The 72,089-nt window shown below is 41.2% G+C and overlaps 2 protein-coding genes across 3 annotated transcripts; both read left to right on the forward strand.

Moving 5' to 3' along the window:
• Nucleotides 1-977: 977 nt before the first annotated feature.
• DYNLT2B (dynein light chain Tctex-type 2B) lies at nucleotides 978-10,129 on the forward strand. Its single transcript, XM_075200591.1, has 5 exons — nucleotides 978-1,167; nucleotides 3,096-3,229; nucleotides 3,409-3,478; nucleotides 8,824-8,887; nucleotides 9,484-10,129. The coding sequence occupies exons 1-5, from the start codon at nucleotides 1,115-1,117 to the stop codon at nucleotides 9,529-9,531; spliced, it is 369 nt and encodes a 122-aa protein (XP_075056692.1). The 5' UTR covers nucleotides 978-1,114; the 3' UTR covers nucleotides 9,532-10,129.
• A 16,318-nt stretch (nucleotides 10,130-26,447) lies between these two features.
• On the forward strand, nucleotides 26,448-51,715 carry PCYT1A (phosphate cytidylyltransferase 1A, choline). Of its 2 annotated transcripts, none has more exons than XM_075202330.1 (10): nucleotides 26,448-26,539; nucleotides 30,439-30,483; nucleotides 35,274-35,454; nucleotides 40,816-40,915; nucleotides 41,540-41,656; nucleotides 42,499-42,650; nucleotides 48,716-48,794; nucleotides 49,181-49,323; nucleotides 49,503-49,691; nucleotides 50,907-51,715. In XM_075202330.1, exons 3-10 carry the CDS (start codon nucleotides 35,338-35,340, stop codon nucleotides 51,111-51,113), a joined length of 1,104 nt encoding a protein of 367 aa, XP_075058431.1. In that variant the 5' UTR covers nucleotides 26,448-26,539; nucleotides 30,439-30,483; nucleotides 35,274-35,337; the 3' UTR covers nucleotides 51,114-51,715. The 2 variants fall into 2 exon arrangements, with proteins under 2 accessions (XP_075058431.1, XP_075058432.1); XM_075202331.1 differs by lacking the exon at nucleotides 26,448-26,539 and adding an exon at nucleotides 27,595-27,746.
• Nucleotides 51,716-72,089: the final 20,374 nt, after the last annotated feature.

The raw sequence follows: 72,089 nt of genomic DNA on the forward strand, positions 1-72,089 counted from the left end.
TCTGGGTACTAAAATTACGTCATTTCTAGTCCATTAGAAATGACGTCATTTTAGTACCCAGAGGTCCCCCTGACAGCCGGCAACGCACCGGAGACACCGCTGGCTGAAAATAAGTTAAGTAAACATTTGTTATGTATTTTTTATTAATTAAAATCTTTTTTTTTTTACTTCCCCATTTTTTTATTTTTTTTTTACAGTATGAATGGTGAGACCCGGGAATTACACGGGTTGCATCATTCATACTGCAGGCGAGCGGGGTCCAACCCGGGAATTACCCCTCGCAAAATCCCGGGTCTAAGTCCCGGGATTTTGTGGTTGGACTATTCATACTGCACCAAGACCCGGGTTTTTCAGCGTGCCTCTGCAAAAACCCGGGTTTTTGGTGCAGTATGAATGGGGTATAATAGACCCCTTGGTCAGCTTGACCCTGTCGAACACTGATCACAGCACTGTCACCTTATTGAAAACCTGGCAGTGTTACCGTTCATCAGCAAGAGCTGCTGAGAACAGGCCACTATACTTACACCCCCCATCACTTCAGGCTTGCTTAAGGGGCACAAATGTAATCATTTTTACACTAATGAAGTGGAGATTGAAGAGAGCCAGGGCATTGTGTCTGAGTGCTGATTGATAGATATGAAAACAAGCATGTTTTATGTACATAATAATAATAACAGCACTTCTACTAGATTGTGACCTAAAGTGCATCCCTGGAACATTAGAAATGAAAATGTTCCGCATGATCGGGTATTTGTACTGCACATAGCCACACAAAACAGATGTTATGACTGATTAGTTTATAATAGTTAGAACCCTCCTTGGAAAACTTCTATCGGCAAACAGCAGCAGGCGCTGTGACCACGTACATCCCATTAGTTTTCCGACGACATTGTGCATATTACATCTCCGAGTAAGGAGTATAATCTAGTAGCCACTTTCACGATGACAAGATAACACCGCGGCAGAGCTCAGCCCTTCTCTTAAATCAGTGTAGTCACCGGAAGTGCTCCTGTCCACTAGACCGGACGTGACGCATGGCGGTGCTGGTTACCATGGTGACGGGCACGCTGGAGACATTCTTACGTTGTGCTGTTCAGCTGGTTTCTACACAGCCATGGGGGAAAGCGGAGATAATTCATACAGCATTCGGCCTAACTTCCAACACAAGTGAGTGCAGATCTCTACACTACGTACTGTATGTCAGTCTATTATCTGCACGGGTGTAAATGTCCGTTTATTTATGGTAACTTAGTGGCAGTGCCTTCTGCTGGATGTACACGTTTATTTTGTTTTATTAGAAATGCAACTCAAATGTATAGTCAGGCATGTTCACTACATCTTGTGTGTGGTAACGTTTCTTAATTGAAAGAGCTACTTAGTCACAAGACATGCAATGCGTTCCACACCTCAAAACAAAATTGTAACTTGTACTATAAGTAAATACATTATATAAAAACATATCATTTGATAAGCATTTTTTATTAACCTATGGTAATCTCAAACCCTATTTGGTTTTAATCTTTGTAAAGATATCCTTATGTATATCTCAAGCATGTTTAAACTGTTCTACTGTATTAGTCTCTACCACCTGTGATGGGAGGATATTCCACTTATTCACTACCTTTTCTGTGAAGTAGTATTTCCTCAAATTTCCTCTGAACCTATTTCCTTCCAGTTTCAGTGCATATCCTTGTGTTCTAATACATCTCTTCCTTTGAAGAATGTTTCCCTCCTGTACCTTGTTAAAACACTTGATATAGTCGAAAGTTTCTATCATTGCCTTTCACTTCTCTGCTTCAAACTATACATATTAAGATCTTTTAGTTTTACCCTGGTAAGTTTTGTGCTGTAGGCCATGCACCTTTTTAGTTGCCCTTCTTTGTACAGTCTCTAGTATATTTATATCCTTCTGGAGATATGGACTCCAGAACTAAAACAGTGTTCTAGATGAGGCCGTACCAATGGCCAATACAGTGACCTTGTTACTTCTTTTCTTTCTGCTACTGATTCCTCTCCCTATGCAACCAAGCATCTGACTTGTGTTTCTCATTGCTTTGTTACATTGCTTACCTGCCTTTGTCACCTGAAATAGTCCCTCCTAGATCGTTTACCTCCTCTGTAGTTTCCTTTGTAGTGCCATTAATATTATATTTAGCATTTGGGTTTTTGAGATCCAAGTGCATGATTTTGCATTTTTGGGCATTAAACTGTAGTTGCCACTCTCTTGACCATTCCTCCAGGCTACATAGATCATCAGTCATTTGTTTTACCCCTCCTTGGTGTGTCTACCCCGTTGTATATCTTTGTATCATCTGCAAAAAGGCATACTTTCACTTCAATACCATTTGTAATGTCACCAATAAAGATAATAAAAAGCACAGGCCCTTGGAGTACTCCACTGGTCACCTTTTCCCCTGTGAATGCACTCCATTTACTATAACTGTCTGTTTTCTATTGGTATTGGTTTACTACATGCAGAATGATAGATTGAAAAATGAACCAAACACTGTACCTCTCCTGGGTTTTCTAGAGCTGGAAAAACACTTATTCAATCTCATTTTATCTTTTATATATATATATATATATATATATATATATATATATATATATATTTAGATTAGGGCCTTGTTGTATCATGTAGGGAATCGCATGTCTGGGAGTACTTTGTCCAATGTAAAACAAGTTTCAAATGTACAAAAAAGAGCGCTGTGTAATAAAGATTGTCCCAATGCCCTATAGGTGTCATGATTAATTCATAAGTTAGGCTAAATTGAGCATTAGCTTAAAAGACAAATGGAAAGGCTTTATTTAATGAAGGAGGTGGTTCTAAAGTGGGCATCTCTTGAAAGCAAAGAGGGGCACAGGTGCAAACAGTTTAGCACTGTGCATCATAAAGGAGGTGTAAGTGATATCCACACAATACATAATATATATAGTAAACTACGTGACTTCACTGCCCGTTGTGTACAAAATCATTTTCCCTGATGACTGTTAATGTTGGCTAGGTGAAATGTATCCTAAGATTATTCTTAATATAAGATTGTGTTTGATGGTTTGTGTCCTAGATAATGATAATAATATTATTTTCTTACTAGGTTTAGAACGGCAGTAGTAAAGGATTGCATTCAATCGGTGCTGAAGAAAGAACTCAAAACCAAACAGTATATACCTGAAGAGGTTCCACAACTGACTCGTTTTTTGTCAGAGACAATAAAAGATCAACTTAAAGGTAACAGTAAACAAAAAGTAGCATGAAATGTAATGTTTTCCATAATCATACGGAGCTAGACCATTTCAGCTCTCAGTGATAATATTATTTCTATTGAAGTATTTGCTTATAGTTTTTGTAAAAACTGCACAGGTGGTACATTGTGACATCATTTAATTTTCTTTTCCTATTTCTCACAGAATTGGGGTTTGATAGATATAAAATGGTGGTACAAGTTGTGATTGGTGAGCAGAGAGGAGAAGGAGTGAAGTAAGTAATGCTGCTATGTTTAGTGTTGTACTATTATAGAGCCTAGTAGTGACAAACTGTTAGTACTTATTAATAGTTGCTGAGCTTAAGTTATCATTGGATACAATTTGTCAGAATCCTTTCATCATCATTATCATCATTTATTTATATAGCGCCAGCAAATTCCGTAGCACTTTACAATTGGGAACAAACATTAATAAAACAATACTGGGTAATGCATACATACAGAGAGGTAAGAGGGCCCTGCTCGCAGGCTTAGAATCTATGGGACAATGGGAGTTTGAAACACAAGGGCATGTGCTACATCAGTGTTGGCTAAACTGTGACACTCCAGGTGTTGTGAAACTACAAGTCCCAGCATGCTTTGCCAATATATAGCAGCTTATTGCTGGAAGGGTATGCTGGGACTTGTAGTTTCACAACACCTGGAGTGTCACAGGTTACCCGACACTGCGCTACATCATATTGCACATTGGACCAGCTAGAATGCAAAGGTAAAAGTATTGAGTGGGCTGTGTGATCAGTCACACAGCAATGTTGGTCAGAGGGTTGTTGTCTTGTGTTAGCTGTGAAGAGGCAGGTAATAGGATAGCCGCTGTGTGTACAATAGATTGTAGGGGTTCAAATCTGATTTTGGGAAGACCAGTAAGGAGGGAATTGCAATAGTCGATGCGGGAGATGATGCAGTGTCCTGTGTGAGCTATGTGCGTATTCTGGAAATGTTCTTTAGATGTATGCAACACGATTTAGATATAGTCGATGTGGGAAATAAATGATAGTTGTGAGTCAAGGATTACACCTAGGCAGCGAGCTTGTGGGGTGGTATTTATGGTCATGTTGTCAACAGAAATAGAACTGTCAGGCAGGAAGCTTCTGTTTATGGGTGGGAATATTATTAATTCAGTTTTTGAAAGATTGAGTTTAAGTTGGCGAGAGGACATCCAAGAAGAAATGGCAGAAAGATAGTCAGTAACGCGAGACAACACAGATGGTGAAAGATCAGGAGAGGATTATTAGATTTGTGCATCATCTGCATAGAGATGATATTGAAATCCAAAGGAGCTTATTAGTTTTCTAAGAGAAGTGGCGTAGATAGAGAATAGCAGAGGACCTAGGACTGAGCCTTGTGGTACTCCAACTAATAAAGGAAGTGAAGCAGAGGTGGATCCTGAGAAATTAACACTGAAAGAGCAATTAGATAGGTAGGACGAGAACCAGGATAGGACAGTGCCTTCAAGACCTAGGGATTGCAGCGTTTGTATGAGGAGAGAATGGTCAACAGTGTCAAATGCAGCAGAGAGATCCAGGAGAATTTGAAGAGCGTAATGGCCTTCAGTTTTTGCTGTGATCAAATCATTGACAACCTCTGTCAGCGCAGTCTCTGTGGAGTGTTGAGAGCGAAAGCCTGACTGAAGAGAATCCAGTAGGTTGTTTGCTGTAAGAAAGTGTGTAAGCCGTGTGTAGGCAATTCTCTCGAGAAGTTTGTAGGGGCATGGGAGCTGAGAGATGGGGCGGTAATTTGAGAGAGAGTTTGGGTCAGAATTTTGTTTTTTCAAAATAGAAGTAATCACTGCATGCTTGAATAGTGATGGAAAAATACCCGTAGAGAGACAGAGATTACAGATTTTAGTTAAAGGTGGAATGAGCAAAGGAGACAGGGACCTACCAATTTGTGAGGGTATGGGATCAAGAGGAGAGGAGGTAGAGTAGGAAGATGTGAAGAGAGTAGAAATGTCCTCTTCATTTGTGGGATGAAATGAAGAGACAGTGTCAGAAGATGTTACTAAGGAATTGAGCTGATTGCTTGTTGAGGGAGATGATACCATTTCAAGTCTGATCTTATCTATTTTGTCCTTGAAATAGGCAGCAAGATTCTGGGCACTGATGGTAGTCGGAGGGTTTGGGGTGGGAGGATTGAGAAGAGATTTAAGTGTGTTAAAAAGGCGTTTGGGGTTAGAAGCCTGAGCATAGATGAGAGATTGGAAGTATGTTTGTTTTGCAGTGTCCAGAGAATTTCTAAAGGAGTGGTAGATACCAGTATATGTGATGAAATCATTAGAGGTACAAGATTTATGCCAGTGACGTTCTGCTTTACAAGAAAGTTTTTGTAGAGTTCGTGTTACTTTAGTGTGCCACGGTTGGCAGCGAAGTCTACGCAGAGTATGTATTGTCGCTGGGGCCACTTGATCAAGGGCAGTTGCTAGGGTTTGGTGATAATGGGGTACTACCCTATCAGGGGAGGAGAATGTAGAAATCGGGGAGAGCAGGTGTTGAAGAGAGGTGGAACACTTTTGAAGATCAATAGAGTTGATATTCCTGCGGTTGTGAGGAGACTTGGAAGAGTTTGACACTGAGAAGGTGATGATCCGAGAGGGGGAAAGCAGTATTAAGGAGATCGGAAACTGAGCATAGTCTAGAGAAAACAAGACAGTGGCCATCCTGATGAGTAGCGGATTCAATCCACTGGGAGAGGTCAAGTGCGGATGTTAGAGAGGGTAGTTAGGAAGCAGCATTGAAACGTGGATTAGAAATAGGGATGTTGAAATCACCCATGATGATGGTGGGGTTGTCACAGGATAAGAAGTGAGGGAGCCATGCAGAGAAGTGTTCAAGAAATTGTTGGTGTTGTCCAGGGGGGCGATAGATCACAGCAACATGCAAAGAGAATGTGTTAAAAATCCTAACAGTACGTACTTCAAAAGATGTGAACGTGAGTGATGGGACATATGGTAGAACTGTGAATGTGCACTGTGGGGAGAAAAGTAGTCCCACCCCACCTTCTTGTCTGCCTCCTGGTCTGGGGGTGTGGGTGAAATGGAGACCACCATGTGAAAGGGCTGCAGGTGAGACAGTGTCTGATTGCGTTAGCCATGTTTCTGTTATTGCTAGAAGGTTTAGGATGTTTGAGAGGAAGAGATCGTGTACAGAGGTAAGTTTGTTACAAACAGAGCGTGCATTCCAAAGGGATTCCAAATTTTAAAGGACTTTGGAAGACAGAGGAGACAGGTGATGCGTTTGAGGTTTGCTGGATTTCTGTAGCGTTCAGATATGTGTGTGGGAGAAGTGAGGGGAACCTGGATTAGGTGATATATCACCAGCTTATAGAAGCAGGGAGGAAGAAAGGTAGGAAAGATGATTGTAAGATGTGTGTCCTTTTGGTTTCTGGTGGCAGGGTGCGGCTGTTAAAGTTATTGAATTTAAATAGGAAAAGAGTTCATGAGTGTTCACTAGAGGTGAGTGAAGTAATGAAGGGGCAATGTGGACAGAGGTGTGTGTTGCAGGATGAGTGAGGGATGATATAGTGCTAAAGATAATGCTGTGAAAGAAAAATAATTTGGCAAGTATTGTGATTTATGAGTAAAATAGCAAAAAATGAGGGAATTAAAAGAAATACCTAGTTTCAATGTACTGTGCAATCAGAGAAGTAGTGCAGAGTGAGGCTACAGTACATGTAGTTTAATCCTATATGTCAGGATAGCATGAACTCATGATGTGGGGAACCATATAGGGGAGTGTGTGGAAGTGTTGAATGGAGAGTAATAAAGAACAGGAAATGGAGTAGCTGAGTTATTGCAGAGTCATGAGCGAGTAGAGTGGCTCAAACTCAGTTTCTTTTCTCCCTACTTGTGATGGCAGATAAAGCCTTGAGTAGAATTGAAAGTACAATGATGAGATAGAGGACCGAAATAACTGTAGCACGAGTAGGGAGTGGCTGAACAAGTAGCAGAGCAGGCCGAGGGGATTTTGCAGGGAAAATAAACTGACAGATAAAACAAACTTTCATGTGCTGAGTAGAAAATAAGAGCAGAGTCCAACACAGCCTTCCTGTGGTGTGAAGCCTGAAGCCAGGGAGAGATGGAAACATCAGGAGTGGAATATGGTTTTCAGGTGAATACTGACTGTTGTCCTTGTGTTGCTGTGGTAATGGGTATAATATTCTTCTCCTGTTTTACTCCGGTATAACTCCGAATTATGCTATTTCCATTTTTTACACTTGTAACTATACACACTAACTATGCAGCCATCACTTGGCTTGCAGCCATTCTACAGTGAATATGTATGGTTAGCAAACATATGTGATCAGTGTTGTTCAATCAGTCTCTCAATAAACTCCCCCAACAAACATTGTTTACACTTGTATCTATACACTTAGAACTATACACACTATGTAGCCATCACTTCTATAGTTGTGCTTAATAATTTAGGGTTCTGCTTATTAGGATTATTATGTTCTGCTTATTGAAAAGAAGGTGTGAAAAACAAAGATGTAACTGGTGCAGGGGCTGACTGGGCAGGGGGGCATCTGTCCCCTGGGTGGTCCAATATTGAGCTGCTTTGGGCTAGGTTATTGGGCCACCTCCTTTTTTTTGCTCTTTTAAAATGTTCCTAATAATCGGCTGAGCCAAGTCTCGTTCCCCACAGGCTAAGATTTTCAGTCAGCCTGCCCCTGAACCAGTGCCACCTATTGGCTAAGGGTTGTTGGGAGAAACAGTACTCTTTGATTTGGTTAATAAAATACAAAGCACTAGGAGCCTTCGGAACAACACAATACCCTCAGAATTTTACTGCGGTATATTAATTAGATGCTCTACTGGGTAAAATATAGCTCACTTCTTGTTCTCTTTGAAAATTGAAACAATTCATACATTCATTATTAAAATAACAGAGAACAACCGCCCTCTTATGGAATAGTTTGCGCTATATCCAAAATTGTGAAGACAAATCACAAGAAAAAAAAAAAAAGGGGGCAAAGAAAAGACGCTGTTCTCTGACTATTTCAAAACACCAACCAATTTGTAATTAAAACGTTAATTTAATGTAAGTAAACATCAATCACACATAGGATTGATTAAATAGTCATCCTAGAAATAACTTACAAGCGCTTTAAGAGGTGGATTTTTGTCATTATGTTTTATTCATGTTAATTGATAAATTGCAGTGGAAGAGTATTTTATATGTTGTGGAAATGCAATGGCTATGTGTTATTGATGTTTGCTTACATTAAATTAACGTTTTAATTACAAATTGGTTGGTGTGTTGAAATAGTCAGAGAGCAGCGCCTTTTTCCGCTAGGAGCCTTGCGTGCCTTGGATATCTATGATTTTATTATGGCAGTAATTTCTATTAAGATTTCATCAATTCAGCTTTAAAATAAACATTGAAGTAGAGTGGTGCAGCAGTCTCCATGTGTTATATTGCTGCCATTGACAACTTATTTTTATGTTTATTGAAAGAGCTGCATGATTTCCTAAAATTCTAGGCCCTTCACTTTACTTTCTATCTAGTTTAGCATGATATTTTGTTACTATAAAACCACTCTAATCCTATTTATTCTCTCCCTTCAGAATGGCTGCCCGATGCTTCTGGGACGCCGATACTGATAACTATGCTGAAGATGTTTTCATGAATGTAAGATAGATATTTCAGAATTGATTTCACTTGCCACCTTAGCAAAAGTAGAATCATTTGCATGCAGCCATTATTAACATTTACTTATATAGTGTCAGCATACTTAGTAGAGTTTTAAAATTGAACAAACACAGTAATAATACAAGATTGGGAATTAACAGGCAGAAAAAATTGGTAAGAAGGCTCTACTTGTATGCTTACAATTTATAGAAGTTCATAGACCTCTCCTGAGACAGAATATTGTCCCCCATATGCAAAACATGGAAACACCATATCAGAGCACTCCTTTTATAGTTACTTATTTAGAAAAATATATAGAGAATCAGTGGTGGAAAAGGGGATGTATATGGTGGTATGTCATACTGGCACTCCTGGTGCAGTGGAAATAGTCAATGTATGTGGATTAATATTTGTAACTGGACATGTCTACATATGGAATATAGACACTACAGTGCCTGTGACTTTGTTATACATTGCAGTTTCTAACAACTCTAAATTTAGTAGTTTTTAAAAAAAAAAAAAAATGTCTACATGGATTATCTTCACATTTAGAGATTTGATGTTAACCCGCATAACTTTCCTTTTCTTCTTTTTAGGAATATCTGTTCTGTGTTGTTGCTGCGTTTGGATGTTTCTACTATTAAGAAGACACGCAGTTATTTACATGTAATATTAGAATACTATCCATTGTCAATAAAAAATATTATGATGCATTATTTTTACAATAGCAAAAATTAGGGCAGCACAGTTCAAGGTAGATGAGCAAACAATAAATATATTATTGGACAGTGGCAGAAATTATTTTAGAGAACTATTATTACATACAACCTTTTTTTATTAATAAACCATTGAAAATTTGTATAGAGTCAACAAATTATGCCTACAATTTATAAACCAAGAAATTAATATTGCAAATTATAAGAAGCGGAAATCAGTTCTACGTCTGATGTATTTATCTCCGCTGCTTAAAATTTGCAATATTCATGTATTGGTTTTATGTATTGTATGTGCAATTTATTTATCTACTATGTACTGCACTGCCCTCCTTTTTGCTGTTTCTATTTAAAACCTTTTTGGGAGATAGCAACTTCTCCATAATAGGACAAGCTGCGTCAAGTTTTATTTTTCATTAAGGTGTGCTCAGTCGTAGCACCAAGTGTATCTTAAGTTTTAATTTTCTTCACAATATAAGAAATGCATAAATATGCTGATGTAAATAAATACATTTTTGTATAATTTTGATTCAGTGTTTGAAAATGTGCAATAAATCTGTATTTTCTGTATATAAATGTTGTTTTCCATTTCCGGATGGTATTGTAGTTTGTTAACATACAACTTCAAATATAAAAGACGAAGTACAGATGTCCACATCTGGAAGCTCATCAGTTTTGATATTTTTCAATGCCAGAGCAAGTACTTAAAATAGCTTGTTTTACTGATAGTAATGTCACCACACCCAACAACACAACAAGCTGCCAATCATTGCCTTGTCACTGGAGGACAATGGTAAGGCACTGACTAATGTAGAACTGTCAAATCCAGATTTTGTTTTCTCCTTTGCGTGAAAACCCTGATTCTGGTCACCTTTAAACAACAAAGGAAGGGCAACTAATTGTAAAAGTGGCACAATTAGTAATCTGCCATGCACTACAATCCAGGGGAAGTACCTTAGACACAATGAGGAGCTATATAGGGGATCAGGGAGAGTTCAATCATAAGAACTAAAGTGCCTATTGCAAGGGCTGTGACTCACAGGGCAAGGTTATTGAGTAATTCCAAATGTGCTGTTTCATGTGTTTATTTTTGTTTTGGGGGGCAACAGTTGTATTTTTGTTCTCTTTTTTTTCTTTTTGTGTTTTTTTTTTTTTTTTTATTTAGTCTTCCTTTAAAGGTTTTGTGCACTAGTACACTACCACCCTCATTAACTAGCCTCCCCCATGAAACCTTTTAATGGGCTTACCCCCCTATGGACCATCACCATTATCTGTACTGTAGTTCAGATAATCAGCTTCTGGCAGTTCGAAGAGGATCTTCTCTTTATATAAATAGTTGTTTATTGGACTCTTCTATAGCAAGAGGAGAACTATCCAAGATAAGATTAATTCCCTAAATAATACAATACAGGGACCTGTGCCATATCCAACCAGGAAAGTACTACGTGATTTCTTTAATAAATTACAACATCGCCTAATCATCAATAAGGAAAAGAAACTCCACAAACTAAGGATGAAAGCTGGCCTTAATGTGCCAGACAAAAAACATAATTCACATAACAATTTGGATACATCGTCATCTGTTGTGAACCTCTCACAATATTAGCCAAGCACAGTAGAAAAGAAGGTTTTATCCAGAGGACTTACATTCTGTCCCACAAAACCACTCGACACGGCGCAGTTTTGCAGTGATGTGGAAGAATTCTTTCGAAGATTGCGGCTAAAGGAATTCTTTTATGACAAAACGGATATCACATCACAAGCTGATATGCAACAAGAAAATCCTAGAAAGAAAAAGAGGACAAACTGGACCCCACAGCCAGAACACAACCAAACTATGGATCACTATGTAGACTGTTTCAGATTTAAAGTAAGTGATACACAATCTCAATGTGGAGGATAGGAAGGCTGTAAAATCATTAAAATCTAACAACAATATCATCATTAAACCATCAGTGGTGAAGTTCTCACTGCTGGGTACTGAAATATTAGCACTGATGAAGATTTTAGAATGCAGCATTATCTATTCACATATTAGCATAGTTTCCATTCACTTCCAGTCTTCATGATGCTGAGAGACGGATGCTGCATGATTCATCTTTTCATTACACGCAAATGTTAATATATTACAAAGCTGAAAATGAATGTTTGTAAACCAAACTAAATGACAGACAAATTTTCTTATTTGTTATAAAAATATTTTGTGTTTGGTCTGTTGGTCTCTCTGCTGAGAGGTGCATCACCAAAACATAAAGAACAAACACACATTTCTCTGACTATAATACTTTCGTAGTGGTATTTGGGCATCAACTATGTCTTATACTAATAAGGTGCAAATTTTATAAAGTATTCTCTCAAACAAAGAGTCACATACAATGGCTGAGCAATGAGGAACTATAGGGGTAGGGTTCTTTCCCTCTATTTTATTACATTTTTCAAATTCTTACTTATCACATAATTTTAATATTTCACTTGGGAGAAGACTAGTGTGAAGAAATATTTGAAAGATTATTAATAAAGATGTGATTTTAGTTTATTTGTACTATTGTAGAGCTTGTTACGAGCCGCGGCGGTGCCCAGCCGCCGCGACTCACTCACCTGCGTCCCGGCCGTCGACATGGCGACCGGGACGTCACTTCCTCTCATGTCCCAGCTGTTGCCGGGGCAACGACTAGACGCTCCAGCGCTGCGTCCCGGCATTGAGAAGCCGGGCGCATGCGCTCTACGGAATTACTAACCTGCGGGTTAATGAAGTTAGGGGGCTGGTTTCTATCTGAGCCAGGCCCTGATTGGCTGTTTCAAGTATTTAAGGCAATGAGGTCTGCCACCTCATTGCCGGTTATAGCTCTGTGCTCCAGTCTGCTTACCTGCTTGTTCCAGTTCCTGTTCCTGTTCCTGTATCTACGTTTGACTTCCCGTGTATGACCCTTGGCTTCGTATTTGACTTCGCTTGTGTTTCCTGTGACCCTGATCCTTGGCTCGTTTACCCGTTCTGCTACTTTGCCTGTGACCTCTGACCTCAGCTTGTTCATCGTTACTGTTACCTGCTGCCGACCTTTTGACCTCTGCGTGGACCTGACTCTTCTTGCCTGGGTTCTCCCCAGCCGGTACACACTTCACGACCCTCTGTCAGTCTGCAGCCCAGTCTGTCCCCACCATCAGGGGCTCCAGTGAACACCTGACTGGCAGAGTAGACTCCGGGTTGTGTTGTGCCGGCTGGAAGGGTTCCTAACAGAGCTGTGGATGCCTCCACATTAGAACCATTTTTCTTCCTCTGTGAATGAACGTATACGTAATTCTGGAAGAGTGCTCTCTATGAACAAGATTGATGATATGATGACATAAAGAAACATGGTAAAAAATATGTTTTTGAAAAGATAAATAGGATAAATACACTGTTATTTTTATAATAATATAGTCCTGTGCGGGTAAGAACTCTCTCTATTACATAGGTTTACTGTAACTGTAAGGTAACCCTTGTGATCTGTCAAATTGTCCATCCGTGAAAACTCTATGTCTATCGAGATAGGCCTTCAGTGTGTTGTCAAAACCAGAAGCAGATTGTCATCTAAATGACTGAATAACAGTGTGTTTGGAAAGCATTAGCCTATTAAAGGATGTTGCAGAGAACTTCCCAGCACCTTAAAGCACCGACAGATAACTCAGCTACATGACAGATGAAAAAAACCCCAGTGTTCTTAATTAGGTTTTGTAACGGAATGAGACCTTATACATTTGTAAATGTTACACGAGGTCTTTTTATTTGTAATAAACTCGCATAGTATTAGTCTCCACTTGCAGACGTTCCTTCGTGACCACTACCATTAAGCCTCTCTGGGCACAATATGTGACATCTCGGGTTTCTTTCTGATGTTGTATTTTCACTTCTCTTCTAAAACAACGTCCCTGAGAATTCCTGTAACATTAACCCAAAAAATTAAAAACAGCACTGTGACTCTGTAACTACATGAGAGATACAGATTATATTAAAAGTAGGTGTTTCCGTGTAGGTGTGGTTCATATATTAAATAAGCAATATACCACACTTAGGGGCATATTCAATTCTTGGCGTCATAGTCAAAAATCTCGCGGCGCGCACACTATTACCGTTATTATGTTAATAGTGCGCGTAAATACCCTTATTACGGTAGTTTTCTCGCTGGATTTCAGCTCGCGGATCAGGGAGCTGCGAGCTGAAATCCAGCTTACTATTACTAAAATAACGGTAATAGTTTTAACGCCGCGGGGATTCTAAACAATTGAATATGCCCCATACACTCATGTTATAAAATGCTTTGCTGGTTTATACATCAAACATTTTTATTTTGACCTTGGCTACATAGAGAGACCAGTGACAGAGAGGGCTGGATTGTTGGGGCATGAGATACAATGACAAAGACTGCTCAACTTGCTTATATATACCGTATTTATATATAGAGGATATCTCAAATATATAACATGAATAAATAGATATGTAATATATAAACAATATACCAAATAATTTGTATTAGCAATTCATATAACTCATGAATTCATACCTAGGTTCCCAAAGGTTGCTCCCAGGGGTGTCGCGGCGCTGTCACAGGGGTGCCGTGGCCAGGGAACAGGGGAAAAAAAAAACTTGCCAATTCGGCGGTGCCTGGGACCCAGCATCCTCCTCGCTTCTCATTGAATGTCGGGCGTGATGACGTCACGCCCAACATTCAGTGACAAGCGGCAGGAGAGAGGATGCTGGGTCCCAGGTGCTGCCGAATTGGTAAGAAAGAAGAAAAGACAGAAGAAATATAAGAAAGAAGGTCAAGTATGGTAAGTAAGAAACGGAGGGGAATAGTGATAGGAAACCGCAATGGAGGAGCAAAGGAATGAAGGAGAGGGCAGGGTGAGAATGCAGAGGGGGCACAGAGTGCGTGGATGATTATGCAGGGGCACAAGTATTTCTGTCCTGAAATAAATACTTATTACATTTCTTGACCCAACTACTTATAAAACGGTAATTATTTTGAAGGGGTGCCTTGAAAAGATTATGGAGACTCTAAGGGTGCCGCGAACTGCAAAAGTTTGGGAACCACTGAATTCATACATGGAGAGAGGGGCTCAAGGTAAAAAGTAGGGATGTGCACCGGCCACTTTTGGTGTCTTGTGTTTTGGGTTCGGATTTGCTTGATGTTTTGGGTTCGGATTTGTTTCGCAAAACACCTGTCGAAAAGGTTTTGGTTCAGATTTAAGGTTTTGGATTCGGATTTATTTTGAAAAAAGCATAAAAATTTGCAAAATCAAGTTTTTGGGCTTATTTTCACTCCTACGCTATTATTAACCTCAATAACATTCAATAACAATCATTTCCACTAATTTGCAGTCTATTCTGAACACCCTCACACCTCACAATATTGTTTTTAGTCCAAAACGTTTCACCAAGGTAGCTTTCTGGACTGCATAGTGGAGTGGTCCCGGTACCCAATTTGGTACCGGGGCCACAATATATCACCCTCAACTGGTCTTAATTCCACCAAAAAAGTATCTGGACTGCGTAGTGGAGTGGTCCCCACAATATAATAAAAAATCCCTCAACTGGTCTGAATTCCACCAAAAAAGTATCTGGACTGCGTAGTGGAGTGGTCCCCGCAATATAATAAAAAAAACCTCAACTGGTCTGAATTCCACCAAAAAAGTATCTGGACTGCGTAGTGGAGTGGTCCCCACAATATAATAAAAAAAACCTCAAATGGTCTGAATTCCAGAAATGGCAGTTTTTTTTGTTTTTTTTTTAAATAGAGAAAGAAAGTAGGTAGTAATAGAAATGGCAGTTATTCGAATCCCCAGGAGAGTCTAAGTGGGGTGAGCCACAGAGAGATTATTTCCCTCAGTTTCTCTAACAGGTTGTCAGTGTTGTGCCTCTTCTTAAAACCTGTGATACATAACTACACACACTCGGCAAAGCAAAGCTTTTACAAATTATCTGCGGCACAGGAGAGTACCACTGGACTGTACTTTAATAGCAGTACCTATTATTTTTGGGTACAGCAACAGTGAATGATCGTAGTTAGACTTTTAAATAGCAGTACAAGCTAGATTTTTTTAAATTTTGTAATATTTTTTTCCAATTATTTTTGGAAAATTTTTTATTATTTTTTTACATTTTTTTTTAAATTAATTTTTTAATTTTTTTTTTATAAATTTAAATTTGTTTTTTTAGAACTTTTGGATAACTTGGAAATAACAATGCCCTTAGCAGAACAGACCACAGGACACAGGAAATACAGAAAGAAAGAAGGTAGCAATAGAAATGGCAGTTCCTCTTTTTGGAACTGCACAAACAGTGATGAAAATGAAGGTGGAGCTGGTGGCATGTCACGGTCCTCTTCAGAGGACAATCTCCTGACCAGCAGGTCTTTGCACGGCTGTAGACTTGTGTCCGCTGGAAACAGAGACACAACATACGCTTTAAACCGAAGATCGAGCACGGTGGCCAGAATGTATTCCTCTGACTTTAAAAGAGTGACCACCCTCGGATCCTGGCAAAGCGTACGAAGGGCTTCATCCTCAAGAGTTACATGCTTTGTGGAATCGCAATGGTTTACCAGCTCCCCCCTATTTTCATGGAACCAGCACTAAGCAAACCAGCCGAGGGTTGGAGGCACTATAGCAAGGGGACACGCGGCAGGGGTCCCGCTGCCATAATGACTAACCAACCCCAGGCTTCAGCGCTGGGCTGGATTCCCTAGTGAGTGGGGTCCACCGAAGAAAATGAGCGGGCCTCCCCAGCCCAGTGCTGATAGCACTATGGCTCTTCCTACACCCCTGGGCGGTGGGCGTAGGGTAATAACGGCGATATAAGTCATAAAAAAACAAACAGACGCCATTTTGTTTTGTGGGACTACAAGTCCCTGCCAGGTTGCCCTAAATAGTGTGGACATGCTGCTACTTGTATAACTACAAGCACCAGCATACCCACGGCAGCCAGGGCATGTTGGCACTTGGAGAACCACAAGTGCCAACAAGCCCTGACACCCAGGGCTGGCTGGGACCTGTAGTTCCAAAATATAAAATGTTAACAAAATCACAAAACCGTCATTACAACCACTAACATTTATTAAAAATAATAAACCCACAATAAATGACAGTAAACACCCTCATTTACACCACATATTTTATTAAAAATAATAAATCCCCGATATACTCACCAATGAAGTTTTCTTATCTTGTCCGCAGCTTTCAATCCAAAAATGGCTGTAAACAAATTCAAAAATACATTTGTATCCAAATGTCCATGCTTGCCCCTGTCCCAAATACCCAAATAAATTTGTAGTTCCAAATGTCCATGCTTGAAATCTCTTCAGTTGTTCTGCACAGGGGGGGGGGCAATGTTGATTGCAGTCTTCTGTTCTTCGGCCCGGGGGGCCCCATATTTGTAAGGTCCACAAATCATCTTGCTTGATTGAAGAAAAATACAAAAAGGGAGGAGCCGCCGCAAACAGCTCCTACATAGTAGGAGCTCCGATACGCAATGAGCTAAGCTCATTGCGCTAGGTCTATTTATAGTACTAGGGGATTTTCCCACTCTAGTGGGAAAATCCCAATACTATAAATAGACCTAATGCAATGAAGTAAGTTAATTGTGTATCGGAGCTTCTACACAGTAGGAGCTCCGATGCACAATGAGCTTAGCTAATTTCCTCCCCAACACTCTTGTGCATGTGGAATCAATAATTTTCTACTTCCTATATATGTATTGAGTTCCAAAGTGTCTCTATTGTAAAAGTTCGCTAGCTTTATTTTCAAACAGTTCTGCCGTCAAAAGTGAAAATGTAATAGGAAAGATGTGTGGATACAAGACCCATTTTACATAGAGAATAAATCAAAGATATTGTGGCTTAGCCCAAATTTTGACATACATATACAATTTGCTAGAAATCCATGTAAAAGTGATAAAGGCCTTATTCAGGATACGTGAATGTTTTTCCATTTACCTTTGCCATCCATTCCGGCTACCGGAATAGTGTGCAGAGTGCATTCCACTCCCGGAATGGAGTACTGAGTGCATTCCCCATCCATTCCTCTGGCATCGCACTGAGGGATGAACTTTGAAATAAAAGCGGTGCGAGGGCTAAAAATTATACAGTGTGCCACCCCTCAGACGCAAAACACTAACCAGCCCACCTACAGCCAGTAAATATCTCTAATTTGTCTGTAGTTTACAAATCAAAATCGGTATGTGGGGGAACACACAGCCATATTTGTGCTCCCAAGTGAAGCCACATATATTGCACCCAGCACAAGACTCTATCTGACATGTGCAATGTTATGAACTTTTCTGAAATCCCCTATCTTTAAAATGGGGCATGTTTTACCAAATTGTAGAAAAACTGTAACTTTGTCAAACTTGTGAACCCTCAAAGGTCCTCCTCAGCCCTAATAGCTTTCTGACAAAAGTTACCGCGTGTCTTAAACGCCCTGTACACCGAGTTACTCTCTTCCAAAAAACCCAGAAAAACGGCGACTTTTGCAAAAGAGGAAGTGGAAAAAAACGGCGAGATTTTGAAATTTTGATTGATCCTAAATCGTCATTTTTTATTCTTGTTTTCTGAAATTTGACATGCGGCACTTGTGGACAGTTCTCCATTCGCATGCTAAATTTAAGCTTAATAGCTTTAATACACGTTAAGATGTAGAGCCTCAAACACCATGCCCCCCCTCTCACAGATTTCCAATGACAGAATGTAGTTTTTTACATGTAACCTTAATATAAGGGCACGACTGTGCCCGTATAATATATATATATATATATATATATATATATATGTGTGTGTGTGTGTGTATATAGTTTTTTTTGCATACTCTCTCAGTTGCCACTTTAGTAAGATACACCTCTGTAATGCTAAGTTGGAACCGTCTTTCACCCCCAGAACATTCTAAATGCTTCGTGGCCTGGATTCAACAAGGTGCTGGAAACATTCCTTAGAGATTATGTTATATCATCACGTAGTTGCTGGAGAGTTGACGGCTGTGCATTCATGCTGCGAATTTCCCTTTTCAAAACATAACAAAGTTGCTCTTCTGGATTGAGATTGGGAAACTGAGGTACACTGAACTCATTGTCATGGAGCCAGTGTGAGATTAGGCGTTCTTTGTGAAATGGCACATTTTCCTGCTGGAAGTAGCCATTAGAAGATGGGTAGACTGTAGTCATAAAGGGATGCACATGGTCAGCAACAATACTCAGATAGATAGTGGCATTTAAACTAATCTCATAGCGCTTTACAATTGGGAACAAACACAGTAATAAAACAATACTGGGTAATAGAGAGATGTAAGAAGGCTATTCTATGGGATAATAGGAGTTTAATACATGAGGTTAAGTGCTACGTATTGCATATTATTTCAGCCAGAGTGCAAAGGTAAAAAGTGCTTAGTGGGCTATATGATCCAGTCACACAGCAATGTTGGTCAGGGCTTCAAAGAATTGTTGTCGTGTGTGAACTGTGTAAAGGATGGTAATAAGGTAACCTAGGGAGGTTAAGAAGGTGGTTGAGGAATTTTATAAGCTTGAGGTGGCTTTTTCAGAGAACATTTGAAGAACAGAGAGGGAGGGAACTCCACAAGGTAGGTGCTGCCTGGAAAAAAGTCCTGTTACCAGGAATGAGAGCATGTAATGACACTGGGTGAGAGAGGGAGATCTTGTGCAGAACAGTGGTGTCTAGTTGGGAGATATTTTGAGACAAGTGAGGAGATGTATGTTTGTGCATATTTTATATTGGATCCGGTAAAAAACTGTCAGTCTCTACATCGTTTGCCTGAGTGGCTCAGCAGGGGAAGAACGATTTGCAAGGAAAACCAATCTAGCCCGTGCATGCAAAATAGTTTGTTGGGATGAGGGTCTGATTCCGTGAAGACTAATAAGGAGGGAATTGCAATAGTCAATGCAGTAGATGATGAGTGCATGAATTAAAGTTTTTACAATGTCTTGCATTGATATATGTGCGTATTCTGGAAATGCTTATCATATATGTTGTATATAGAGTCGATGTGGGGAACAAAGGATAGTTCTGAGTCAAGGATCATACTTTTGTAGCAAGTTTGCGTGGTGGGATTTGCGGTCATGTCAACAGAAATAGAGATATCAGGTAGGTAACTTCAGATGGTGGATGGGAATATTCGCTTTGTTTTTCAAAGATTGAATTTGAGTTGGTGAGAGGACATTCAAGAAGAAATGGCAAAAGGATAATCAATAATACAGTATAACACGGATAGTGAGAGATCAAGAGAAGACAGATAAAGTTGGGCATTATCCACATAGAGATGATACTGAAATCCAAAGGAGCTTATTAGTTTTCTAGTATAAGTGGTATAGATAGAGAATGGCAGGGGACCTAGTACTGAGCCTTGTGGGACTCCAACTAATAAGTGAAATGGAGCAAGGGCGGATACAGAGAAGCAAACACTGAATGAGGGAATAGAAAGGTAGGATGAGAGCAGGATAGGACAGTGTCTAGAAGACCTAGGGATTGTAGTGTTTGTTTGAGAAGAGTGCTCAACAATGTGAAATGCAGGAGAAAGATCCAGAGATATTTAGAAGAGAGCGATGGCCATTAGTTATTGCAGTGATTAAATCAACCTTAGTCAACACAGTCTGTGGAGTGTTGAGCAGGAAAGCATGACTGAAGAGGATCCAATAGGTTGTTTGCATAAAAAGCGTGTGAGATGAATGTATGCAATTCTCTCTAGAAGCTTGGAGGAGCATGGGAGCTAAGAGATGGGACGGTAATTTGAGAGTTTGGGTCATCATTTTTTTTTGTAAGGGTCTTATTTATTTCCAGCTTCTGTGAGAAGAGGTTTTGGGGAAATTTGTATGTCAGAATCATTAAATACTTAATAAAGAAAGCAAAAATTATTTACAAATTTAATTCATCCTTGGTTTGTTTAATAATTACAAGAACATCCAAAACATTTTGTAAGGCCAAATAACCAAAGGCTATACTTTCTCTATAAATGCAGAATTTACTTGGGTTTAGACTTGCCTCTTTCCAACACATGGTCATCTGAATACAAATAAAATCTTTTTGAACTCCAGTGAGAAGGAAGACCTTAACCACAAAGAAAAATGAAAAAAAATAATAATCTCAGCTGTTGGTAGTAGAGCATCCACCAAGTTGGATTATTACAAATCAATTAGAAGTTCATCAGGTTACCAAAACAATTTGTAATAATTATATATATATTTATATAAATATATTTATATATCTCTATTTCAGCCATGAAGAACAAGTGCTCCGTCCCACTGAAGCATATAGGCTCCAACTGCTCTTTTAAAAATCATATCTGCAAGAGTAAAACGTCTGCATGTGCCCCAATCTGTGTGATGGAGAGTAGAGGGAGAAGGTGGGACACAGCTTTCCACCCTCCCTTCAGCGGTGTGTTTGTGTCATTGCTCAGTCGTTTAGCATCCAGCCAGCTCACTGCAGTCTTTGTCTGAAATTGGATGAAAATAATATTGTGACCTGTGAGGTGGTCAAAATTGACAGGAAATGACTGGAAATTAGGGTTATTGAGGTTAATAACAATGTAGGAACAAAAAAAATAGGAACACTATGTGATATTAGCATATTTTAGCTATTTTTCTAAAAAATACAGATCCAAAACCAAAACCAAAACACAAATTTAATCCAGATCCAAAACTAAAACCATCTGCCACACTCCCCTTCTGAGCCGTAATTTAAAATTTTAGCATCTGGGGTGAGAAAGAAAAATGCCGCCCCCTTAGCCCTCAATTTTAACCAAATGAACCTAAAATCTTCATAAACTGCACCCCTTCAGCATTGCTCCTTGGACGGTCACCACTATCGCACAGCCCCAGTTACGGCCCTACTCCCCTTGTCTGCGTCTAGACACCTCATGTGCCTCACTCCCTCTTTTCTGCGTCCAGGGACCCCATCTGCCACACTTCCCCCTTCCCTGCATCCAGGCACTCCATGAACCATACTACTCCTTCCTTGCTTCCAGCTACCCCATCTGCCACACTCCCCAGCTTCCAGACAACCCATCTGCCATACTCCCATTCCCTGCTTCCAGGCACGCCATCTACACCCCCCCCCCTTCACTGCTGCAACACAGGTCATCGCTGCCATTCACTCCATGTTGTTGCTGAGCCAGCCAACATGTTTTCGTTCTCTTTTTCCAGACATTCCTTGCTGCTGCGCCTCACTTGCCACCATTCTCCCCTGCCAGATCCCCTACCATTATGGACTCCGTGCTTCACTGGAGAAAACAGAAGAGGGAAGACAAAAGAGAGATGAAAGTAGTGCCTGGTGCTGGGGGAATGTGCTGGCCTGAGGGGTTTGAGAACTGGTTGAAACCTAAGGTAAAAACCTGGGACAGTAACAGGACCTAGAAGACTTGTGAAGCCTGGGAGCCTGGGACAGGACCTATGGGGGGGGGGGGGGGCTTGGGCTATAATGGAGACTAGGGCTAGAGTTGTTGGCTGAGGTCTGGGGCTGGTGTGGTCTAATGCCACTGTGATCTGTGGCTCCCTACAAGAGAGCGAATGACCACATGAAGTCTGCATGCAGAGGGTTAAGATGACCTAAATTCATCAACTGCAACTAAGCTTATGACACCAGTAGCCGCAGATAGTAAAAGCTGCAAGAACAGGCAGGAAAGAGCAGGACAGTCTGCCATCTGTCCTTAATCTGGTGGGGCAGTGCTGAATTTGGGTTACGGTCTCACTTAGTCAGAATTTGGTCCAAATGCAATTATAGTATTGTTGCGGTCACTGGGGTTCCCTCAGTTAGGATTAGCACAGGCCTAACAAGGCGCAGAGTCTAACAGCCCCCTGGTCTTCTCCAAGAACCACTGCAAGGCAGGATGGACTTAGCTGCTTGGAGACTGAAGGTCGCTGCCCCTGGTTCAGCCCCCTAACGTGAGAGACAGATAAGAGAAACGAGTGCCTGAAACCAATTATAATGAGAGATGGTACCTGGAGGTAGTCCTGAAGAGTAGTAGAAACGGAACTTAATAGGAGCTAGTACATGATACAATGGGAGGTACTGAGGATGATCCTGTAGCATTGGCGGATCCAGGAGGGGGGGCGATCGGGGCGATCGCCCCCCTACCAGGGGCTTGCTGCCGACAGCTGCACACTGTGCAGGTCCGTTCAGCAGTGACAGTGTGCTCCCCGGCTGCTCTGATTGTGTTTTAAACACAATCAGAGCAGCGGGACAGCACACTGCTACTGCTGAATGGACCTGCCGGCAGCCTTAGACATCAGAAAGGGGGCGGGGCCTAAATCACCCCCCCCCCCCCCTAAAATCGCCCCGGGTAGGACAAATGTCTAGATCCGCCCCTGTCCTGTAGCGGAGTCAAGGAACAGGCCGGGGGTGTACACAATCAGTAAGCAACAGTGCAGAGAAAATACCAAAAGTGTAGTCAAAAGTAATCAGGGTTCGGTACACGGTTCAGATGACAGTCTAGTTCAGGGGAGATCCAAAGAGTAGTCTACAAGTAAGCTGGATCTGGTGCACAATAGGTTAAACAGCAGGCAGGGGAATCACAGGAACAAAAAGCTGAGGAGTCAGGCGGTAGGTAACCTGTTGCTCTGACACTAGACTAATGTCAGAGTGCACCTTATATACAAGAGGATAGGGAGGTTTCAAATTTCCTGCCGGACAGTCATATGATCGGACGTGTCGCACACCCGGAAGTGCCGCACGGCCGACAGGACGGGACACAGGAACATGGATAGGTAAGTTTTGTTATAAGTATATACAGTATGTCCCGCTTCACACCGCGCTGCTCGTGAAGGGAAAGCAGAGTAGTGCAGACAGTACTGCCCATGTATTTGTCTGAAGGAATAGACATATTACATCATAGGAGCCCCACTTTCTTAAATGCCCCATGCCCCCCAAAGCCTTATTCCAGCTCTGAGTAACCTCTCTGGTGATCGAGTGGTAAAGGCTTACAATGACATGGCTTGGGGCCAGATATGTACACGTGGCTTGATACCACTGGTGGTGACTCAAAAAAACCTATTTGTAGGTTAACTGGCTTCTGATGAATTTAACCCTAATGTGTGTGTATGTGTTGCAGGTAATATAGATTGTAAACTCCCCTGGGGCAGGTACTGATTAAATATTCAATCTGTAAAGTACTGCATAATATGCAGGCAATATATGTAAAAAAGGTTAAAAAATAAATCTATAACAAGCTCTGGAAAATGGCAAACTTCATAATTGTACTTTGTCACTGAGGAAACTTCTCACATCACACTAAAGGCAAAATTGATTGTGACATGTACAGGACTTTGTGCCACATTTGTACACATATAAAATAATATGTATTTCCAATTACACAAGGATTTTATATGTATATGTATTATTTCGTTGTGAAAAGATGAGTTAGAAAATTGAGTGCACCAGGATGTGACAATGACAATCGCAATGAAAATTCTAAGAAAACATTGATGGGTTTTCAATATGAAAGCCATTTTTGTCCAGCAAAATAAATTAGTGTCTATATCTTGATAGAACTTTATCAGAACTAATAATTTCAACTCACATTTCACTTTCTCAGTATTAAATATTCCTTTATGTGTATTTCACTCAATGCAGAGACTTTGGGGCACATTTATCAATGTTCGCATGAAGTGAAAATAGTCTTCAATCCTTAGCGCATTGATAAGGATTGAACTATTTCTCAAATTTATGAAGAACCCAACACAGAAACAGCAGTTCCAATAAACTGAAGTTTCTGTGATAAAAAAAACATACTTACCACGCAGCTGAAGCTGGCGTACATTAACACAACACAAGTTTCCGAAAAAAACTATTTTTCGTAACTTGTTAGATTGCGAGAGGGAACAGTCACCATACTATTGAATGGTGACTGCTCCCAAAAACGAAGCAGAATGCAAAGCAACAGTTATCCACGATATCTGCTGAGATGCACCTTTCATAAATATGCGGTACACTCCAACTTGCTTTGGAGTTACGGAAAGAGTGAAACTTTGCTAGCACCACTTCATAAATATGCCCCATATTTGTTATCTCTATACATGAGTTATTTCTAGAGGTTTCAGAAGTAAACTCTCTCACCCTTGACACATAGGGGCATATTTAAGAACGTACGATAGTGCTCTTACCGTGAAAATAAGATGCCTCCGTGTCCTCGGCATATTTATGAATGGTGCATCGCAGCAGATATCATGGACATCTGCTGCTTAGCTGAAGCTGGCGTACATGATCATAATTGAGAAAATCCAATGCTGTCAGCTCTGCTCCGAAGAGCAGAGCTGGACAGCGCATGTGTGGAGGGATCACATGATCCCTCCCTGTCACTCACAGCTCTCTCTCTGCAACGATAGTTGCAGAGACAGAGCAGGGAGTCTTCGAACTGCACATGCGCAATTGAAGGATGAAGAGAACGAGGAGGAGATCCGGAGACAGCGGAGACAAAGGGGGTAAGTGTGATTTTTTTTTATCACAGAAACAGCAATTTTTCGGAACTGCTGTTTCTGTGATCTGTTGTTCATAAATTTGAGAAATAGTTCAATCCTTATCCATGCGATAAGGATTGATAACTATTTCTCACTTTTGCCGATGATTGATAAATGTGCCCCATAGGTCATTAATGTAATTGGAACTCCTTTAGCTATGAAGGTCTGTACGTTAATCATTTTTAACTAATTGGCTTGTACATTAACTATTTCTATGAAAGCTATAGATTACTTAATTAAAAAGATCATAACTTCTTTGACACCCCGTAATTTGGGAGTCTCCAGGTCATTCTGGGAAAGTAGGCAGCTATGGGGCACATTTATCATTTATCGGGAAAAATGAGAAATACTTATCAATCCTTATCGCATGGATAAGGATTGATGTATTTCTCTAATTTATGAAAAATGGAACACAGAAACAGCAGTTCCGAAAAAATGCTGTTTCTGTGATAAAAAAAACCATACTCACCACTGCCTCTTCGGACGCGCTGTCACCGGATCTCCTCCTCTTCAGCTTACTTTGTGTTCTTCATGCAACTGCGCATGTGCCGTCCGGAAAGCTTCAGGCTGTGACAGTGAGGGATCACAAGATCACTCCCTGCACATGCGCTGTCCAGCTCTGCTCTCCGGAGCAGAGCTGGACATAACCAAGAACAGAAGTTTTAGCAGCATTTCCGATGATGTGCGCCAGCTACATTAACATAACAAGTTCCCGAAAAAAAACATTTTTTCGGGACTTGTTAGATTGCGGTCAGAGCAGTCACCATACTGTTGAATGGTGACTGCTCGCAGAAACGATGAGGAGTGCAAAGCATCAGATATCCATGATATCTGCTGTGATGCACCTTTAATAAATTTGCGTAGGACACATCATGGCCTAATTTATAAAGTAAGTGCACGATAGTGCACTACCGTGATTTCTTAAATATGCCCCTATGTTTTAAATATTCCTTCAAAAAATATTAACTTATAAAGCCGAGAAAGTAAAATTATATAGTAAGTATTGCAACCAACCTGCCAAAAAAGTGGAATTATACTGTACATTTGATAACTACTGAAAAAAGGGACATTGCTTGGGACAAATGATTAAAACCTGGTACTTTCCCTGGAAATAAGGGACAGTGTGTAACTCTTGCAAATAAGAAAATAATTAATGGTAAAAAGCACATGCATAGTACTTTTTTTAATAAATAACTTTAACGAAATATCAATAAATAATCATTGTTTATTACTGTGCAGAGTGTAGTTTGGAGTGTTGATATTGAAGATTAGTACGAATGACACAGGACTAAACTAATCACTTAGTAAAAAGGACGGAACGTTATCGCTTGACAAGAGTTCCCGTCGGACAGCTCTGCGGTTGTACCGCTGCCATGAGCTGTACTTCCGGAGACTGCTGTCAGACTCTGATACTAAGTAGCAGTGCCCGGAAGCTGGACACGGAGACACCGGGAGGTGAGTATAGCTTAGGGCTCTGTGTATTGTGTCATAACTAGAGAAATACCATATATATAATATTTTATGTGGAATTTTACCGCACAGAAAGTACTTGTCAGTGGACGCTTTATTGTGTGTTATGGTCTAATACACAACTATGTTCAGTAAAATAGACATCATGTCCCATATGAAGGGGTATTATACGTGTCAGTTTATCTAAAGAGTGCTGATAGCAGGTACTAACTATCCAGTATTATGCTGACACTCTGTGTCTGTGATTATGATAAAGACGTGTCTGCAGTGTATCCCTCGGGCAGTCTAGCTCCTGTGTGCAGTGACAGGGTGCTCGCTAAGGATGGACCTTTGATTGGACACGTCAACTTCTTCTGGCTTTAGATAACGATACCGGGCAAGTCTTTCCAATCCAGGGCTTTACCTGCTTGTTAGTGACAGTTGGCAATCACGCATCAAACGTCTCAACTGCTCTCCAGTTATGGAAACTTTTACATACAGAAGGAGACTCTTTCCTTTAGACAGTTGGTGACATTGGGCGTCTGTCACCTCCTCTAGCAACATTAATCTTACATTGAAGTGTATGTGAGTGGGTGGAGACAATGTAGGGCAATCTGTCACATTTACATTAGACCAGCAGTTTATTCTGTATAAACAGTACTTGGGAATGTCTTAGTAAATTTTTTTGATATAATGGAACTTGTATTTTATGATTAGTGGTCCTTTTAATAGAATTAATGAATATATGTGCCTGACAGTGTTACAGTTATATACAGAGTATAATTAGCAGATAAATCAGGGGTTTTAATATTTAAAATTATTAGCATTTTCTGTTACTATAATTTGTTAATATCATTAGAATAAACACATGGATATCATCAATATATTGGGTCCACTAATTTATGCAGTGCAATTTATGTATTGTAGAATAAGAAGAAAGCGCTAAGATTGGTCTATGATGGTCATACTATATGTAGTATTGATTCTTTCTGTTCTGTCCTTTGAACTTTTCAACAGTTTATCGTTAGTAATGAACTGAACAAAGTGCAGGTGTTGTCATCTGTACATAAATAGGCAATGGGGCAATAAATGAGGACTTCACGACTAGTCAAGGCTGCAAGATCTGTTTCTATCTATGTATGTGTCAATGTACTGAACATAGTAATGACATTTGTGCTGCAATGTAATCTCTGCTGCTGCCTGAAATAACGTGGTAGGTTGATATCTTGTTTTGGATAAGATGATAGGGGAATAGTGCTGCTGTGTTATAGTTATTTTTTTCCTGAGGTTCCTCTATGAAGGCTATATGCATGTTTTGACAATTGCATAAAATTACTTTAAAAAGTTTTAGGATCATATTCATATTGCTAACGAGTTTTTTTTATGTACATTTTTTTAAATACTATTAATATATGTGTTTATTTTCATGTTAAGATTATGTGTAAAAAGCTGGCATTGTATTTGTCATTGCTTGGTGCATTTTAAAAATGTTGAATACCTGAGCACAGGGCACTGGTTTTTAGGTTGCATGACTGTCTCTGGTCAACCTAGTAACCTGAATTATAAGACATGTAATTATTTCGGGGCCAATTTAACAATCATTTTTAAGTGTATTTAACATTTATTAATAATGAATCTGCTGCTTTGCATTTTGTATAGTTAGCAGTATCCATAAATGTCTATGGGGACCTGCTATGTAACAAGTAATGTGTAACTTTTTAGTTCTTCTCTATGGGGAGAGCATTGCGATAGAGGGATCGTCGGATCCCGCACCGCATTTTACTGCTCACCCTTCTGGTCACTATCGCAATAATGACCATGGAAAAGATAGTAGAGGGGTCTTCCTAGGAACAGCAGTCACGAAAGACTGCGGTTCCTGTTGAAGTAAATGCTTACAATCTTTCATTCCTTATCTTTGCGATAAGGATTGAAAGGGATCGTTTTAAAAATGCGGTCATTCTTAAATATCCCCCATAGAGAGAAATCTGACACTGTGACCTGCTAGACAGGAGCAAGCAGAGCTAGTTCCTCCTATTCATTTCATAATCATCATCATCACCAGTTATTTATGTAGTGCCACTAATTCCGAAGCGCTGTATAGAGAACTCAATCACATCAGTCCCTGTCCCATTGGAGCTTACAGTCTAAATTCCCTAACGTACACAGACAGAGAGAGAGATACTAAGGTCACTTTGATAGCAGCCAATTAACCTACTAGTATGTTTTTGGAGTGTGGGAGGAAACCAGAGCACCCGGAGGAAACCCTACGCAAACACGGGGAGAACATACAAACTCCACACAGATAAGGCCATGGTCGGGAATCAAACTCATGACCCCAGTGCTGTAAGGCAGAAGTGCTAATCACTAAGCCACCATGCTGCCCATTTAATTGATGGATTTGGAAAAATGTATTATCAATTATTTTTCATGAGCATTTATTAGAGCACATCACACAATAAAATTCTTTTTGAATATTGCAGATTCTGATGTGATATGAAGTATATAATATGCAGTCTATACTGTATTTTAACTAGCTTTAATGGGCTGAGAAAATCAATATTATCAATTTCTGAGATGATTCCATCAATATTTTACAAGATCTTTTACAAATATTTAGCGGTTATGAGATATGTCAGAATATAACATAAGGTTGACTTAGGATGCATCTCTACAAAGCATCTAGAACTATGATGGGCAACAGGTGGCCCTCCAAGTCTTCACCTGCAGCCCAAGCTCTTTCCTTCTTTGTGTATCAGGATATCTATCACTGATATAATATGTTATTGCATTATTGTTATTATTTCTTTTAATGTGATTATGCAGAGATATATATCAGATGGTGACTAGCAGGAGCGGATTGGGAACTTAAAGTGACCCTGGAAAAAATTATTGAAGTGGCCTCATGTCGGCGGGACCAAAATAACTGTAGGTGGGGCCAACACAAAAGTAGGCGGGATTTAGAACTACAGGAATTTGGTTGTAGTAACATTTAGGAAAACCTAGATGTGATGACTTTACACACAGTGGGTCATCTCTAAAGCCATGCAGGGCAAATGTATAGTATACTATAGGCAGCCCCCTCTTAGTATAGTATAGGTAGCCCCCAAATAGTATAGTATAGGTAGCCCCCAAATAGTATAGTATAGGTAGCCCCCAAATAGTATAGTATAGGTAGCCCCCAAATAGTATAGTATAGGTAGCTCCCCTTAGTATAGTATAGGCAGCCCCCTTTAGTATAGCATAGTATTGGTAGTCCCCCTTAGTATAGTATAGGACCCCCCCCCTTAGTATAGTATAGTATACTAAGCCCCCCTCACTTACCTTCAGTTGCTCTGAGCAGCGTCTCTTCTCACATCAGGCAGACAGGAAGTGAAGTCAGACTTCCTGTCTGCCGAACAGCACCGTGGGAGCCTAGCAATTGGCTGCCTGTTGCTGCCCACTGAACACCAATATTTTAGATTGCTTTCCTGTACGTGCCTCCCCCCGCCGCATCCAAACGCGCCCCCCAGGAAAATCTGAGGTGGCCTCCAGGTGGCCTCGTTAGGCCATCGGCCTACCGGGAAACTTCCCTGTAAGGTCTATGGCCAATCCGCCCCTGGTGACTAGTCCATGATCAAAACCTGGGTGTCCAGCAAATCATTATTATTTTTAACTACTGAGCAACTGCTACACACACAATCAGATATTTATGGTGTTGTGTGTATTGAAAGCTGACTGACCTTTTGATCTGTTTCCTGTAGTGGGAAACTATATGTATTTATTTTATGTAATTCACATTTAAGGTTCTGCTTCATACTTGATGGTGAAAGTTATACATTTCTGCAAGTAAAGTACAGTGGCGCTCTCATTCACTCTAACAGTGGGATAACTGATTAGCTTTATATAACTGTCTTGTTATGTTGTAGGGAGCGACTGTGGAGGTGCTGTGCAGAAACGGAAAACAAACGCAGGTTAGTTGCAACTGTTTCCCTCCTAAGTGTCAACCACTGTCTTATATCTTTAGCACAAACTATGTTCTTCAGTTGCCACTAACGTGCACAAATGTCTGATCGTTTGCTGAGATGTGGTCCTGAGCCTGTTGGGTGTGACTGATTACAACACATACACAGTGGAGGTGTGATGCAATGCTACACATTGTATTTTTCACAGGGTTTGATTTTTAACTGAATGCATTACAAAATTCTTCTTAAAATAAAATCTTTTGAAACACATGGTGTCACAAACAGCACATATGTGAGCCGCCATGATGTGTATGTGATAAGGAATTTATCACTATAAGACCGCTTGGTCCTTCTAAAAAGGAATAAAAGCTCAAATTTATACTTCACAATCATATTATCTTTGTCCAAACTGCCACCACCAAGCGTTCTTTTTAACGCTAGCACTAGCTCTTAGATTTATCCCACACTTGCTTCTCACTAACCAAATAATACCCTGCACATGAATTGGTTGAGAACACAGTGATAGAGCATTATTAAATGGAATTTAGTATGGTAAAATAGCCACAGTGCTTAAAGTATATAGATAAAAAAAAAGGATAATAACAAAGTTACATACATATTAAGTCATGCAAATGAATTTCTTAAAAGGGAGAAAGTTATAGAATTAAAAAAAACAAACAACTTGCATAGTTTTAGATTTCAGATTTAGTCTATGTATCTAGCTACCCAGATTGCCAATACCTACAGATACAGTCTCAGATGTGAATTATGGAGACTGTTGCTTTTATCTATTTTGTCTTCTATACTAATATATATGACCACACATTTTAGGTTCTTGGTAATGACATCATTGTGCTCTTGAAAACCTCATATGTTGCTGTTTTTAGCGCTTACCTTGACATGCTGATTTTAATATCAGGTCCTGGGGGACTTTCTTTTTCAGGAAAATATAATCAGAAAACCCAGCTGTGTGGGCACACATACTCTAGGTGACAACACATACATATTCAAGGTCTTTAATATAGATTTATGATAGCTACCCTCTGGGGATAAACATAGAGCTCACCTGCTTAAACCATTTATATATGGGTGGGTACACCGTTCTATATTTCATATTTTTGTTTATTTACTCATGCTTTGGCCCGACCCACAACAAATAAGAATAGCCCTGATTGATATTTTTAATGCCGCATAAGCATCTTAATATGTGTGTATGTATAATTGATATATATTTTACACACAATTCTGTGCAAAAGTTTTAGGCAGGTGTGGAAAAAATGCTGCAAAGTAAGAATTATTTTAAAAATAGAAGTGTTAATAGTTTATTTTTATCAATTCACACAATGCAAAGTGAACAAACAGAAGAGAAATCGAAATAAAATCAATATTTGGTGTGACCACCCTTTGTCTTCAAAACTACATCAATGCATCAATTCTTCTAGGTACACTTGCACACAGTTTTTGAAGGAACTCTGCAGGGAGGTTTTTCCTAACATTTTGAAGAACTAACCACAGATCTTCTGTAGATGTAGGCTTGCTCAAATCCTTCTGTCTCTTCATATAATCCCAGACAGAGTCAATGATGTTGAATTCAAGGCTATTTGGGGGTCATATCATCACTTCCAGGACTCCTTGTTCTTCTTTACGATGAAGATAGTTCTTAATGACATTGACTGTATGTTTGGGGTCCTTGTCCTGCTGCAGTTAAATTTGAAGCCAATCGGACGCCTCCCTGATGGTATTGCATGATATATAAGTACCTGCCTGTATTTGTCAGCATTGAGGACACCATTAATCCAGACCAAATCCCCAACTCCATTTGTTGAAATGCAGCCCCGAACATGCAAGGAACCTCTAACATGCTTCACTGTTGCCTGCAGACACTCATTATTGTACCGCTCTCCAGCACTTTCTGCAGCAGGACAAACATACAGCAAATGTCATTAAGAACTATCTACTTCTGCTTTGATCTGCTTTGGAATTAGGATCAGTGATTGCAACAGTGGTTAGCACATCCGCCGTAGCAAAGTATGTTTTCTGGGCTTTGGGTGGAAGTGATATTCCAAATACATACATTCAGTGTGCTCATAGAGGACTCTTAGTTGTAGGAGTTCTAATAGACCAGGCATGTGTGCTGTGTTCTTACCTGTTCATACGTATTACCTATCTATTAGCTCTTTGTTTTCATATATATCCCGTACATTATATGATTACTTATGAAGTCCCAAGAGTCACGGTGGCTGGACGAAACTTGTAGGGGAGTTCCTCTTGATGCTACCTGTTGTTTCCAGCTTCAGCATCTGAGGGAAGAAAATACTTTTTTTTTCTTCTTTGGACTGAAACTGATTTCCCCATTCAAGTGCTGGCACTCAATGGGTGGAATATGCAAGATAAGCTTTCTTATTTCTAATATTGTGTACATGCAATACTTAAAATTGTGCTTTAAATGTACTACAACATGTTGCCTCTTTTTTTTTTTTTCATTAACATCTGAAAGGTTACAATTCGGACCTAAAAAAGAGGTGTGGAGGAGTCTGCAGCCTTCATAGATTCTATTTACTTTCACGTTGGTACGGGGCCTATTTTACAAGTATCAATATATCTATTCACATATTACTAAAACGAAATTACTGCACTAGAGGACTCTTCTGCTGTTTTTTTCACACGCACGCAAAAAGGGGGGGGGCTGGGGCTTCCATGGTGTCATAAACACATTTAAATAAACGTGCACCAGTTATATGTGTAAATAGCACTTATCTCCACAGCAAGAGCTGTACATTTGTCTCTAAGTACTGTCACAAACTCGCATATCTCGTCTCAGAGGGTATTTCAAAACTTGCACCAAGCCAGACCTCAAACTTTGCCATCGAACTTTGTAAAGAGGGGTGTGTGATATAGAATATATATATATATATATATATATATATATATATATATAGACAATAGGGGGAGTGTGCCACATAATAGTAGTGGAAAAACTGGTGGTTTCCCTGGTAATCTGCAGGCTGAGGGTGCAGATAGGGTTAACTTGGTACGCACACACACGCACAGCACAGGAAATACAGATGGAGCACCTGGCCTAATCAATTAAGGAATCAGCTAGAGTAATGCTTGAATAGCTGGGTTTGAGCTGTGTGCGGAAGACTGATGCCACCAAGTGTCCAGTTAGGGATCTAACTCTAATAGCCAGCGTATGGGATTTTGTAAATATTTTGAATATGTTTGGTGTGATAGCTGAAGACACTAGAAAGGCTGTTTTATCCGCCCTGACAAGAAAATAAACGGCAAAGTGGTTCAGCAAAAAGTTTGATGTGTCTTTCACTATATCTATCTATGTAGAGATCTATAGATCTAGATAGATATATTATACACACTCACGAGCGCATACACTCCTCGTCCAAAATACAGATGCACACTTTAAAGACTAAGGATGTGTTTATATATATATATATATATATATATATAATTAGGCCAGATGTCACGTCAAGTTGACCTCATTCAGACGGGTACCTACTGTCCCAATTTATCATTTTATAATATGGGACTTAACTCATTTAGTTCCTCTAAGCTACAAGTAGTATTGGTAGGACCAGTGTGCTCTGATGAAAAACACCTATGAAGAGATGGGTGGGTTGCTGGGCCAAAAAAAAGGCAGTCATAACCTTCCAAATATGTATAATTCTAAGGGGGGTAATTTCCAAATATAATAAATGTGCTATGCCGCTGTGACTGAAAGTACAAAACACAATCCAAAATGCAGATGCAGGTGTGTACTTTAAACACTAAAACATATTTATACATAATCAGAGGCATATGTAGGTTAAACTCTGCAGTGATATAAATCATGTTTATTTTAGCAGTTACATTAGAGTTTCAAACCCTGCTCTTGCCATGCAATGTGAATCGCATGGGGCGGGGGTACTGAGACACGTTGGAGTCATAATGCCCCCTTTAACACTTGCCAGCTAAGAAAGCAAGAGTTGGCAAGTATGTTCAATCTAACGTTCCTTCGTTATTTGGCCTCGTAGAAACATGAAATAGTTTCAAATATTGCTAAAAGTGACATGATTGAATCATTTTCTGACATGTGAAAGAGAAATCTACTTTTGTTGTGTTATTTCTGGCTTTTTCTTCCTTTTTCTTCCTCATTATAAAAACACATGTTAATTTCTGATCCACCATCAGTGCACAATATTTTTTTCTGCTCCCTATTGTGGAGCTTTAATGTAATGTGATGCTGTACGTCACAGTAAGGGATGGGCACTTAGTGACTCAACTGGTTAAGTTGGGAAGTAATCACCAGAACACTGCTAGTAACTGTACAAATATTTGTAAAATATTTCTCTTCCCATACACTTCTATTTGTTTTATTAGTGATATCCCTTTGGTACAGTTTTCCTTTAGCATTCTGTACTATTCCTACAATGGTCTGTTGTACTTGTATATCCTGTGCATATGCCGATCAAGTCACAGATGACACTGTGCCCTTTTTCTGAAGCTATATTTATATGCCCAGGTGCTTGGAAACTTGACTCGATTTGAACTCTGTTCTGACTTTGCAATATCTATTTTTGTGTCTGTGTGTACACAGAGAGAGCTGACTAATCTTCCTTGAGGAATCAAAATTGACACTCTACATTGGAAATTCCCACTGACTTTCAGAGTATTCATTCTCATATATATGGAAGAATATTGTATATTGCTGTTATTAATGGAAACTGATTTATTAAGATTTTTTTTTTTTAAATGAACTGTGATGGCATTGGTAATTATGACTTTGCATGTTTGTTATTTAATAGGTGGATAGAAACCATATGATAGATTTATATAGACCTACACAGGACGCTCCCTCACATCGCAGTAATGGAGTCTCAGAACACTACAAAGCTCAGCTCTCGCAAGAGAAGAAAAGATGCTGCAGCACCCAATGGCACAACAGATGAAGATTCTGTGCCTAAGAAGGTTGCGCGTCACATGCCGGTCAGTAATGTGTTATAGTTGTGGTATGCAGAATCTTTAATACTTGCAGTTGAGTTCTTCATGAGAGAGTTTAATGCCCTTCATTTAACTGTGGCGTCACACTGGGGAATACAAATTATACTAAAATGTTTCCCTGTAACAATAACAATTCTTATCAGTGTATTATTAATGGCTAAAACATCTAGGTGCATCATTTACGCATACAGCACCCAACCGTATTATGTTCCTCTGAATCTTATTATTTTCCCAAAATATAAAACAGTTTCCACCATATCAGAGTTTACATTTGAAAGAGATGTTTATTTTAAAAATGCAGATCTTGTGTTCTAACTAAGGCCAGCACAAATAAACAACTTTGACTAGATGGTTGAAAGAATTTAGTGAAAACACAGTAAAATGCCATAAAGATGATGATGGAAAGTCGTTTAACTTACCAAAGTTATAATTACCTATCTAAAAAGAGTGCTTATTTGGTTTGTGAGCAAAGGCAAGCATTCTATGCATTGTCCACTTGGTGGCAACATAGGATTTGTTGCTTGCTTTTTGTTTCCTCGTGCACTATATGAGCTAATGACCTTTAATTTTTAGAGTGAATATTTTTTAATAATTTGGCAATGTAATTACATAGTTAATGCCTCTTTTGGGTAGCACATTGATTAGCACTGAGCTATGGATTCCATTTCAACCAGGGCACGGTCTGTGTGGAGTTTGTATGTTCTCCCTGTGTTTTTTGTGGGTTTCTTCTGGGTGTTTCAGTTTTCAACATACTGGTAGCTAGTGTTGGAGCGTGTGTGTGTGCATGTAGTAGAGAATTTCGACTGTAAGGTCCATTCGGTCAAGGACTGATGTGATCGGATATCCAGTCTCTGTAAATCACTGTGTAATAGTTCTTCACTATATAAATAAAGGATAGTATTACTGCTTAAGACAGAATTTAATAACATAACTGATGTTGTTTTGATCTAAATCACCAGGCTGCATACATAGGCAACAGGACTGAAAATATATACTTGTATATATTTGTTTTTATTTGGTCTGGTTGTAATATAAACTTGGGCAAGTACAGGTAGTCATAGTGACCAAGAATGCTCTCTGATAACCACAGCATCTCCTATCTTCTCTCTTGTAAATGTATCTCTGTATAGTAACAGACTAGTAGGGAAGGGGTAGGAGGGAAGGAGACATATGGAAATTGGAATAAAATATCAAAGAGATATAAACAAGTACAGTAGTCCATTGAGACTCAAGGGTATTAAACCAAAGTTGTTTGAGTGTGTGATGTTTTCTGGTCCAGGTAATACTCATACCAAGAGTACAATATTGATTGTGGCGGAGGACACTGAAGTGGAGTATTTAAAGCCTATAGTCTCCATTACAAAGCTACTTTAAATCAATTTTAGCTACAGATGGGAGTATGGGGAACTTCCAATTTTGGGCTGTCGTCGCCCTAGAGGCGATGAGAATATGCCTGGTGACATAATAATTATGATGTTAGAGTTGCACAGGGTAGAGATGGAGGAGGACCATGGCAGAGTATTGGGGGAGACTCGTGTTGGTGACCTGCTTGATCAGATGGAACACTGGAGCCCATAAAGGTCTGAGCCTTGAGCAGGTCCAGAAAACATGCATGAAAGATCCGATCTTGCCACATTTCCTCCAGCAGTATTTAAAGATCGTGGGACAGATTCTGTACAGTTTGTCTGGTATGAGGCATAACCTGGGGATAACCTTAATCAACATATCTGAGTAGCTAATACACCTACACATTTTGTAGACGTTTTGAAAGATTTTTTTTCCCAATTCTCTGGAGTTAAAGAAATCTCCAGATTTGATTCCCACTTAGCTTAAACTGGAAGGTCACGGGACTCAGTGGATATGTAAATATCAATGGAGAGAGTGGGTAGCCCTGCCTGGTGCCATTGTTGATTCGGCAGGTGTAGGATAGGAACCCATTGCTAAAGACTGTAGCCCTAGGCTTAGTATAGAGAGTTCATATGGCCTGGAGAAAGAATTCGCTAAACCCAATTCTTTTAAGGACCAAGGACAGGTACTCCCAATTAATCTTATCAAATGCCTTTTCAGCGTCTAGTGATATTAACAACAAAGACAGGGAGCTGGTGGTATAGGTCTCTGTAACATTATTATTATTATTATTATTATTATTATCTTTTATTTGTTAGGCGCCTCAAGGTTTCCGCAGCGCCGCACATAGTACAAACAGTAGACTATACAGGTTATAACAGTACAGAACAATAAACAAAAAGTACCAATACTTCAGAAACTCCAGACAGGCAGATGCAATAGACACGGAGCAGAAGAACGGGTAAGGAGACAGGAGGGAAGAGGGCCCTGCTCATACGAGCTTACATCCTAAGGGAGGGTAAAACAGACCAGGCGCAAGAGGAGCCAGGTGAGGGAATGGGAGAGAGGGGAGAATGAGCGGTGGAGATGGGGGTTAAGTGGATGGTTGGTAGGCTTTGAGAAAGAGGTGAGTTTTGAGTGCACGTTTGAAGGAGCACAGAGTAGGAGAGAGGCGGGTGGAGAGAAGGAGGTCATTCCAGTGAACGGGGGCTGCACAGGAAAAGTCCTGGATTCTGGAATGGGAAGAGGTGATCAGAGTGGAGGAGAGGCGGCGGTCATTGGCCGAGCGCAGGGAGCGGGCGGGAGTGTGAATGGAACATTGAGGACTCGTCGCATATTGTCCAGCTCTTGTCTGCCTGGGGCGAAGCCCATCTGGTCCTGATGGATTAACTGTGGTAAAATGGGGTTAAGGCGGTTAGCAAATTAGTCTAACGACGATTTTAAGGTCAGAAATTAGAAGAGCGATAGCTAGGGCAATGGGACGGGTCTTTACCCGGATTAGGGATGGTGATAATCTGCGCTTCGAGCATCTCTACGGGGAGATACGTGTCACAGGTAACGCTGTTGTACAGCGCCAAAAGGATGGAAGTCAGTTTGGTCTGGAACAAAGAGTAATGTGAAACCATCAGGACCTGGGGCCTTACCACGTTTCATAGATTTTATAGCACCTTTGACCACCTCCTCCTTTTAGTCTGAGCATAGAGCCTGAGCCTCTACAGGGAACAGAGCTGGGAGGTTAACCAAATCCAAAAAGTTGTTAATAGAAGCAGGGGTGGGTCAGAGATCAAGTCCGTCTTGAGGTTATAGAGACATTCATAATAGGAGACAAATTGGATCGCTATACTCCAGGGGTTGCAAATGCGGACACCCTGGTCAGTATGCAGGTTCTTAATTCTAATAATATCATTCTTCTTTACTAGCCCTATTGCTTAGGGTATACAACTTTTAGTCTAGCGATGGTGTTAATTTGTAAAAAAGAGACATCATTAATCTTCTTGCGTAGAACAGCGAGCTTAGCTTTGATGATGGGGTCAGATGGAGTACATTTGTGCTGAGCTTCTAACACCGCAAGGTGCTTTTCATAGGAAACCTGGGGGTAAATGTATCAAGCTGAGAGTTTTCCGTCGGGTTTGAAAAGCCAGTCAGATTCTATCTATCATTTACTTAGTACATAATACAAAATGATAGCTAGAATTTGATTGGTTGCTATTGGCAACATCTCCACTTTTCAAACCTGCTGGAAAACTCTCAGCTTGATGCATTTACTCCCTGGACTTCTGACTAATCCTATCAGCTGCCTGAATTGCTGCTCCCCTCATAACTGCTTTAAGAGGACACCAATGGGTATAGGGTGAGACTTGTAGGTCTGCAGGCAGGACTCGAGAGGGTCCCGCATCACCTGGGCAACCCCCTTATCTGTCAAAATATAATCTGCCATTCTCCATGGCCTAAGCGGGCGAGCTTCAGCAATGGGTTCCAAAGTCCACACAAGGGGGTTGGGGTCAGACCATGTTATGGGGAGAATATCTATGTTGGTTATGCGATGTAGGGACCACTTGTCTGACAACAGGAGGTCAGTTTGAGATTATGATCGGTGAACATTTGAAAAATAAGTAAAATCTTTTTCACCTGGGTGATGTGCCCCTCCAGGCATCATATAAGTCGTAATCTGCTAAATGTTAAAAAAAAAGTGGAAGAGTTAGAAGCAAAAGAGGCCTTGGACTGTCTGGAGGGTAAAGAGGTGTGGTCGAGTTTATGGTCAGGCGCCACATTAAAATCGCCCATACAAAAGAACTTTCCTGTCTTAAAATTATGAATGGCCTGGCACACCTTTCTGAGGAAAGGTTGTTGTCGTGAATTAGGAGTGTACAGGGAAGCCAGGGTAATGGACTGCCGTCCTATTTTTTTTTTCACAAGAAATATTTTTTTTTTACCTGCTTCTCCAGTTTAAATGGATATTTGGCACTAATCAGAATAGCCACACCAGTCAGACAGCGGAAAGCGTCATCCAAAGAGAAGCACAGCTCCAGGGATCGGTGGTGGCGGCTAGACTGCCGATCGCCCCCACGGGTGGGGGCCCCAGATGGCACCTCTCTGTGCAGAGAGGAGAGCTTGTCAGAGCATCCAGGGGACCAGCGGCTGAGTGCCAAAGCCGCAGGATGACGCGAGATGGACAGTGTCCATTCAGCTGTCCCGCAGTCCGCCCCTAAATCGAGTTCGATGATCCTAAGACCCAGTACAGAAGCAGCTGCGGTTTCAGGAAATGCAGCCTGTTCCGATGGTTGCTGGGATCGGTAGGGTCCTTGGTGGATGCAGGGGTGCTTATGCGCTAATGGAGGCCAATGCTGGATGTTGTAAAGCCCTGTGCGAGCCGGTATTAAGGGAGGCCAAGCCGCAGCTCAGTGAATATTTGGCCACTCCGTATGGTGCCTTAGCAACAGTCTTATTTTATTTTTCTGTGGGCTCTTGAGTCCAGCAACATATCAATTTATGTAATTTCACATGATCACTTGATATAGGGAAGCAAAATGCAGAGGACAGCTGAACAGATATTTAACATAGTGTTCCTTCTACTTCCTCAAATTTCCTCAGAACCTACTTCTCTCCAGTTTCAGTGCATGTCCTCGTGTTCTAATACATCTCTTCATTTGAAGCATGTTTCCCTCCTGTACCTTGTTAAGACCCTTGATATATTTGAAAGTTTCTATCATTACCTTTCCCTTTTCTGCTCCAAACTATACATATTAAAATCTTTGTTTTTCCAGGTAAGTTTTGTGCTGTAAGCCATGCTCTATTTTAGTTGCCCTTCTATGTAGAGTCTCTAATGTATTTATATCCTTGTGTAGATATGGCCTCCAGAACTGAACACAGTATTCTAGATGAGGCCGTACCAATGACAACTTGTATTATGATATATTTACTCACAAATGCTTAAAGGAATCAAGTAAAGGTTTTTCATGAGCAAAAAGAAAACTACTGTGTTCTCTTACACGTTTACAGGGTGTGAGTGAGCCTGCACCTTTCTCAGATGAGTTAGAGATTGACTACACTAAGCCATACTTGAGAGTAACAATGGAAGAAGCAAAAATGGGAACCCCACGTAAGTATTATATCAGTCATGATGTATAATATTATCATTGTGTCATTACATATGGAGCGATATTACTCTAGCCAGATCATACGTTTTGACACTTGTCAGAATGAAAAATGTTCTGGAACGCCTAGCATTACCTGACCACTTGCATACAGGTGTATGTGAGTTATACACATGTGGATAATATTGCCTCATATGTTTTTTTTTTTGTTTTGTTTGTTATTGTGGGTTTTTCTTTTACTTCTCATACTTTTTCTAAAAATGTAAAACTTTTCCATTGTTGTATCATTTTGTTTGCTCACAGCATATACAGCAATGTGTGCTACCCACTTTGAGAAAAACGTTCATGGAAGCTCCTAGTCAACTAAGACAACCTTTTTATACAAGTCCCTACAAAACACCCACTTAATTTTTGATAGGTATGAATAAATGTCTCTTGCATACAGTTTTTATGTGTTTTTTTTTTTTTAATTTTAAAGTCAGTTTGATTGTTAATATTTACTTCATTAATGTACAACACTAGGTTTTGCTTTGTGCACCTTCTGTAGCCAGTGGTAATGCTTTATAGCCCCTAATACAAAACACAGCTCGAGTTTTTTACATTTAGTTGCATTCTCTGTTTTTCTGCAGCTGACAGACCTGTAAGAGTTTATGCGGATGGTATCTTTGACCTGTTTCACTCTGGACATGCCCGAGCTCTAATGCAAGCTAAGAATCTCTTTCCTAACACGTACCTGATTGTAGGAGGTAAGATGAGACTTAGACAACACAAGCTTGTCTGATTAACGACTTCAAATTTTGTGGTCTCTGAATTTGTAACCCCACCCCAGAAACACTGTGGGCACTGTGCACTGACTGTGCTGAGTTTACATGCTGGGCACAAAAGCTCCACTCATAGATGTAACCCGCCAAGGGAAGCTTCTGTTTTTCCTGGAAGCTGAGCCTATAATGTGACTGCACACTGGTTTGAATACTGGCTTCTCAGACCACAGTACACCTGGAGGTCTCATGGAAAACTCCTACTAATCCATCTCTTTCTGTGCGAACATCAACATAGCCTGCCTCAACCAGTTCTTTTTAATCTACTTGTTTTGTCACATGTATTTAACAGATTAGCTCTCTTATCTAACCCATCATCATTTTAATATGCAGCTCATCATCCAAAGAGATTTAATTTGATTTGTACAAGGAAATGGGAAAAATTGCAGGGACAACTTTATTTCATGTTATATTGTCAAGTGTTTTAGTGCTAATGATTGGTAGCCTTAAAGGACATCAATGTGCAGTGAGCAAATCTAATGATTGGTAGCCTTACTGCGCTGTAAGGCTACCAATCATTAGATTTGCTCACTGCACATTGATCTCCTTTAACCTAGAAAGGATGCTGTTAAATGACGTGGTTAATTATTGTGTGCACGGCTTAAAATTCAGAAAAGCGATAATGTGTAGAATGTTCTTCACACTCTAATGGATTGGATGTGACTGACAAGAATCTACCTTTCATGACCAGGTTTAGAGTGTTGCTGCTAGTGATCTTCTAGGGCTTCCTAGGTCATAGTGAACTGCACAGCTGACCTAACTTTTTTTAGTCTGTAGTGACGAGCTGACACATAGCCTGAAGGGATTCACAGTGATGAATGATGCGGAGAGATACGATGCAGTGCAGCATTGTCGCTACGTGGACGAGGTGGTGAGGAATGCACCATGGACACTCACTCCAGAATTCCTTGAGGAGCACAGGGTGAGAGAGGATCCACTCCCCAATGTTGCCTCTCTGAATTAATATTTGTAGCAGGTGTGGTCCATGAGCAATAACTAGTTTTAGGAATATTCACAGTAATAGCATGCAGGTAAATGCACCCTTGATTAATTGACTAAGTAGTTGCCTTACAATACAAGTTAAGGCTATAGAGATATTAGTATTTTGATAATGTATATCATTGTGTGGAAAAATAAATCTTATATTATAGTTAATCTCATATATTATAGTTCATCCATCTGGGGGACACTGCTAACCATGGGGGGTAGAGTAGGGTAGGGAGGAGTCTGGCACCCAAATAGTTAATCTTTTGCTGCTGACAGGCGTATCCCCCCGCCCCATCCCCACAGAACTCAGTTTGAAGTAGGTGCCCTAGGAGTATGGGCTGAAGTTTGGAGAGCTGCACAGTGAACTGAGTTCACTGGTTTTAGGCTTTTTTTGTTTTTAGCTGTTGACATAGTGCACGAGTGGCTCTGTGAGACAAAGCGCACTCGTGAGCAGAGAAGGACTGCACAGCGGGGGAGCCGCGGCACCCGCTGACAGGTTGGAAACCGTGGGACTTCTCGTGTGAGATGCTAGAAGAGTGAGGCGCTGCCACAGGCAGTAAGTGCCAGTGCTCTTGCCGTCCCTGGGGCCATGGAATAGACCAAGTCCCCTCCTCAAGGAAAGAGGAGGGGTAACTTGAGCTAATGGTCGCGCTATTCAGCGCTTTGCAAGGGGAACAGAGAAGCAGATAGCAGCGAATACACTCACAGGAAGTGTGTGGAAATTACTGTCAGTCTGCACAGGTGAAACAGAAAGAGCCAGGGAGGTGGAAGTTAGAAAACCTCCCCCCTCCCCCGCTGAGTGAGCAGGTGGAAGATTCCCTTTGGCGCCAAATTACAAAAGGAAGGAAGGACACAGCAGCCATTTGGAGGAGGCACAGCTGCTGGCAAACATCTCCCTGCTAAGTATCATTTATTTTCGCTATATTGCATGGATAGAGAGGTATAATTGTTATGGGCATATATATTAAGTAGAGCCTGTATAAAACAACAAAGTTTGGCTCTCCTGTGTTGATATCAGAGATGCTGTAATGTGTTAAGACCTAATTAGTTAGTATTTCTAATAACTATTGAGTGTTTGTGCTTGTCTGGTTGTTTGTGGCTTTGTTTTTTCTCCCAATAATGGCTGATAAAAGTAAAACAACATGTGCCAAACATATGATCTGTTCAAAGTGTAATGTTAAATTAACCAGTGAACGTCTGGATCAGGGGCTTTGTGCTGGTTGTGCTGTGACACCTGTAATATTGCAGCCTAAAGACAGCCCTATTCAGGGGACAGAGCCGCCAGAGTGGATGGCAACCTTTTCACAGGGCGTTAATACCCTTGTGAACCTGTTATCTAAACCAGCAGGGATCCCATTTCTGGCTATGACTTCCATCTACCTCTGAGATACAACCCACAGTGAAGTTAAGAGAGGAAATGAGTAGTTCATTACCTCCAGAGGTTGTACAATTTCCTTCTCCGGCACCGCAAGAGTCACCCCACAGTGGGGAGGCAGGATGGTCAGCAGTGGCTAGAGGTCTTGACCGACGAAACCAATTGCTGGTAAATCCTAGACATACTCGTAGTTATAAAAGACATAGATCAGCTAATACGCTGTTGTCTCTGTCTGATTCAGAGGGATCCTCGGTGGAGGAAGGTGAATTGTTAGAGGATTCTGATCTTTCATTAATAGAATCAGAAGGAAGCTCCAGGCACCAGGGTATGGACGATCTGGTAAAAGCAGTACGTCAGACCTTGGGGTTTATTGAAATAGAGACGAGGTCTTTGGACCGGTCTCTCTTTAAGAAGGCTTCTAAACAGGTGGTCAGGTTCCCTCCCTCAGCAGAGCTGAGAGAGATTGCAGAGGCCTCTTGGAAGCATCCGGACAAGAGGTTCACTGTGCCTAGAAAATTTGGTTCATTATATCCTTTACAAGAGGAGGACATTACCAGATGGGAACAGGTGGTGAGAGTCAATGCCCCTGTGGCGAGACTGGTTCGCCAGACCACGCTACCCGTACCAGGAACGGCAGCCCTACAGGATTCGACCGATCGTAAGTTGGAAACTTTTTTGAAATCGGTCTTTACGGCTGCTGGTACAAGCTTCAGACCAGCATTATCTTCAGCCTGGGTAGCAAGGGCTATGGAAGCCTGGGCTGGGCAGTTAGAGTCCGCATTACAGGATTCGGAACTGCTCCCCGTGGCCATGCACCTTAAGGAGGCGGCAGGATATATATATGAGGCGGCTCAGAATTCAGCCTCCATATCATCTTCTATTTCTGCTACAGCAGTAGTAGCAAGAAGAACATTATGGTTAAGAGCCTGGGATACGGATTTGGAGTCAAAAAGATCATTAGAATCCATTCCGTATACTAGTGGGATGCTTATTGGTCCAGAGTTGGACTCCTGCATCTCACAGGCCTCGGTGGGGGGGGGGGGGGGGGGGGGGGGGGGGGGTAGGAGTACGTCCTTGCCTGTGAATGCTCTTAGACCCAGAGTTCCAAGGTTTAGTTCTTTTAGACAGCCTTTTTCGCGGTGGCAGAGGCCAGACAGTCAGGTCAAGGGCTGCTGGAGGTAGGAGACAGTCGCTTAGAGGAAGGTCATCCTTTTCCTCCACGGCAGCAAGGTCCTCTTCCGCCAAGCTGCCGGATAGGCCGACAGCATGACTACCACCCTCCTCTCAAAAACGGAGGGGGGAGTGGGAGGGCGGCTGCTGGGGTTTGCCCAGCAGTGGACAGAGTGCTCAGCGGACAGGTGGGTTCAGGGGATCATGAAAAGGGGTTACATTTTGTTTTTTTGTAAGCAGTTTACCTTGCTGTCCTCAAAAAAGACAGGCAATGCTCTCTTGTGTCGATTTTGCTTCTTTTAAAGGAGGTTATTGTACAGGTTCCGGAGTACCAAAGAAGGGAGGGGTTTTACTCAAACCTATTCTTGGTACAGAAACCGGATGGTTCATTCAGACCAGTGCTGAACCTCAAGCAGCTAAATCTGCATCTGAGAGTAGATTATTTCAGGATGGAATCCCTAAGATCTGTCATAGATGGCTTGGAGGCAGGCCAGTTCATGGCATCAATAGACATCAGGGATGCCTATCTTCATGTGCCAATCTGGGAGGGGCATCAGCCGCTTCTCAGATTCACGGTAGGCTCAGCTCACTATCAGTTCAGAGCTCTCCCGTTCGGGCTTGCCACTGCCCCAAGAGTATTCACAAAGATTATGGCAGCACTCCTTCACTCCAAAGGGGTGCAGATTGTACCTTATTTGGACCATCTTCTAATCAAGGGTTCAGTAGTTGGAACAACATCTTCGCCTTACGGTGAGGGTGCTGAAACATCACGGTTGGCTCCTGAATGTAACAAAGTCACAAATGATCCCTTGTCAGAGAATGACATTTTTGGGACTAATAATGGACACTGCAGACAGCAGATTTTTCTTCCAGAGGACAAGATAAGGTCCTTGATGGAGTGGACAGACAGGGTTCTGTCACACAGGAGGCTGTCAATACTCATGTGTATGAAGCTGCTAAGAAAGATGGTGGCATCTTTCGAGACGCTGCCATACGGAAGGATCCACTCCAGATGTCTTGAATGGGACATTCTGAGGAAGTGGTCGGGGTCCTTCCTCTGTTTGGATCGCCAGTGGATGAGGTTATCTCTAGAGACGAGAAAATCCCTCAGCTGGTGGTTGTTAAAGGACAACCTAATAAAGGGCAGATCCTTTGCCCTGTGGGCTTGGATCTTAGTATCCACAGACGCCAGTCTGAGTGGTTGGGGGGCAGTGGTCCTTCACCTAAGGATGCAGGGTCTGTGGTCCGAGAGACAGTCGGTTCTTCCCATAAATATGCTGGACCTTATGGCCATCCTGAAAGCACTGCAGAGGGCTCAGCGTGTGTTACAGGGAAGGCCGGTTCGCATCCAGTCCGACAATGCCACGGCAGTGTCATACATAGACAAGGGGGCACCAGGAGTGCAAGAGCAATGAGGGTCACATTTCAGATTTTGGCCTGGGCAGAAAGAAACGTGTCTGCGCTGTCAGCGGTGTTTATCCCAGGGAAACAGAATGTACAAGCAGACTATCTAAGTCGGCACAAAATTCTACCAGAGGAGTGGGCTCTGCATCCGGAAGTATTCTAGTTGCTGGTGGACAAATGGGGACTTCCGGATCAAGACCTGATGGCATCAATAGTCAAGAGGAATGTCCCAGAGTTTTGCGCAAGAACAAGGGACCCACTGGCTGTGACAGTGGACGTCCTAACAATACCTTAGGACTTCAGGTTAGGATACCTGTTTCCCCCCCCCCCCCCCCCATATCAATGATTCCCAGAGTCCTCCGAAGGGTCAGGCAGGGAGATTGACCAGTCAGTCTGGTAGCTTCAGCCTGGCCACGAAGGGTATGGTTCCCAGTGATTCTTCTGGTAGCAGTAGGTCAAGGGATTCGGTTGCCACTTCGAAGAGATCTGCTGACCCAGGGACCGTTCTTACATCAGGGTCTAGACCGGCTGAATTTAATGGCATGGCTTTTGAATCCAGTCTGTGGAGAGCCAGAGGGTTCTCTGTAAGTGTAGTAGACACTCTCCTAAGAGCCAGGAAGCCAGTTTCGGCTAGGATTTATCACCGCATCTGGCATGTGTATATAACGTGGTGTAAAAAGAAATCTTACAATTCAAAATCCTTTTGTCTGGCTAGATTTCTAGCTTTTTTGCAGGGTGGCTTGGATGCGGGTCTCCGGTCAGGTGTCCGCCAGCCGTCTGTGAAAATACACTGACAATGCTGAGATTCTGGATGTTAGAACTTTCTTGCAGGGAATTCTTCACATCCAGCCACCCTACGTGCATCTTATGGATCCTTGGGATCTTAATTTGGTCCTGGACATGTTGCAGGAGCCTCCATTCGAACCACTTCGCTCAGCGTTATTGCGGTTCTTGACTTGGAAGGCAGTTTTCCTGCTGGCTATTGTCTCAGCTAGGAGGGTCTCCGAGCTGGGGGCATTATCTTATAAAGAACCTTATTTGGTCTTTCATGAGGATAGGGCAGTTTTAAGGACTATTCTATCCTTCCTCCCTAAGGTGGTGTCGGGTTTCCATATTAATCAGGAAATAGAAGTTCCGGTATTCAGAGAGGATCCTCAGGTTACTGGAACAAAAGGAAGTAAATGTTCAGATGTCATTAGGGCGTTGCGGATATATGTTAAGAGAACTGCAAAGATACGTAAGACAGATTCTCTATTTGTGTTATTTGATTTCGCTAGGCGAGGATGACCTGCGTCTAAGCAATCAATTGCTAGGTGGCTTACCCTAACAATTAGGGAGGCTTATGTCCGTACTAAGCGTCCTGTACCGAAGCGTATTGTTGCCCATTCTACCCGTTCGGTTGGGGCGTCTTGGGCAGTGCAAAATGGGACCTCAGCGGACCAGCTATGCAGGGCAGCTACCTGGTCCTCGGTCCATACGTTCACAAAATTCTACCAATTTAAAATTTTTGCGTCCGAGGACGCCTCATTTGGCCGTAGTGCTCTACGTGCGGGGCGATCAGAGTGGTCCCACCAATCAGAGGGACTGCTTTAGTAAGTCCCCATGGTTAGCAGTGTCCTTCAGTTTGATAAACAAAGCCCTAGGAAGATAGGCCAATCAACCAATCTTCCTAGGGCTTTGTTAATCAAACTGAGTTCTGTGTGGAAGGGGGGGGGGGGGGGGGATATGCCTGTCAGCAGCAAAAGATTAACTATTTGGGTGCCAGACTCCTCCCTACCCTACTCTACCCCCCATGGTTAGCAGTGTCCCCCAGATGGAATCAGAGAAACCGATTTATCGTAAGTATAAACCCTTTTTTCTTACTCTGAAAGGGATGCAGTGTGTGCACACGACTGACTCAATAAAATATATAGATCTCCTATTCCAAACATGAGCGAGCAGGGCATTTCATTGTTACTTTGTCATGCCAACATATTGCACATTCCAATGTCACAGATAACAGGTTTTCTGCATTGGATGGTGATACATTATTTTTGTTCTGCTGTCTGTAGATTGACTTTGTTGCACACGATGATATTCCTTACTCCTCTGCAGGAAGTGATGATGTTTACAAGCACATAAAAAAGGCAGGTCAGTGTCCTCATCCCGGGTTATCATACAAAACACATTCAATAGATTTGTTGAAGAGTTTACATACATCTTTCTTTAGTATTTTATGTACTTGAATATTACAGTATGTACCTACAGTACATATTCGTCCAATGATTTATCACTCAGTAAACTACTGGAGTAGTTTAGTGATCAAATAAAACTTTCATTTTTATTTATTATTTGTTTTGATTACCCTGTACTGATTGGAGCTTTTTTTTTTTTTTTTTTGTAGCAAATATTATTCTACTTAAATAATATGCCCCAAAATTTACCCAGCTGTTCCCCATATGGATTGATCTGAACGTTGCAGAATAGTCTGGTATTAATGTCAAAGCTCTGTTCTAACCCCTTTACACATGAAACAGGGATGTTTGCACCCACCCAGCGGACAGAAGGAATCTCTACATCTGACATCATTACAAGGATCGTACGAGATTACGATGTCTATGCTCGTCGCAATTTACAGCGTGGATATACAGCGAAAGAGCTGAATGTCAGCTTCATCAATGTGAGACCTTTTCTATTTTGTTACTGTGCTTCACCAAAGTGATGGTTCCAATGGACCACACCTATCTCATATTCCCCCAATTTTATCATTGAAGAAGGGTCTGGATTATATTATGAGTTTTCATGTATAAAGAACCAAAATATGACATTGAAAAGCTATGTGCTCTATATTAATTCCAGGCGAAGAAATACAACTTGCAGGAACGCGTGGATAAGGTAAAGAAGAAGGTAAAAGATGTGGAGGAGAAATCAAAGGAATTTGTGCAGAAGGTGGAGGAGAAAAGTATTGATCTAATCCAAAAATGGGAAGAGAAGTCGCGAGAATTTATTGGAAACTTCTTGGAGATGTTTGGCCCAGAGGGAGCTTTGGTAAGTTCTCAGGATTAGGGAGTGATGGAAAATAAACGTTACCATAGAAATGTGGAAAACACATGGAAGTGCAGTGGAATATAAAAATCACTGTTCTCCTTAAATTAATATCCTTGTATTAAATTTGCTCACTGTAACTGACACTTATGGTCATTAGCTTCCCATAAGTCTTCAAATTTCAGTCTAACCAACTTAAAGGACCAGAGCTTAAAGAGGACCTTTCATTTTCTCACCAAAACTTGTGCAGTCCTATTTGAATGATACTGGACTGATACAGGTGACAGAGAGCTCCAATCTAATGTAATAATTTACAGAATCATAGCCATATACTTCTATTCATATTACAGAATGTGCCTCTGTAATGGTTCTGCGTTCTTCTTTTACCCCATATCAGTGGTGGATTGGAGCTGTACATTAGTCCCTGATGTAAAATTGGATTCATAATTTAATGTGCTGGCTATGCAGTATGTGTAACACACAATTAGTGAATCTGACACACCTAGTAGAGGCATCCATTTTTCATGAGAATATGTAACCTGTCAGTTCACTAGGAAACCAGTATATCATGAATGTAAGTTGGGCTCTTCTAAATATTAGTTATGCTGTCATGCCTCAATGATATCACCACTTCTTAATAAATTAGTAGGCTGAAAATTGGTTCAGCCCACAAAAACACCCACACGGTATGTAGGATACAGGTCCAGGTATGTCGCTTTTATGCATACATAGCTGATCATCCAGAATGTGTACTCCCTAATTATTATTTGCAATAAGAGTGACTTCCACAAGCATGAACTGTGCCCAGCTAAGATGTCTCCCACCAGCAGTATAAACTTTATATATAGAAATGGCTTGCACCTTTAATATTCCAGTAATCGTTAAATGATATCTTCACTTTTAATTGTGTAGGGAAAATACCTATATTGCTTCAAACTGGGGTCAAATTTTTTTTGAACTATTCTATGGGTTTTGTACCATTATAGTATAAAAGCAAAACCTGCTTCTATGTTTGATGGTTGGCCCAAGGAAAACATTCTGTAGAAAGGCCAATTCCTAGAAGTGTCCTTGTTTCAGCTGGTGAATTAAAAGAATGGGTTATATTCAATATGGGTTCTTGCATGAAAATATATGATTGAAACAGTCTAGTAACAAAAAAGATTTGCACAATTTTGTTTGATGAGTTTTCAAACCGCAAAATTTTCCTATTTGTTGCAGAAACACATGTTGAAGGAGGGCAAGGGAAGAATGCTTCAGGCCATCAGTCCCAAACAAAGCCCTAGTAGCAGTCCTGCTCGCGAGCGCTCTCCCTCACCATCGTTCCGCTGGCCCTTCTCCACTAAAACCTCCCCGCCTGCATCACCAGGCAGACGTTCTCGATCAATGGCTGTTGCCTATGACATTAGTGAAGACGAAGAGGACTAAAGAGCTATTATCTTCCTCCTGTTCAATCCTTCCCGCCAGCTGCTGATTCCATGCCCTCTGACCTCCAGAAAAGCAGCCACATAGAAAGGAAAAAGCACTGTGGTCTGAGCCCTAGCCATCTGGGTTCTGTAGCAGAACAGGTTCCAGAGATCATCAGTCTGTGGTGGTGAATAAGACGCTTGCTTCTTCCCTACAATTAACCATCATTTTTGTTGCATATTTTTAAAGCAAACCAATCTCTCGTTTTAATGATCTGTGTCCAAAATATATTTCTTTGTCATTGATTTATTTTTTATTTTACTGGGAGGTTTTATCGCATGGATTGTTGCATCCTGTCATAACCACTTATTATGTAAACTCCCTGCACACATTTTCATCTGTGAGCTCCCATATTACAGTACGGTTAATGATTCTTATGAAGGAAATAGAGCTCAGGAACATAATAGCAACACAGGGAGAGTGTCTGTGTGAATCACAATATTGGAGGCATTAATGCAGATTTTTTTTATCTGTGGGGGTAGTGACCAGTGAAATGTATTGTTTTAAGAATTAGCATCATGGAGTTTAGCCATTTCTCATTAAAAGTGCCTGTTGTCATACAATATCTAGTATCTGTTCAGTTTTTGCTACCTTTTTATTGTCAGACATTTACAATCGTCCATTTTAATGGTAAAAATGAAGCATAGCTTAAAATGTTATTGTAACAAAACTATAACTATTTAAGTTTGAAATTGGGCAAATTGCAACCACAGGCTGTTATAGGCTATTAACTCTGTCCAGATCCGTCTGCCATCACTGCTAAAGATGGCACAAGAAAATACTATTAGCACATCTGTGTCTGTGTGGCAATTGCATCCTAGCATACTTTGTATATCTCAGATCATAATGTGTGAAACGGAGTGACCACGTAGCGGTGGACTGATGTAGTAGAACCACGTGCTCATCCACAACAAGCTCTCAGAAGAGTGTAACTGCCCTACTAATCCCTAAGCACAATGGACAATATGTGGTAATGTAGGACCTAATACATGATGGGGTGGGGGGGTGAAGCAATGTGTCACAGAATAACTGGCATACCAATTGTATGTTCTCTGGCTCGTACATTAGGGCTAATACGCTCCAACTAGCCTATGACTGATAATAGTAGATATTGCAGATGATTTCATACTCTGAACTAATGAAAATAATCGCATTATTAAAGCTATTTTTACTGAATTTATTATTTATTTTCTTTTTTTCTTTCCACCCCAAGTATACCTCTGCAGGAGTTAGTTATGGAGTCAGCAGACTTGGCTTTGTATAGAAAAGAAACTCACTCTGTTAGCCTACGTCTTTCTTCGTCTTAGCTGCAGCACTTTCAGTTTCTTGTGCTTCTTGATACATTTTTTAAAACCAGAGTGATAAATATCTACAGTCCTTGTGTTTGCAAGTACACTTGATAAAAGTTAGCTGTGTTTCCTGGTTAAAAAAAGGAAATTTTTATAAACATTTAAAAGTAGTGTGTGTCCCCATATGGAATCTGCTTTTCTTTCCTTGCTTAAATGGAACTGCAAAATATATAGTAATTGCTGCTAATGAAAAAGCGGGTGCAATACATGTGTTCAATAGTTACATGGTCGCAATTTATATGGTTGATACCATAAGGTAGACATGGTTGGAAAGTCAACAATAATGACATTGATAGTATTATTAGGTCAGCACTTTGAATATAGACATTATTACATCGACAATAATAGCTCTATCCTTAACCCTATCCCTAACCATATAATACTATATACATTTCAGTTGTCAACCTAATAATACTGTTGACCATGTGAGTTGTCGACCTAATAATACTGTCAACATTTGAATTGTCTATTTAATGTCTACTTTCTGAATGTCGACCAAATTAATGTCTAGCTGCTGACTGCGTACCTAAAAAGCACAAAAAAAGAAATACAGAAGTGTGTTCAGCACCATAGAAAAACATGATTTCTCTATCCTACCACTGGGGGACACTGCGTTACCTTGGGGTATAGTAGGTGGGACTGGAGGTAGGCACTTATAAACTTATTTGTTTCCCTGACTCCTCCCCCACTATGCCCCTCCTCTGTAACTGACTTCAGTTGTTGTAAGTGCCTTCTGGAGAAAGGTCACTTCTGTATAGGCTCCTGCCTATACTTAGTTTAGCATTAGGTTTTCCTGTTTTTATTTTTGTTCCTTTTCAGGTGCAGCGCTGGACTCCATGCCAAGACCCAGAGGAGTGAATAGTCCCAGTGATTCCTTCACTCGAGTTCCAGCGCAGGTAAGCAGCTCTAAAGCACGCTTCCCTCGCACCTCTGTCAGCAGTCTACCCCTAGAAAGAACGAGCAAAGGGGCCATGTTTTATTTTAAAGTATGCCTTTTAAAGGCAGCTTTATTTGGGATATACATATATTTATTAATTTCGGCCTTATAGACTGCCGCGGGCATGTTTAAACATGCGGGCGGGAGTGAAGGTGTCTCAGCCTCTCCGCCCGCAGACTTGCCGGCAGCCTCCCCCCCCTTCTCCACCCCTAAACAACGAGCAGTGGGGGAGAAGGACAAAAATCGGTCTCTCAGGAGGCGATTACATTGTCAGTGAGACCGCACGCACCCTGGGCACGGCAGCGCGGCGGTTCTCACTTCCAGCGGCTGCAGCCATATTATATACAAGTTAACCCGTGCATGATACTCATGCATTCTAGTCAAATCAAGCTACTTAAGGTCTTTAAAAAGGTTCTTGTCATGCATTTGGACCTAGCCCAGGCCTCCTCAGGGGAAGAGCGTTAGTTCCCGACGCAAGCGGCCTTTTTAATGTGTGTTCATGAGGTAAAATTACCTCACGAAAATGAGTTTGAGCCCTACCAAATTTCAGCCCTTTTTGAATTTTTTTTCCCACACACACTAAGAATTTAGTAGGTCAGTGTATAACTGCCCAGCAGGTGGCGCTCCAACTTGTTGGGTTTTTTTTCCACACACAGGCGCCACTATGCATTTATATATTGGATATATATATATATATATCTCTAATATATATAAGCCTAGCGGCGTGTGTTCGTCTGTGTGTGGGAAAAAAAACAAAACAAGCTGCAGCGGCACCTGCTGGGCGGAGTTATACACTGACCTACTAAATTCTTAGCATTATCTAATATATAAAAGTAAAAGCCTAGCGGCGTGTGTTAGTGTGTGTGTGTGTAAAAAACAATTTTCTCAGAAAGGGCTCATCCAATTGACCTGAAATTTGGTATACTGACATTATTTGACAAAAAAATTAGAATAGTGAAGTCAGTTAACTTCCATCATCCCCCCTTCCCCCCGTGGGAGGGGTAGTAAAGGCTAAATTTACGAGTTGAGGGGTCAAACTCATTTTCGTGAGGTAATTTTTACCTCATTAACACACATTAAAAAGGGCGGTGGCGTCGGGAAGTAACGCTCTTCCCCTTAGGAGGCCTGGGCTAGGCCCAAATGCATGACAAGAAATTAAGTAGCTTGATTTGACTAGAATGCATGAGTATCATGCACGGGTTAACTTGTGTGTGTGTGGCTGAGCGGCGGTGATCAGAGGCGGACATTATGGGAGGAGAGTACACCTCCCCCTCTCTCTCTCCCTAATGGCGCGAATGGCGGCCATCTTGGATCCGGAGCATAGACATCAGTGCATGCTGTTCCTGACTCTGCCTCTCTTCACCGGGTAATGTAGTATCGTTTTTAATTCTGTTTTTAAACGATTGTCAGCCTGTTTGCCACACAGTCAGGACCTTTCTTTCAGGATCCTGTGACTGCTGTTTATATTATAGGATTACCTATTAGACAATATGGTAGTTTCCTATCCTCCTGTGACATATTTTGATTTTCAGGCAGATGTACATTGATATGGGAATACATATCTGTATAATATTCCATATGTTGACTCGGAATGGACTTAAGTCTGGTAAAGGGAGTTCTGTATATATACAATCCCTTTTGCTACGTATAGCCTGTGTTCCCAAGTATTGTGGTTAACTTTTATACAGTTTTCCAAATAAATATAAATAAATGCCTAGTGGCGTGTGTTAGTCTGTGTGTGTGTGGAAAAAATAAAACCAAGCTGCAGCGCCACCTGCTGGGCGGAGTTATACACTGACCTACTAAATTCTTAGTGTGTGGAAAAAAAACCTCAAAGGGCTGAAATTTGGTATACTAAGATGTTTTTAATTTGTTAAAAGTGTTTATAAAGATTTAAAGAAAAAATATATATATATTTCTTGAAGGAGAAGTGACAATGGGGAGTGGTTGGTGGTTGCCGGGGGTGACAGAGCGAGAGGAGTGTGATACTCAGGACCGCTGAGAGAGATCCCTGTGTCTGGATAGACATCTGGATAGATGTGGCGATAAAGATGAAGGATGAGGTGATGGAGAAAAATGATGAGGTGGTGACATGTGGACAAAACCACGTTAAAAAAGGGCGCTTGCATCGGGAAGTAAAGCTCTTCCCCTGAGGAGGCCTGGCCTAGCCCCAAATGCATGACAAGAACACCTTAAGTAGCTTGATTTGACTAGAATGCATGAGTATCATGCACGGGTTAACTTGTATGTATATATATATATATATATATATATATATATATATATATATATATATATATATATGTATATATATGTGTCTTCAAATTAATTGTTAGACAATCTTATTTCCTGTTACTTTGTCTTCCATTTCCTAATGTTTTCTAATAAAAAGATCAACTGGGAAATAGGAGTGACATTATATATGTGCGAAATGTAATTTTTAAATTATCTTTTCCACAGCTTAGCCCGAATGCCTCGGCACAGACTGTGAGGCTAGGGTCTACAAACAGGGTGCTCCCATTTCGGTGTCAGCTGTTTTGCAAAAACAGGTTGTCATGGCTAAGGATATTTTATGGATCCCTTTTGCCACTACTTGGATGTTATTAGCAGTGGATGGTGGAGGTTGAACAAAACACCGAAGATGATAGTAGCGTTGCAATATAGTATATTGGTAGATGGTATAACAGCAACAGTGAAAGATATGTACAACTGAGCAAGCTGAGTACACGACAGTTCACAAAATACAATGAAATCACGAAAGAAGTTCAGTTGGTAACCAATAGCAACGGCATGAAGAATGAATGCACACAACTTGAATAACGGAACTGGCAACTAGCTTGGCAATATATTCTTAATAACAGTCCAGCAACTAATAATCAGCAGAGTAATAATAGCTGTGCCAAACATAGAATCACAGATGACAAGGTAACTTGATTGTAGTTCAGTAAAGAATACAGGCAGCCGAGCAGAGAGGTAGTTGAGCCAATCAATATGAGTGCAGGTGTAATAGGCAACTCACGAGACAGTTCAGTGTGCAGATGTAGAAGTCCAGTACACAGGTAACAGCTGTAGGAGATTCAGTAAGCAGTGTGGAACTACAAGTACCAGGTATGGTGGTTTGTAGATGTAGAAGTCCAGCACACAGGTAACAGCAGCAGCAAATACAACCCCAAGGTAGACTGAGTAACACAAAGATCAGGCAATGAGTCCATAACCTTGGGAGGTTCATATAGTGCTCCAGGACCAATGAGGTTTAGGGAGTGGTCCAGATCACAGTAGCTAGGAACACCTGTGAAAGTAATGTCTCTGAAAGAGAAGCAAGCAGAATCATGGTTCTTAAAGGGAAAGTCACAGAGCCGGGACCTGACTATAGGACCGGCGTGTGACACAGGTCTGGTCTAAATCACTGTCGCTTTTGGTGGCCGAACACATTAAGGTGATTTTTAAATTCGAAATGGTACGTGAGTATACCCTTTTTCATGCTTCTACACATGTTTACACTGTGCTGGTTAAGCACCCACACAGCTTATATCTGTCCGCTACCACAGAAGCGGCATTACGCTGTTCAGGTATAAAACCATCCTGACAAATATGCTGCTGTTCACCATCTTCCACAGATGGAGAGGATTTTATCTTTGACTTTTTCCACAGTCAGAATAAGGATGTAATTCATTCCTCACCAGAGGATGTCTATCTTCATCTTTTTACTATCAAGAGGAATATTCTTGCTGATTACACTCACGAGGTGTATAATCTCAGCTTAAACTGTACACAGTTTTCGCATTTGCAAGACAACAGTCTATTCTTGGTTGGGAAAATGTTTTTCCTCATATCTTAGACTCTGTGTCTGTCTTTTGTCAAAGACCAGGTAAACAGTAATAGACTGTCTATATTTTCACCTCCCCTAATTCTCCTGAGTCAATACAAGGGAGGTAGTCCCTGTTGGTGACAATTCTGTGGCTCTTCAGTTCTCTTATTCTGCTGTCCCCGGCAGAAGCAGACAAAGTCCTCCTACACAGAGCAGGGGCTGGTATAGGGGTTTAGCTAGTGGCTTTCAGACAGAATAAGTGATCTAGCCTTTATTCACGTGAAGGGTTAATTGGGTGGTTTGTATTCACCCAGCAGCATCATAGCTGGTAGGCATACAGCTATTCAGCTATGATACCTATAGTTAGCCACATGCTTACAGGACTACGTTCCAATATCGGAACTCTCAGTTTGCACTATTAAAAATGAGTATCCAAAAGGCTTCTGGCGGTAGGTGTGCTTTCTTTTTTTTTTTATGTCTGCAACACCAGGCCATGATGTTTACATGTTCAATCCGTTGATCCTCTCTGTTGATCTGAGGTCAGGGTGCCAAATCCCGAGTCAGGCTTAGCCTTATAGGGGTGGTTATAGTTTATGTACTGTGGCAATCAGGTAAATATTCATAGGTTTGGGGACATTCCCCGGTGGTGGAAGTTATTTATTACACCCAACGCTTAGCTTACAGCTAGACGTTTTCAGCCAGAATTTTATACTTGCAGCCTCTCAGCAAGCAGCAGGGCTGCATTATTGGGTTCACAAGTGGTCTCTTTGAGCCTACCTAAATCTTCGCTTATTCTACCACACTAGAAGCGTTGGCTTATGCCTTATATTCTAGTTTGGGGTTTTCAGTAGCTTCCTATCGAAGAACACGCTCATCTATCTTCTACACAGTTCCATAATGCTCCTGGCAGAATTTCCTTTCAGTAACAGGAGTTTCTGTTTTGCAAAATAGGATACCAAGTTTCTACTTGTATCTTTGGCTCTCCTTATTCGTAACATCTCCCAAGTCTCAACAGGGAGATTCTCATCAAGGAAGGCTGCTTTCATTGTTTTGGACGTGCATAGCACCCCTTTGCACTGATTCACTAATTTACCTTTCGGGTGGTGTTTAGTCACAATGTTTTTATTAGTGGGTCAGTTGCTCTTCTTGTACAGAAGGTCAGAAAACCTGTAGAGATTCGGTCTCAAAATGCAGTGCTGTTGCATATTTGTAGCACTTATGCAATTCCCGTATCCTAATGCAGGATAAGGGTCGACCTGTGTATGGTCGGAGGTGTGTTCCTTGTGCCATACTATGGGCCAAGATAGACCAACTTATTATTATTATTGAGGGCCGAATGCCTTAGCAATCAATCCTTTAACAGGTAGAGTGGGTCACCTCAGGGTAATACCTTTGTGCTCTCCTGGTTAGGTCATAGGGCTCTTTGAGAGGGAGCCCAGGTTCTTTTCACATGTTAACCTGTTTTCTCTAACGGCTCTCAATCTAATGACCCTCAGGTGGATTTGTCCATAGCTAAGTCGGGTCTCCCTAGAACTTAGGGGGTGTACAGGTGATTCACAGGTCCAATTTCCTTGTGGGGGTTCAAGAGTTTCTAGGAGGGGGCGCATCCCAGCTAGTCTGGTGGTCCGCCGTGTGTCCCGCAAAGCAGTGTTCTACTGATTTAGGGGACTTGTGTTGTCGTCCCTCTTTTCCCGGTTCCAGAGCGGCCTCACCTCGTAGTTCGGCTCTTTTTGTTTTCATCATCTGGTTTGATGCTGTGGCGTCGGATGGCTATCCTTTTCGGCTAGAGAATCCCTGCAGGGAGATGGTTGCTACCTTCTATTCAGCCGTTGAGCTTCTTCCTCAGCTGTTTTCTTTGGGCTAGAAACTATATTCGATTGGTGTAAATTCCTAGAATTTCACACGCCCCACTCAGGAATCTTTAAAAGGTTTTCTTTACCAGCTGGCTTCAATTGGGTCTCTGCCCTACTTCTTTCAGCGTGCAGCTTCCGTGGCTCTCTGTATAGCTCAGCGGAAGGTTGTTTTGCTTAAGCGGTTTCTTTATGCTCAGCCCACCTTTGGTTGGTTGTAGATTTCCAGGGAGTCTAGTTCTCTTCATCAGGAGGCTTGCTTTGGCCTCCGGTAACTCTCTGAATTAGTTAAGCTGTTAGCTCATGGTATGAGTGCTTCCTAGTATATATGTCGGGCTTATGTTGTTAACTCTCTATATGAGTGCTCCCTCAGATATCGCTGAGTTAGTTAAGCCGTTAGCTCATGAAATGAGTGCTCCCTTGTTTATCTCTGAATGGTTTAAGCACTGTATCAGTGCTCCCTTAGATATCGCTAAGTGGCTTAAGCTGTTGCATCAGTGTATATGGTGATGCTTTGGATATCATTGAGTGGATTGAGTTGCTGGCTGTTCTCTTGGATGTCACATCTCGTAGGGGATCTGGGGCGGGAGTGTGTATGGCTCTTCCTCATTTTCTTTACCAGAAACTTAGTGGCGCGTTGTACGAGACATTATTGGTTATGACAATTAGTGCCTGCATTCCACTGACACAGAGATTGTAGTTCATCATTCTTGTGCCTCTTCTTTTTGTGTAACGTTTTTTCGACGGGAGATAGTTTATGCTCTTGTTCGCACAGTTCCTGTTTAGGAATGTAATGCCCATTTAGCCTCTCTAACGCTAAAGAGCATAGGGGGGACAGGGTCTAGGTGGTCTCTTGCCACTGCATCACGACCAACATTCTGTCTGTACCCCTCTGCAGGTTCCAGTGACTTTTACAGTGCACTTTCCAGGAGGGTTGCAGCTTTTTGTACGCCACAAAAGTGTCATTCAATGGCGCAGTTGTACAGAGTGGCAGCGTCTGTTTCTGCTGCATATTGTTTCTTTGTTGCATGCATTTGCATTCACAAATGCAGGGTTTTGAATACAAGACATTGCGCACAGCCGTTCCAGAGCATTCCCGCCCTTGGACACAGCTTTGGTAGCTTCCCAAGGTAACAGTGTCCCCCAGTGGTAGGATAGAGAAAAGAGGATTTTTACTCACCGTAAAATCAATTTCTCTTACTACACTGAGGGACACTGCGCGCCCTCCCTTGCTCTGAAAGTGGTGCTGTCTTTGGTGTTGCTTTCTGAATTGCTTTTTCTCTCTTCCTGGCTTGGTTATACAAAACTGAAGTCAGCTACAGAGGAAGGGCATAGTGGGGGAGCAGTCAGGGAAACAAACAAGTTTATAAGTGCCTAACTCTAGTCCCACCTAGTATACCCCAAGGTAACGCAGTGTCCCCCAGTGTAGTAAGAGAAATTGATTTTACGGTGAGTAAAAATCCACTTATTGAGCTATGTGTGTGGGGGTTATCTTTTTTTGCAAGCACAGACTAAAACAGCATCTGTTCAGATTTTTAGGAGCTCTTTTTCAGCCTGTCCCTCTTAACGTACTTGCACACAACTAGTTATCTAAATCTGATAAATTTAATATAGACTATGCACACCCAAGACAGTATTTCATTATGATTCTTTATCATATTAGTTTCCAAGTACAATTGTTTTCAAGTACACAAAGATCACAGTTTTGAAACTTTGGTAGACATATTTTTCAAAGAGCTTTTTAATTAAGTCAAGATGGCCTGAGTGGTAGACTTGATCTCAACCTTCAGACCAGTCCTTCATATATGATCTTTAGACACTGTGGTGTCACAATTCTAAGGGGGAGATTTAGGGCACCCAATTTATCTTATGGAGCAAACTAACGATTAGGGGTTCAATTTCTATCCATTTTTTCCTGTAAGATCTGCAGCCCTATAGCCAAAAGATCAAAGAAAGATGCAGTATGTTGGGGAAAGCTAAACCGCCAGAGTGATAGGAGTTTTGAGCGTGTTTCAATGAGACACTGTTCTTGGATCCGAAAATTAAACTGTGAAGGTACAAAATAGGTATTATAGTTTAGGGAGTACAACATTTTAGTATCCGATATCCTCCCCAACCAAGACAAGTAAAATTGATTGCATCTGACCGTCGGCTTTTTGTAGGAAAGGGTGAGCGCATGATGAATGTCTGATGTTGGTACTTGGGTGAAGAAAGTGCTGCAAAACAAATAAGCTCAATTTTTTTTTTAATTCGGGGTTTCCGTCACCATAAAAAAAAAAAAATTCAAGGGAGAAAAGGGACATTAGTATTTCATAATTGTTCATTTGAGAGAGCAAAGAGTCTAACTTAACATACCAATGACCGATTAGCGATATATCATCGTCATTAACAATTTTCAACAAATTTTAAACTGTTAAAAGTTTGTGAAGGCAGTGGGAAATTACATGGTATTGCCAAAGAATGTTGAATTGACTAAATTTTAAGTGAAAGAGAGATGTATGTCAGTTATGTGAAAAGACTTGAGTATTGTTCAGTTAAAGTGAGGATAACCTTTTCATTTTGTCCCCTGGGATGGAGTTTGGCCATGGTGATCTGCGTGTGCACTATGCCGCCTATGCCCTGCACACGTGCTGGATCAGGGCAGAGTATGATTGGCTTCTGGCCAGTTCATATCGGAGGGAGGGCACATGAGACCAGAAAACAATGAATTGTCACTCATGGCAATGTGCAGTTATGGGAGGTGAAAAATCATGACCCCACATGGTTGCAGAACAGACTGGGAGAATGGTTCCTGGACTTTATAAACCCAGATCCCATCTTCATTCTACCTCTGATACAGCAGCAGTATATTTTCACACTATCATGGTCTTGCTTTCACACTCAAACACTCTCTTAACACCTACATATAAACACGTACACAGAGGAAAAAAAAATATCTCACGCACACATACATATATTTTATTTTTGCACGCACTCCAAAGAATTAATGAAACACGGTGTTAACTTGGTAACAGAATGGAGTAACACATTACTTGGGATATAAACTACTTTCTCCTATGCCTCCTTCCCTGTTACAAGAGGAAACCAATGAGTTATTTCATTTCTATGTGCCTTTAAACTGATTGAGATGTCTGATCTTCATGAAAATGGTATCATGATCGGACCATGTTATTAGTCTTATTTGGGATTCTGAAATGTACTGTTTTATCTACTAAAACCAAGTCAGCATGTGAGAAAATGAGATGAGGTGTTCAAAAGTAAGTAGTCTGTCAGTTGTATGTTGAGTTTGCCAGACATCACAAATTTGGAATTGAGCTAGTAAATCCTGAAAAGATTTTCTTTTTGTAGTCTGTTGAGGGGTTGCTTATATTCCATGGTCTGAAGATAAATTGAATTGAAATCTAAAGCAATTAAAATGTGACCCTTGTTCTTAGCAATTGCTCCCTAAAAAAATAAACGTTTTGTTATTTGCTATATACAAGTTCACTAAAGTGTATACTGTGTTGTTCAGGTCACATATTACCGTTATTTACTGTATGTTCCTTACTCCTCAATTATACGCTCTGGTAATTTGAAGGGGATATTATTTCTTATAATGGCCACTACTGTTGTTTTCTGATGTTGCTGAAAAATATGTGCAAAATGGGACAGCTGCAATTTATGGTGCTGTAGACTTTTAAAGTGCATTTCTTGGTAAAATATTATTTGAGGACCTGAGTCTTTAGAAGTCTGCAGTGCAGTATCCCATTTGTAAGGGAAGTTAAGGGAAAGGTGACATTAATTTCCAGTAAGTTACAGTGTTGGGAGAGGCACATTACAGCATATAACAATCTATATAGCACAGAAAAAAACAGTCAGTCCCATTGCTAACCATCTCATAGGTACAGCATTAAGAGTAGAGTGGCATAATTTATCGAAATATTAGTAAACATACACCTGAGTAAAACAGGGCAACAGTCCCCAAACAATCACAGAAAAATTCAAAGTTACACATGGACAGTAAATTTAAGAAGAAAAAATACCTACTGCATGGAACAGTATACAGTGTAACAAGGAGATAGGTTTATTATAGTTAAGCGGTTCATTATTTCAGCCAACACTGAGAGAGATTTATCTGTAATATTCTCTTTTCAAATGCCCCAGGATGAGATTTTTTACTTTCACTTGGATCTGCTTTCTTTGTGCCTTGGATTGTGATCCCATTTTTTTCAAACGTGATATACCCTCTTCTGGGCTGAGGACTGTTTACAGATCCCATTTTTAATTCTAAAAAGCTTCACAGTAAAACCCCACGTGTAGAGAATATCATTGACCCTGAGGATAAAGGTGATTATTGAATTTGCAACGTGTGGCAACAGATGTTTGTGACAGGTCAGTGAATATAGAAAGTGGCTGTTAATTAGTAGGGATGTGCACCGGCGACTTTTGAGGTCTCATGTTTTGTGTTTTGGATCCGGATTTTCGTTATTTTTGAGGTTCGGATTTGTCTCGCAAAACACTTGACGAAAGGTCTCGGTTCGGATTTAAGGTTTTGGATTCGGATTTTTTTTGAAAAAAACATAAAAAGTTTAAAAATCAAGTTTTTGGGCTTATTTTCACTCCTAGGCTATTATTAACCTCAATAACATTCAATAACAAGCATTTCCACTAATTTACAGTGTATTCTGAACACCTCACAATATAGTTATTAGTCCAAAACGTTGCAACAAGGTATCTTTCTGGACTGCGTAGAGGAGTGGGTCACCACAATATATATTAAAAACCCTGAACTTTTATGAATCGCACCAATAAATGTACCTGGACTGCGTAGAGGAGTGGGTCACCACAATATATTAAAAACCCTGAACTTTTATGATTCGCACCAATAATTGTACCTGGACTGCGTAGAGGAGTGGGTCACCACAATATATTAAAAACCCTGAACTTTTATGATTCGCACCAATAATTGTACCTGGACTGCGTAGAGGAGTGGGTCACCACAATATATTAAAAACCCTGAACTTTTATGATTCGCACCAATAATTGTACCTGGACTGCGTAGAGGAGTGGGTCACCACAATATATTAAAAACCCTGAACTTTTATGATTCGCACCAATAAATGTACCTGGACTGCGTAGAGGAGTGGGTCACCACAATATATATTAAAAACCCTGAACTTTTATGAATCGCACCAATAAATGTACCTGGACTGCGTAGAGGAGTGGGTCACCACAATATATTAAAAACCCTGAACTTTTATGATTCGCACCAATAATTGTACCTGGACTGCGTAGAGGAGTGGGTCACCACAATATATTAAAAACCCTGAACTTTTATGATTCGCACCAATAATTGTACCTGGACTGCGTAGAGGAGTGGGTCACCACAATATATTAAAAACCCTGAACTTTTATGATTCGCACCAATAATTGTACCTGGACTGCGTAGAGGAGTGGGTCACCACAATATATTAAAAACCCTGAACTTTTATGATTCGCACCAATAATTGTACCTGGACTGCGTAGAGGAGTGGGTCACCACAATATATTAAAAACCCTGAACTTTTATGATTCGCACCAATAATTGTACCTGGACTGCGTAGAGGAGTGGGTCACCACAATATATTAAAAACCCTGAACTTTTATGATTCGCACCAATAATTGTACCTGGACTGCGTAGAGGAGTGGGTCACCACAATATATTAAAAACCCTGAACTTTTATGATTCGCACCAATAATTGTACCTGGACTGCGTAGAGGAGTGGGTCACCACAATATATTAAAAACCCTGAACTTTTATGATTCGCACCAATAATTGTACCTGGACTGCGTAGAGGAGTGGGTCACCACAATATATTAAAAACCCTGAACTTTTATGATTCGCACCAATAATTGTACCTGGACTGCGTAGAGGAGTGGGTCACCACAATATATTAAAAACCCTGAACTTTTATGATTCGCACCAATAATTGTACCTGGACTGCGTAGAGGAGTGGATCACCACAATATATTAAAAACCCTGAACTTTTATGATTCGCACCAATAATTGTACCTGGACTGCGTAGAGGAGTGGGTCACCACAATATATTAAAAACCCTGAACTTTTATGATTCGCACCAATAATTGTACCTGGACTGCGTAGAGGAGTGGGTCACCACAATATATTAAAAACCCTGAACTTTTATGATTCGCACCAATAATTGTACCTGGACTGCGTAGAGGAGTGGGTCACCACAATATATTAAAAACCCTGAACTTTTATGAATCGCACCAATAAATGTACCTGGACTGCGTAGAGGAGTGGGTCACCACAATATATTAAAAACCCTGAACTTTTATGATTCGCACCAATAATTGTACCTGGACTGCGTAGAGGAGTGGGTCACCACAATATATTAAAAACCCTGAACTTTTATGAATCGCACCAATAAATGTACCTGGACTGCCTAGAGGAGTGGGCACTGGGCACCACAATAAAATATATAAAAAACCTTCAACAGATCTGCATTACACTACACATACGGCTGCTCCTCCATCCTCTCCATCATATACATGTTGGAGTTTTAGCGTGTGACAACCTCTTGTTTTTGATAATGTCAGTGCATTTTGAATATTTTTCAATTTGCCCCACACCACTGAATGTACTTTATCTATGATACGCAATACGCATCTATCTATCTTGACTGCGTAGTGTGGTGGCCCCGGTACACAATTTGGTACCGAGGCCACAATATAATTAAAAAACCCTCCACGTGTCAGAATTCCACCAAACAAGTATCTGGACTGCATAGTGGGGTGGCCCCGGTACCCAATTTGATACCGGGGCCACAATACCTCCTCCAAACATGGTACAGACAATTCGTCATTGAGATCCCAGACAGACAGGGTCAAAGTGTTATTGTTTGACTTTGTAAACCCAAAAAACTGTCCCTGTTGCACATAGTCGTGCAATGAAGACTGACTTTTTCATTTAAAGGCACGATCTTTCAAGTGTAGTGTTTGTAAGTCTAAGTCATATTATACTTTTGGTAAAATTGGTTTATTTTGTTCCTCTTTATGGTAATTAGTAATAGAATTAAAGTATGAAATAGAATTAAAGTATGAAATAGAATTAAAGTATGAAATAGAGTGGTATAGAGTTGTAGTGTGGTATAGATAGAGTGGTCCACACAATATAATAATAAAACCCTCAACTGGTCTGAATTCCACCAAACAAGTATCTGGACTGCGTAGTGTGGTGGCCCCGGTACACAATTTGGTACCGAGGCCACAATATAATTAAAAAATTGGGCATCAACTGTCACCGTTGTTTAATATCTGATACACCTAAATATGGACTGCACAGTGGAGTGGCCCCGGTAGTAAATTTGGTGCCGGGGCCACAATACCTCCTCCAACTTCCAAGTGTAGTGTTTATAAAGACAGACAGCGTCGAAGTGTTATTAGTTGACTTTCTTAACCCTAAAATTGTCCCAGTTGCAAATATTCGTGCAATGGACAGTTACTTTTTTATTGAAAGACTCAAGCTGTCAAGTGTAGTGTTTATAAAATATAAACAACAATACAGTAGTTTTAGAGCACGTCAATACCTCTTGTTTTAAATTATGACACGGCATTTTACTTTTGGTTTAATTTCTTGTATTTTTTTAAATTTGGTTTTACTTTTTGAACATGGCAAACGACTGTTGATTGGTCATATAATGCAAAAAAAAAAGGTCCAAGATGGAATTGTCCTTGGGCCCTCACACCCACCCTTATGTTGTTTAAATAGGACACGCACACTTTAACAAACCAATCATTTCAGCGACAGGGCCTACCAAACAACTTTGGCTGAAATGATTGGTTTGTTTGGGCCCCCACACCAAAAAAGCTATTCATCTCTCCCTGTACAGACTAAACAGGCTCTACTGAGGCAAGATGTCGTCCTCATCCTCAACCTCTGATTCCTCTCCCCCTACAGTGTGTACTTCCTCCTCATCACACATTATCAATTCGTCCCCGCTGGACTCCACAACCACAGGTCCCTCTGTAGTATCTGGAGGGCAGTGCTGTACTTCATTGAGGAATTGATTATTCATTTTTATAAACATCATTTTTTCAACGTTGTGAGGAAGCAACCTCCTTCGCCGCTCACTGACCAGGTTCCCCGCTGCACTAAAAACTCTTTCCGAGTACACACTGGAGGGGGGACAACTCAGGTAAAATAGAGCCAGTTTGTACAGGGGCTTCCAAACTGCCTTTTTTTCCTGCCAGTAACAATATGGACTGTCTGACATGTCTACTTGGATGGTGTCAGCAAAGTAATCATCCACAATTTTTTCTATTGTGACAGCATCCAATGCAGCGAGAGTAGACATGTCTGCAATGGTTGGCAGGTCCTTCAGTCCGGACCAGATGTTATCAGCATCCCCGCCAGTGCCTCTTTTGGGAAAACTGAGCTTTTTCCTCGCAGCCATAGATGTGGAAGAAAATGAGGGTGGAGCTGTTGGCATGTCACGGTCCTCTTCAGAGGACAATCTCCTGACCAGCAGGTCTTTGCACCGCTGTAGACTTGTGTCCGCCGGAAACAGAGACACAACATACGCTTTAAACCGAGGATCGAGCACGGTGGCCAGAATGTATTCCTCTGACTTTAAAAGAGTGACCACCCTCGGATCCTGGCAAAGCGTACGAAGGGCTACATCCACAAGAGCTACATGCTTGGTGTAATCGCAATGGCTTACCAGCTCCTCCCTCACTTTCTCCAGCTGCTTCTGCAACAGCCTGATCAGGGGAATGACCTGACTCAAGCTGGCAGTGTCGGAACTGACTTCTCGTGTGGCAAGTTCAAATGGCTGCAGAACCTTGCACAACACGGAAATCAGTCTCCACTGCGCTTGACTGAGCCGCATCCCCACTCCTTTGCCTATGTCGTAGGTGGCTGTGTAGGCCTGAATGGCCTTTTGCTGCTCCTCCATCCTCTGCAGCATATAGAGGGTGGAGTTCCAGCGCGTCACAACCTCTTGTTTGAGGTGATGGCAGGGCAGGTTCATGCTTTTTTGATGTGCCTCTAGTCTGCGGTAGGCACTGGCTGAATGCCGAAAGTGTCCAGCAATTTTGCGCGCCACCGCAAGCATCTCCTGCACACCCCTGTCACTCTTGAGGTAATGCTGCACCACCAAATTAATGGTGTGGGCAAAACATGGGACGTGCTGGAAATTGTCCATATTTAATGCCCGCACAATGTTACTGGCATTGTCTGACACCACAAATCCCCATGAGAGTCTAAGTGGGGTAAGCCACTGGGAGATAATTTCCCTCATTTTCTCTAATATGTTGTCAGCGTTGTGCCTCTTATTAAAGCCTGTAATGCACAATGTTGCCTGCCTTTGCATGAGCAGCCATTTTGTAGATGCTGCTACTGATGCAGCTGTTGCTGTTGCTGCGGAAGGGGATGCATCTACCCAGTGGGCTGTCACAGTCATATAGTCCTTCGTTTGCCCAGAACCACTTGTCCACATGTCCGTGGTTAAGTGGACAGTGGGTACAACCGCATTTTTAAGAGCACTGAGGACACTTGATCGTACTTCTCTGTACATTTTTGGTATCGCCTGCCTAGTGAAGTGGAATCTCGAGGGGATTTGGTACCGGGGACACAATACCTCCATCAACCCTCTAAATCCCACTCCACTGATGGCTGACACCGGGCGCACGTCTAACACCAACATTGCAGTTACAGCCGCAGTTATACGCTTTGCAATAGGGTGACTACTATCGTATTTTGTGGTCATGGCAAACGACTGTTGGACGGTCAATTGTTTTGTGAAAGACTTAGCGGTCTTACGACTTCCCCTCTGGGAAGATGACCGACTAACAGCAGCAACAGCAGCAGTGGCAGTAGTAGGCGTACCGCTGCAGGATTCCTCGGATGAATCCCGTATTGAGGAGGACTCAGTCTGGCTGCTGACTTGGGCTGCAGGACTGAATCTGATGGAGATTGTGGAGGAAGTTGACGAGGAGGGTGTTGCTGGTGTGTATCCAACTGGACCACGGGATTTAGGTGTCCCTGTACCGATGAGGGTCCTAGCCCCAGTTCCTGAACTAACCACTGAACTATAAAGGTTATTCAGGTGACGTATAAGGGAGGATGTTCCTAGGTGGGCAAGATCCTTACCCCTGCTTATTTGAGCTTTACATAAGCTACATATGGCCATACATTGGTTGTCTGGATTTGGATAAAAATAACTCCAGACCGAAGAGGTGCATTTTTTGGTCTTCTGACCAGGCATGACGATGGGCTTTTTCATCCCATGGACATCAGCTGTTTCCCCCCCTGGTGCCTCATTTACAATAACCACATCACCATCCTCATCATCAAGTTCCTCCACAGCGCCAGCTACATCATCAATAGCCTCCTCCCGAGCCACCTCTTCCCGTACAGTGATGGGAAGGTCAGGCTTGACAACCACCAACACCCTTGGACTCGCCTTGTGGATTAGTGATAATTTCTCTTTAGAAGGCAGAGTTGTTTGCTGTTTTGTTGCTGACAGCATAACTCTCTTCAATTTTTTGTAGGGGGGGGGAGGAGGAGGAGGGCTAAGATCCGTGGGTGAAGCTGAACCACTAGTCATGAACACGGGCCAGGGCCTAAGCCGTTCCTTGCCACTCCGTGTCGTAAATGGCATATTGGCAACTTTACGTTTCTCCTCAGATGATTTAAAGTTTCTCTTTTTGCTACTTTTTCTTAACTTGGGCTTTTTGGATTTTACATGCCCGGTACTACGAGATTGGGCATCGGGCTTGGAAGACGACGTTGATGGCATTTCATCGTCTATGTCATGACTAGTGGCAGCAGCTTCAGCATTAGGAGGAAGTGGGTCTTGATCTTTCCCTACTTTATCCTCCAAATTTTTGGTCTCCATTATATGTAGCACAAGATACTGCAGAATGTGTGAACTTGGTAATATTGCAGTACCAATGGACTTATACTGCTGGATTGGTTTTGCAAATTTGGTTATAATTATTATATTTTTTTTTTTTTTTTCATTTTTTATTTTTTTTTACTTTTTTTTTATTTTTAAAAAACTTGGGAATAGTGGGGAAATAACTATGCCCTTAGAAGCACAGAGCACAGGACACAGCACCACTGGACTGAACAGGACACGGCACAGGACCCAGCAGCACTACGGAACTCAGCAGGACAGAGCACAGGACACAGCACCACTGGACTGATACTGCAGAATGTGTGAACTTGGTAATATTGCAGTACCAATGGACTTATACTGCTGAATGTGTGAACTTGGTAATATTGCAGTACCAATGGGCTTATACTGCAGGATTGGTTGTGCAAATTTTGTGGTAATTAAAAAAAATTAAAGTAGTTTTTGGTATTTTTTTAAAAAACTTTTTTTTATTTTTTTAAACACAGGGGAATATTGGGGAAATAACTATGCCCTTAGAAGCACAGAGCACAGGACACAGCACCACTGGACTGAACAGGACACAGCACAGGACCCAGCAGCACCACTGACCTCAGAAGGACAGAGCACAGCACACAGCACCACTGGACTGATACTGCAGAACACAGCACAGCACAGCACAGCACAGCACTAAACAGCACAGCACTAAACAGCACAGAACTAAACAGCACAGAACTAAACAGCACAGAACTAAACAGCACAGAGGACCACCTAACACACCCTCCCTCTACCCTGATCAATGCCCGAGTGAAGATGGCGGCGACTAGCGGGGAATTTATAGGATCCGAGTATCGCGAGATCCGACAACGGGATTATGAGTCAGAGCCTCAGTTTCACTTTTGAATTTGGCGCCAATACCCGGATCTGTCTCGGATCCGACTCGGATCCGCAACGTTCGGGTGGGCTCGGATTTCATAAATCCGAGTGCGCTCATCCCTATTAATTAGTTGATTTTGTTTCTTCAAGGAGAATGTGGGTAATATCTCGGGGTAATTGAAGGGAGAGGATTTAGGCTTGATGAACCTGTGTCGAGGTGGTTCTCTGGAGTCCCTGGTAAAACAGAGGAAATGTATTTGTTTAAAAAGCCGAGCTGTATTAACGATTCGGCTGAATGAGCTATGGCTCCAAGTAGCCCATCACAGATACGTCCAGGAATGTTTCGGGGCCAGCCTCTAATAGGCCTGAGCGAGCTCAAAATAGGTCCACTTCCTGATAACTGGCCCCTTGCCAAGAACCAGCCTCCTTATTACAAGTGCAGCAAATCAGCCTTGGGCAAGTAAAGAGGTATTGGATCTAATTTTCTTTTGTCTGTTACTTTTGTACATTTTAATGTGTTAATTACAAAGGCTATTTTACACATATTAAATGAAAAATGTATATCCTACTTATTTTCTTTTCCTGTACGGGACAATGGTAGGTTGGTGAGTTAATATCTCTCATGCCATGTTTGGACAGCAATTATCTGTTCTACACTTGTCTAGCCTGAACTGGGCAAAAACAGAGTTGTGAAATATAGCCCACTGCCATGATTTGGTACAGGAAAATTGTATTGTTTACATTTTCTGAAAATAAAACTAAACTTTAAATGTGAACCGGTACCAACTCTATAATGGTTAACGAAACTTTTAAATTGATACCACAATATAGTCATGCAAATCACCAAGTAAAGCTGATTTTTCCTTCTAGGTTTCTTGTCGAGTGAGCTTTGATATTGCATGGCTCCTGCACAGCGTGGATAAGATCTTCTGATTCAATCCATGATTGCTTTAGAAATTAATCTTGTAGTTGCTAGTTAGTCTTTTTCCTCCCTTTAGCAGAGCTTAAAGGTTAATCAGTTTTCCTGAAATTTTGAGTTCTCTCTTACTATATCCTGATTGGAATGAATGAGGGAAGAATAATATCTTGGCTGATAGCAAAAGTTGAGACCACTTTAGTCCTAAAGAACTCCTTCGATCTCAGTAGTTTTGCTGAAAAGGTGATTGGAATTTGTCACTTAAAAGATCTTCAATCTCATCAATTCTCTTTGCCGATTGCCAGCAAGAATGTTATGTTAAGT

The sequence above is a fragment of the Mixophyes fleayi genome, chromosome 3 (assembly GCF_038048845.1).
Source record: "Mixophyes fleayi isolate aMixFle1 chromosome 3, aMixFle1.hap1, whole genome shotgun sequence".
NCBI lineage: Eukaryota > Metazoa > Chordata > Amphibia > Anura > Limnodynastidae > Mixophyes > Mixophyes fleayi.

Excerpts from the sequence above, each read along its gene's own strand:
- PCYT1A (XM_075202330.1), top strand. The coding sequence starts at position 35,338 with ATGGAGTCTCAGAACACTACAAAGCTCAGCTCTCGCAAGAGAAGAAAA. Across the intron at positions 35,455-40,815 it reads AGGTTGCGCGTCACATGCCG|GGTGTGAGTGAGCCTGCACC; the intron begins GTCAGTAATGTG and ends ACACGTTTACAG. Across the intron at positions 49,692-50,906 it reads TTGGCCCAGAGGGAGCTTTG|AAACACATGTTGAAGGAGGG; the intron begins GTAAGTTCTCAG and ends TATTTGTTGCAG.
- DYNLT2B (XM_075200591.1), top strand. The coding sequence starts at position 1,115 with ATGGGGGAAAGCGGAGATAATTCATACAGCATTCGGCCTAACTTCCAA. Across the intron at positions 3,230-3,408 it reads AATAAAAGATCAACTTAAAG|AATTGGGGTTTGATAGATAT; the intron begins GTAACAGTAAAC and ends TATTTCTCACAG. Across the intron at positions 3,479-8,823 it reads CAGAGAGGAGAAGGAGTGAA|AATGGCTGCCCGATGCTTCT; the intron begins GTAAGTAATGCT and ends CTCTCCCTTCAG.